This window comes from Ammodytes marinus, assembly GCF_949987685.1.
Source record: "Ammodytes marinus genome assembly, chromosome: 18".
NCBI lineage: Eukaryota > Metazoa > Chordata > Actinopteri > Uranoscopiformes > Ammodytidae > Ammodytes > Ammodytes marinus.
In genome coordinates, this window is record NC_137222.1 from 6,565,418 (window position 1) to 6,622,733 (window position 57,316).

The following is a 57,316-nucleotide window of genomic DNA, read 5'->3' on the forward strand; positions in this document are numbered from 1 at the left end:
AAATTCTATTGTGTTCATTGTACTCTTATTTGCCCGATTATCCAAGCTTTTTCATGGAAAGAGCTGCAGGCTGCAAAACCAAAACAACAAGCTGAGAGACGCTAAAGCTCAGTTTCACCAAGAGAACATTTCCTGTATATGAAAAACCAGAAGTTCTTAATCAGTGATCTAATGTAATCCCTGTGTTTTGATAAGGTGTTCCTTGGCAAAACATTCACGATTTAATGTCAGTGTGTGTATGTGTGTGTGTGTGTGTGTTTGTGTGTGTGCGTGCGTGCGTGCGTGCGTGCGTGCGTGCGTGCGTGCGTGCGTGCGTGCGTGCGTGTGTGTGTCAGGATATGTCTGTACAGTGAGTTTTGCCCTCTCTGGTCGTAGAAAACCAGTGTTTTGCCACTCTATTCAACTCTCTGATCTCTTATCCATCCGGACATGCAGATAGGATTCCTGTCCATCTGTCCAAAGCAAACACATGTTCATTTGAACCACAGGCAATCAACTTTGACACCCCCCATTAAAACTAAAGGAAATTGATGTAGGTCAAAAAGTACTTGGAACAGTTTGTCCTTGTGGGCTGTGTATTGTACTCCAGCTTGAATTCATAATGTAGGGTATCGTTAAACCTTTGATTAACTCACTCAATTATTCACTTGCTTGAAAGTTCCGTCGGGTAAAAAATATTGCTTAATTACAGTTTTAACGGTCCTTTTGCAGAGGAAATACGATAGGATATAAACAGGAATGATCCATGTTGGGTTATTCCGTTTTATTGCGCAGTCCGTCAAACCTGTGGCCCTTTTTATCAGTGAAGAGTGAGAGCTAGGCAGGAGGGGATTGATGGAGAAGTCGGGGGTGAGAATGCGGGAAAGGCAAAAGAGACAAATCATTCTCTCTGCTTACATTTGTCTGAATTTAACGGAGCATGGCAGGAAAAAGACAGAAAAAATAAACATTGCCCAATGCCCAGGCAGCGCTGCGTTTCGATTTACGACACACCAAAAGAGAGTCACTACCCCTGAAACAGGCCAGTGGTCTTATTCCTGTAAATTGCAGTATAGAGTAGTAAATTACCAATAAACAAATTAGAACTAGTGAGACAAGCAAAATAAATACATTGCTGATATGCTAGGTGCATCACACACATAATTAGCTCTTATTTCTTTTCTTATTTCCTATCATTTTGTGATTGAAAGTAGGTGGAGAAACGATTGCAAGCCTTAACATTACTTCAGACGGGAATCTTTTACTTCCTTATATCAACTACGTGGACGGGCTATTGCTCAATACAGGACAGTGATATCCTTCATACAAAAGGAAGTGTACATTTTTTACCAAGCTGTATCTGACTGATCTGGATTTTGCAGGACCTGGCCACATACATTCATGAATAAGGGTAGCAGTTTAACATGTTTGAATACAACAGCAAAAACAGATGAGGCAATATAACCCTGTGTCCAAATTTGTGGTTAGAGATCACACACATTCGGTGAAAGATATGCCGCTACACTTCATGTATGACAGTGTGTGTGTTGTGTGTTGTGTGTGTGTGTTTTCATGTATCCTTTTCAGAGTGGCAGGGGTCCCTTAGGGCCTGCAGGCAGAGTGATGAAATATTTGCAGAGAAAAACAAAGCACTTCCTGTTGTAGGTGGGCGGCTTTGCACAGGCGGCTTCCTGAGTGTCAGAGCAGCTCGCTCAGTTTGAGCTTCAGACTGACAGGAACACCAGAGCGCTGCAGCAGAATGGCGTCTGTCTTCATCATCGCTGTCGCAAAAACAAAAACGCTGGATTCTTTGTAGAAAAGGAGATGTGTGGTCTTGCCTCAGTGAAAGTGGACCAGGGTGATGGGCATCAGAGTGTGTCCAGGGGCTGGAGGCTGAACGGCATGCCTTCACGCTCCATCAAGAACCTCACAGGCCCTTTCAAAACACGCCGCTCCCTCTCTTTGCAATTCTCTCTGATTGCAACATATAATAGATTTTTTTTTCTCCTGATTTACTATTGTTTTAGACATCTTGGTTGAATACACTTATTGGAAGTCACTTTGGATAAAATGTCACTCAGCTGCACGTGCAGTTTATGTGGCTAATCAAGTCAAATTTATAGACATACAGTATATGTTGCACTTGGCTGACGCCCAGCCATATCATGTTGGGAGTCTACAGAGCCCACCTGCTTGTTCTCATTTACACAGTCTGTTGGGTAACAGTAAATGAATCCAATGGACTGAGACCACAGTGGCTTGAAAAAGTATTCATACCCCTTGAACTTTTCCACATTTTGTCACGTCACAACCACACACGTACATTTATTTTATTGGGATTTCATGTGATAGACCAACACAAAGTGTTGCAGGGGAATGAAAATGAAATATGATTTACAATTTTTTTTATAAATAGAAAACTGAAAAGTGTGGCGTGCAAAAGTATTCAGCCCCCAAGAGTTGTGCAACCACCTATCGCTGCAATTACGGCTCCAAGTCTATTTGGGTATGTCTCTACCACCTTTGTACATCTACAGACTGACATTTTTGCCCGTTCATCTTTGCAAAATAGCCCGAGCGTCAGAGTCAGCGTCAGATTGGATGCAGAGTGTCTGTGAACAGCAATGTTCAAGTCTTTCCAGATATTCTCAATTGGATTTAGGTCTGGACTTTGACTGGGCCATTCTAACACATGACTATGCTTTGATCTAAACCATTCCATTGTAGATATGGCTGTATGTGTAGGGTAGTTGTCCTCATTGAAGGTGAACCTCCACCCAGTCTCAAGTCTTTTGCAGACTCTAACAGGTTTTTCTGCCCTATATTTGGCTCAATCCATCTTCCCATCAACTCTGACCTGCTTCCCTGTCCCTGCTGAAGAACAGGACCCCCACAGCATGATGCTTATCAGGGCAGAAAACCGGTTAATCTGCAACTGATTTGAGAGTGGGGTGAAAGTTCACCTCACAGCAGGACAACTACCCTAAACATACTGCCATATCTACAATGGAATGGTTTAGATCAAAGCATAGTCATGTGTTAGAATGGCTCAGTCAAAGTCCAGACCTAAATACAATTGAGAATATTGGGAAAGACTTGAAAATTGCTGTTCACAGACGCTTTCCATCCAATCTGAAGCTGAATCTGAAGCTTGAGCTATTTTGCAAAGAAGAATGGGCAAAAATGTCAGTCTGTAGATGTACAAAGCTGGTAGAGACATACCCAAATAGACTGGGAGCTGTTATTGCAGCGATAGGTGGTTCTACAACATATTGACTCAGGGGGGCTGACTTTTGCACGCCACATCTTTCAGTTTTTTTATTTACAAAAAAAAATTGAAAACCATGTTTCATTTTCATTCCACTTCACAATTATGCACCACTTTGTGTTGTTCTATCACATGAAATCCCAATAAAATAAATGTACATGTGTGGTTGTGACGTGACAAAATGTGGAAAGGTTCAAGGGGTATGAATACTTTTTCAAGCCACTGTATGTGTGTTTAAAGTTACAACACTGGCCATATGCTCACAACGTTTACATGGCTATGTAAGGGAACAAAGGTGTATTGGTAATAATATTTCAGCCCTTGGTAACATTGGATTAATCATGTCTTCACACAACACTTACCTATTATACAATTTTTTCTCTCATGCAACTTTGCAGGATATACGTTCTTACATGTATATGTTGACTCTTGTATATATCAAACACAGCTTATGTATCCTGGCAACAGGCGCAACTAAATAATACAGGGACTTCCTTAATGTTATGTTAGATACCTGTGTTTTTCCTGTCAAACAAGTCACAGTGTTAACAGTTAGAACACTTCACAGCCTGTATCTGCTCAATACAACGGCGACAAACAAATGCCGACTAAGAGCATCAGTACATTTTAAACACCATGGCACTATTTAAGATATAAAAGATAAGTACAGTATGTGCAAGTTGAAGAAACTCCTTATTAGGCTGTGAGATGTTTAGCAAAGGTCTGACATCCCGGTTTGCTGGATTTCACCTTTTAATACACTATTCTAAAACACAAGATGTTCCTTCAAGAACACACAAAGTTACAGAACATCTCAAAATGATATGCAACATTCCATTTCAAAGAATAAAAAGTAGACAAAATGTGTCATATTTGTTAGATTGTAGATTTTTTTTAAGATTTTTTTAATCAACACTTACTGCAACACCCTTTATTATCGGGGGTCGATCTGATCAGAAGGAAGTCCACCCTGTGTTCCATAAAATTGGAACAATTTCAACGTTTAAGGACAAAATGGTGTACTTTCACATATTTGGATTGAGTTAGAAAAAAAAGAGCATATTACAACAATGTGCGCTTAGTTCAATTTGGAGTCATGTATCTTTTATTTATATGTGGTTTCAAATTTTTATATTTTCTCACTCTACCCCCACAACTCCTCCCTAATAATACAAACAGGTGAATCTAATCATCTGAATGATTAGTCACTTTGGCAACAATCCGTTAAAACCCGGCCTTTGTTAGTTCCTCTTGAACACTGCTGTTATCTCAACTGTTTGCCACCTCATTCAGTGTTGTGAATCCAAACTGGACATAGATTGATGATGGTGATAAAGTCAATGACAATTCGCCTTCATAACATACAGTTAGTTAAAGGACATGAAGGACCATAAACGTTTAATGGGATGTGTGGTTCAAGTTTGTACCGGACATTACATCTGAATCCAAACAGCTCATAATATTTTCATCACAAAATAAGACAATTAAGACATCTTTATGGAGAAATTGCTGTCAGGCACAGAAAGATGATATACTGTATTTGGTTGTTTTTACAATAACAATATATCAAATGACAAAGTGGAAACTATGTGATGATGTGATTGGGGTTGCTTGTGAACCTTCATGGAAGTATCACACACCTTTTTATAGCTTTATTTAATAGCAAGATTCAGCTCATTTCTAGACCACAACTTCACAGTTTCTGATCAATTTCACTGCATAGCGTTGTTTTCACAGCAGGCAGCTGTTTGATGCGAAAAAGTTATGGGGAAGACATGATACTCAATATCATACTAGTTTCAATATTTGTATTGATTTTCCAGTAAACTACTTCCTGTATTTTTCCCAGCTTATCAATTCTTCCTGCTTCACTTTAAAGGTGTCTTTGTGTCTTATTATTTGCCCTTGTATTATTTTCATCCGAGGTGTTTCGCTGTTCTTTGCTTGTGGTGAGATCCACTTGAGTTGCATTTACATTCTTCCACTTGGCTGCTAGTGCATACAGTCAGGTCTTTAGTCGCTGGTTTACTCCTTTTAACATTGACACAAGTTAGGTCAACACTGTAAATGTATCTTTATGGGCCAGTATTACATAATTTGACCTGGCTGACCTAGGGTCAGAGCATACAGAGGAAAACTAAAGCAGATGTGTAGACATTTTTATCCGGGATACCGTCAATGATAACAAGTCAACGTTGATAAATGTGTTAGAAATGTCGGGGCGCTCCGGTGGTGTACTGGATAGAGCACACACCATATTGGCTCTGGCCTTCGTTGCAGTGGTCACGGGTTCAAATCTGACCTGTGGTCCTTTACTGCAGGTCAAGCCCTCCTCTCCCCATTTCAACTCTGTACAATCTAATAAAGCTTGAAAATGCCAAAAATAAATCTTTAAAAAAAGAAAGAAATGGAATAAATATATCGATCAAAATATTTTCTTGAAATAATACTATATTTTTATGGATTTCTGTATTTTAATTTCCTATTTAATTTAATTTATTACAAATATTTTATTTCCGCCATCTCCCATTATCATACAGAATATGTGTAAATGAGTGTATAAATGAACATAACTTAATACATAAAACAATAAAAACTAATTGTATTTATTTTAATTTATAATGTTCTGTATCCTTTTTAATTTGTGTCACTTTGTGGCCCCTGTACATTAGTGACTGAAATAATTGATTGTCTACAAAACAGCCTGTCTGAAAAGATGTGTACCCACCTCAAACTGGGCATCATGAGATTCATGTTACACTCTTGATTTTATTTCAATTAATTTCCTTTTCATAAATCATTGCGGCCTTGTAAACAGCCCCAAACCAGACTTCCTTCGTCATTGACACATCCTTTGAGAGACCTTTGACCGTTGCTGTCTCTCTCAATTTATGGCAGCTTGAAAAGTGGTACATTCCAGGACACTGTGAAATATTTGTGAATGCTTGGGAATAGTTTTTTTAGCAGAATTCTTACAATGATTAATAGTATAAAAAAGGACATCATTTGTACTCTGAGTTACTGTGTGTGTGTGTGTGTATGTGTGTGTGTGTGTGTGTGTGTGTGTGTGTGTGTGTGTGTGTGTGTGTGTGTGTGTGTGTGTGTGTGTGTGTGTGTGTGTGTGTTGTGTGTATACACTAAACCAAGTATTCCCGTCTATACACCAAACCCCAAATTATATGATTTCAAATGACATGATACCAGGAAATTATTTTCTACATTCTTAAGATTGTTGACCTCTGTGCTTTTTCACATTTTTTCAAAAATCCCCCATGCCATCATCCATTAATCCTACCATGTCCCCAGAGTCCATTGAAACCAAAAACTTAACCTCAACTTGAACTCAAGACTTGTGGATCATCACATTATCAAAACCTCAGTTAAACCACACATTGAAGGAATTGAAATAAGCCTTTTAGACAGGTTGTTAAAAGGAATAATTGTTCTGTAATTTTAAAAGGGAAGCAGATACTTTTTTAAATTAAATCTCTCTGTGTTGACAAGACTCCGGCAAGTTACTGTGCCGAACATAAAAATAGTTTGGGCAATAACACCCTATAGAAATAACAACTTTTCATTTCTACTTTAAATTTAGAGCTATATTGTGCAACTTATGTCACCCCCCATTAGGAATTCTGAGTAATTACAACAACATTGTCGGCGCATCTAAATGAGGTAAATCTTCGGTGATCGTGCATAGATTTTATACTTTCTGCTGTACCTCCAGCTTTTTTTTCTTAGCAGTAGAACCAACAACTGAATTCTTGGGAATGTCCTTAGATCCTGCGCCAGTGTCAGTGGGTGACACATTGTTTCAACTCGTTTGGCCGACATTCATTTATATGAAAAAAGTTGAGCACTAATAGCTTTAAAGGCTTCATTTTTAACACATACAAATGAGAGTGGTTTTGATAATCTCATCTAACTGTATTTTAAAGGCTATTTAAGTGTCCTCCTGATACGTAACCCAAACTGTCACCATGCCTACCCACTGATCCCATATCTGTTTGAGAGCAGGTGAATGAACGCTACATAGCTTATTTTGACATATTGCAGCTTCTGTGTTTTTGATCTCTGTCCTTTTTATCAGTGAGTTAGGGCGGATAGGGCCAGATTACCTCAACGTAGGAAACTAATGGTTTCCACAGTATTTCAGCAGTCAATTTCAGTTGGCAACATTCTTGTTTCCTGAGTAACATGGAACTGGTCAGAAGCATATCTTGCCCATCTCTTCCCTCCTGTTGAACTCATTAGGGCAAGTTTGCTGATGGTGGAGAGAGACGATAAAAATACACTTTCTGGGAACCTATCAAAGAGGGAAGGCCTCTGTGTGTCTCCAGTTTTAAAAGTTTTTTTTTACTACATACAGTCAACTCAATCAACAATTAAAATGTTCTGAGGGTGTCCCCTTTGTTTATATGTCCCTTGTTTGTTAATGTAATTCTGGTTAGATTTAGCTGTACTTTACTTCAAGGTTTTAGTCCCTTTTAAAGGTGGAGTCATAATCACTTTCTACGAAAAGTGATTTGGACAACAAGCATTCTCTAGAATCGGAGACTCCACCTTTTAATGTCCTTCCTGTCAGCTCCACCTTCTACTCTTCTCTCTCGACTTGTGCTGCCAATTTTGTCTGCACACTTCACATAGTAATGACATTTTGTGTTGAAGTATTTGTATGTGTGACAGGTAAATAACCGTACCATCAGGTAAAAAGCAGTCAAGGGATTCATGGTCTACACTACATATTATACAGTATTTATTTTATATTTAACACAGGCCTGGGACTATGGGCCGATCTGCTGCTTGCTGTAAACACACACACACACACACACACACACACACACACACGGCCACCCACTAATGTCCTTTGGTGTGAATCGTTTTAAGGAATGTGTGTGTTTATTAGCAAGAGCATGGAATGGAAAGAATTGATCCCCGATAGGGCTTTGATCAGATTAATTCATAAGCCTGACTTTATAAATGATACAAACATGATAATATTATAATGTTTTGCTTGCATATTGTACAAATAATTATGAGATTTGTGTCGTGGGGATAAATGATGTTTGTAGGCTTACCCATTTTAAGTTTGATGCTCATAGTGAAAATGCTAACATGCTGATGTTCAACACATGTAGTCTACAACCTTAACCATCTTTAGCATTATCCTGATAAGTTGAACCAAATCCCAAAGTATTAGTGGAATTTAAATGTTGCCCCTTTGATGATGTTAGTAAGATGGAAACTTTAATGGCAATACATACAATAGTTGTTGAGACTTTTAACTCAAAAATACTTATATCAAGGTATTGCAAAAGAAAAGTCATTAGACCATCACAGTCAGTAGGGTTTATCCTCATTGCCAAAAATGCAATCCATCCACTAGTAGAATTCATATAAATTGAAAATTAGAAAGTCAGAAACAGATATGATTGGTCTGCATAAAATACATCAGTATACAGTCAGTCTGTTGATAAAAAATGTGATGATGGCTACATCCGCTGAATATCCTTTTAGACACACTGTCTTGCACAAGTGGTAAATTATCTCATCGCCCAGAAGCCTTTTTATGCCCGAGCCATATCACTTGGAATTGCTAAAGTGCTGAAATGTCTCTGATGGTTGATTGAGATCTTCAGCAGCTGCGACTTACAAGTATTTACAAGTAGGAATCCGCTACAGGGAAAGAGACAGAGGGCTTGAGTTCAGGAAGAGGTAGAAAGAGAGAGAGAGACAAAACAGATATGGTGATATGTACATACAGGAGAGGGTTTATAAATGAATGCATTGATGATTGTGGTCAATCGACACCACATTGGACAAACTCGATAAAATAGCACTTTTAATTGAAGTAGGAATCCATTTCCCCGGTCTATCAGCAATACATTTAATCTGGAAACACTCTTGTTTACTGAGTCATATAAAAATGGGGGGAGGGGGCGGGGGGGTGCTATCTTCACCATCACTGCCTTCCTCTTGAAGCCATTAATGCAACACTTGTTGGTGGATGGATGATAAAAACGTTGATTGTCTGGCAGGCTCTCAGTGGGGCAAAAAGTCCATGTTGTTTTTCCGGCTGTATTATGTGTGTACTCTGGTCTTTACCAATACCAATTCCTATCATTGTATTAGTGGTGGATGCCATTTGCCCCTTATAACCAGTCTAAACATGAAAGGGGAATGTGTACCTTAGATTTATGTGGCAAAGGAATGATGTGTAAGGAGAAAGCTATGTTCTGGAGATGCTCTTTATAATGGAATGTACTGTGTGAGGTAATGTAATGGGAGATAAACAGATGAAACCAGTTCCGGTCAAATATAGGGAAATAACAAAATAATCATAATTATGTTAGCACCATGCTTTTGAATTTTAACGATATTATTTGCAGTTGCTCTGTACTAATCCTGCTGATTTAACATGCATATGTTTTGGTAAAATGGCTCACAGGTTAATATATTATACATAACTAAATTCCAGTTGCATTAATGTTTTTTGAAGTAGAAAATTGCCTAACTAGAAAATCTCTGCAAAAACTCAAGCCAAGCTTTCAAACATGATGAGTCACACAATACAATCCTTCAGCTCTGCTCATTCTATTCAGTTAGAAGGATACTTAATTGCATTAAGGAGTACAAAGGCCCAATTTGAAGCTATGTTTACAGCAGTCATCAGTACAAATATCCACTAACTCCGGGGGGCACTGTCCGTGACCTTTTGAAGGAGACACATGAGAACAAAATCCTTCCATGCGTTCGTTCATTCGAATAACTTTTTAGATCAGAACTCTCCCCTGATCCCTTAATCCCATTTCTAAAGTTTGTCGAGGTTGTTGTTTTTGAAAAATGTAAGCAAATATTGTCAGATTAATGAAAAGTGCTTGTGTTTTCTGTCAATTTCAAAACAGCGGAAAAACATAAGGAGCGGAAACATGAGGTGGATTTTGTCTTGAGCCAAGAAATCCGAAGAAAAGCGCAGGCATGTGGTTAACTTTATCTGACTAGGGGCACTGACCCTGCACTCCAAAGTCAAACAAACACATTAGGAAATACCTAAAACAGAATTATTCTATATCTATATGGACACACGATAGAAACAAAACAAACATGTACAGGAAACTGCTGTATAAAGCATGATGAAGTACCTCAAAAGTTATGTTTACTCTCTTTTGAATGTACAACTATCAGGCATACTATAACTCCCTGTAGAAAAATAAAAAGGGATGTCATTACCATTATATTTTGCCCATTGGAATATAATAATCAAACCATATATTTTGTGTTAATTAATACACTTTAGAGGTGCTGGGACACAGACTATGAGTTTTTGCACAGAGACAAGCAAGCTGTTGCTGTGTTTCCAGTCTACGGTAATCTAAGATACCCTGCTGCTGTCTGTAGCTTCATATTATCTGTACAGACATGAGAGTGGTATTGATTTTCTCATCTAACTTCCTGCATAAAAGTGAAATTGTATGAGATTATGTGCAGCAATATTTCTTGGCTGGAAGCAGTGAACCCCTGCTGATTTGATACGTATAACTCCCTATTAACTGTTGTTTTTACATGGTTTTTCAGTTCTTTTTCACAGACTATAGGCCCAATATAGACACAATCAAGGTGCAGACATAACAGGCTTTTTTGTTTATTTTCACTTTCCACTTCTTTCCGTATAGCTCTCAGCAAGAGACAAAAAGTATATTTCCACAAATTTCATATTATCTGTAAATTATTTTTCCACGATAATATCAGGACCTCCTAAGTAGATATTTTGGTGACATTTTATATATTATTAATAGTAAAATGTAATTATCTGCATACAATGTGACCAGAAGCACATTAAATAGACACTCTGATGTGATATCAAAAGGGGAATCGTTTCAAATCAAAATCAGTCAGGACATGGTATCCTTTCTCTCATGAGCTTCTGTTTCTTTGTTTCCGTGGGAAAGAAGTCAGCATTGCACTTTGAATGCGGCCGGCTGCACTACGTCTGTGGTCGGGCTGCGAGCTCTCATGTCCCCTTCTGACCTGAAGACTCCATGCTAAAAAAATGGTTTGTGATCTACTATTTGAGATAAACGCTTTCCCACAGAAAAAAATGGAGACATTGAATGCATCCCTGAATCCACTGCGGTGAGCACGTTTGTGGGCACGTGTGTTGACGGACTCTTCATTTACTCCGGACTGCCCTACTGTGTTTGAAATGAGTGAAAATGTATGTTAAGTTGTTAATAGTTCTGCCATGTGTAATGTGCAGGAATGATGGATCAGGTCACAGTTGTATTGTGGCACCAGCACGTCTTTGAAAACACAAGTATTTTATGCTGTGCACCATATAGACATGCCATTTTCCTTAAAGGTCCCATATTATGCTAAATGCACTTTTTAAATGTGTTCCAACATATCCATGCGTCCACGGTGTGCCTAGAGACTGCCAAAATATCAAAAAAAATAACCATCTCTCCTTTTCTCACTCTCCCCTTTTCTGAAACCCCCACCCCTCCCCCCAAAAACACTCCAGTCAGAATTATCCCCTTTTCTGACCTCACAAACCGTAAAGCCAGAAGCTTCCACTGTGCAGCCCACACCCCTTTTTCTTATTGGTCCACGGCCCTGACAGACAGAGGGCGAGGCGTATCTGGCTTCGCTTCCGGACAGGGGGCGGGGGGAGCTCAAAGATTGTATATTTACGAGGGGACCTGCAACTCTTTTTTTAAAAATAGGCCATTGTGAGATTAGCTGAACATCAGCATAGTATAATAAATTATCTGAAAGTTTTTTTCAGCAAACAATTAAAGAAAAACGTATTAGGGACCACTAAGACCATATAATATGGTGTATAATAGAACCGAAAAGTGTATAATATGGGAGCTTTAAAGCTATAGTGCGTAACTAATTTCACTGTCAATGCATCTACATGAGGTAAGCCTTTGGTAATGCATGTATTTTTATTCCTTCTGCTGTACGTCCAAGTTTTTTCTTAGCAGTAGAATCAACAACTGAAACATTTATTGGGCGCTTCTTGGGATTTTTCTGAGCTCCTGCGCCAGTGTTGCGGGATGCCACCAGTTTGTAAACGCTGCCATACTGAGAAATACAGAGATAGTTTTGTGGTGCTGATAGGCTTCATCAACTTTCTGTCAACTTGTTTGGCGATGGCTTGAATGTCAGCAACATTCATTTATATGAAAAAGTTATGCACCATAACTTTAAAGACTCCAACTATTTGGTTTATACAGTTGTGAGGTGCACAAACAAAAGCAGATTCAGAACGTCCTCTGAAGAAGAGATCCAGAGATCTGCATCATGTTAATGCGCCATCATCAATGTGTTCATCTGAAGATAAACAGCACATTCTGGAAGGATAGAGCTACCGAAAGGATGTGGTGCAGTAGTAATGGGGAATGAAAATGCAGCAGCTCAGACGATATGGTCGTACATTTTATACTTTGAACGGTGGAAATATTTTCGTCGCGTAACCCACAGATAAGTTATAAATTACTTGTCATTGTATTTGTGGCTCCACTGAGAGACAATGGCAAGTCTAGATATGCCGATTTCTGTTACTCCTCTAAGGATCAACTTGACAAACTGGGCATAGCAACCACGCAATCCCGCGTGACTGTAGCTCGCACGTTTCGATATTGCCCTGACGATTTCAAAATGCATTTCAAAAACATTCCCAAGCATGTCTGTCCCCTTGGCCTTTTTAAAAGCAGCCCTTACTTGGTTTTGTAAACACTGCCAAAAAAAACGCTGTGGTCTCGGAAAGAAGATCAGCATAGTAACAAGCTGGCATCCCTAGTTGGCAGAAGACAATGACATTGGCCAGGCCTCACCAATTCTGCAACACAGACCATAATACGCTTCGCAGACACACCATGTCTGGTTCAGGTTTTGTTGGGAGTCGAAATGAATACGGAAGGGAATGCAGATATTGACCTTTGACATTTGAAAAACATAAATGTTGGGAGACTGAAAAGCCATGTGACACTGAAAATGTTCTCTTGAAATTTGGGGGATGTTATTTAACACCTACATACAATATCAAATGAAGCTATGCATGCATAATAGGCCGTGAGAACCGTGGTTGTAGCTAGATCTGTAAATAAGCAACTGTTAGCTAACACGCTCACAATATTTACTTTTAAAGGCGATTGTATGTCAATGATGTGTTGACGGGGCTCTTTTTGCTGCCCAATAGTGGCCAGAAACCACACAAATGCAGGTTTAATGCTACGTTAATTACATTTGTAATTTATTTAAGTAAATAACAGTAGTTTTTTAGATTAATAAATTACTTTTTTTAAATATTAATAAAGGAAAAAAACTTAACATGGAACATCAAATGTAATATTTCAGATTATTTTATTTTGACAGTGAAAAACCACTTTGAACTTTGATCGGAGTCAAAAGTTCAAGTTCTGCATTGAGCCATGTGTTGTGTCAGTAGCACGTTATGCTTGGCCAAGGGAAACATGAAGTGCTCCTTCCTTTTTAATTTTACCCATGGGAATAAGGAAGTGAAAGAAAGACAGTGATGAAGCCCAGCCTGGATATAATAAAATGCACAGTGGGTTACATTAAAACTCATGGACAGTCACATGACAGAATAGATACATTAGGTTGGGCAATATGGAGTATTTATACATTATTAGCAACTGATTGCTTTGTGTTATGTTGACTGAGTTGACCCAGAGCCTGTCTATTGTCTTTGATTAAACTGTATAGATGCCACCTCTCCACAACTTCTGTGGCTTTCAGGGGAGGCCCACTTAAGTGTGTGTGTGTGTGTGTGTGTGTGTGTGTGTGTGTGTGTGTGTGTGTGTGTGTGTGTGTGTGTGCGCGCACGTGTTAAGTGTGCATGTGCGTGTTTTAAGTGTGCCTGTGCGTGTTTTAAGTGTGCATGTGCTTGTTTCAAGTGTGCAGGAACAGGTTTTGGATGAACATCAGTCAATGTGTTGGTGGATAACACAAAGCATCTGAGGTCAGATAAGAAGTGATTGAGCCTTTTAACCTGACATTAACCAGGAGCACAGAACAGCACGGTATGGACTCGTGAGGGGTTCCCTCTCTGTACCGAACAGCACAACATAACAAGAAGTACAAACATATTGTTCTGATCTCAGAAAGGACTGGTCTGATAAAACGGGAAGCCTTGGCTTTTCACTTGAAGTTATGAGTTATGGCGTAGACTTTTTTCTGGTCTTTATACCTGAATTTTTATGGAAAAAGTGAAGTTGATCTATTATGTTCTTTAAATAACTATCTTTTATACTACTTTGTTTCACCCATTAGATCATATTTAAAGGTACAGTGAGTAAATTATATTTGTATGACTTTAAAAGGAACTTGATAATGAATCCTACCATTTACTCTTATTCATTGTAAACAATATATGTCCTACTGCATTATTAGGTTTACTTAGTTGCACCCATCTTGGAGCTGAAGTCCCTATATTTTGTTCTTCAGTGCGTTGGTCCCAAACTCTGTGACACTGCACATGTAGTCTCACTGTGTGTGTTTAGCTAACACTACATCACTTAGCTACCAGTCTATTAACCGCTCCAGCACACGGGAGATTACGGGAAGGTTTAGCTGCAAACTGTGTTATTGCACTCTGCAGGTGCCAAGTTTTTTCCACCAAACCATTACTGTCACTGTTGTCTTAATGCCCCGTTTGAAATGGAAACAGTTGGCACTTGGCACACAGAGCATAGGGTGCATGTAGGATATAAGCTGAAGTATCTTGAGCCTGAGCTAAAAAAGATAGTCCTCAGCACTTAATGCAGGACTTACTCACATGTGAATTTATTATTAAGTTTACCTTAAAGGAGTAGTATGACATGTAAGGTAATATATGCTTAATCACTTTGATTGATTCTAAAAGTGCTAAATAATGTTTATGTTCGGGCAGAATCAGGATAGCTCTTTCCATCCGTCTTCAGTCTTTCTGCTTCGCTAATAGCATACGAACATGAGGGTGTAATCGTTTGCTATCCTAAACTGACACTCTGAGAATGACTTGCAGTACCCCCTAAAAGGTATCACTGCGTACCCTTTGCATTTGATACAAATTTTTCAACCATAGCCTGTAAGTTAAAATCTTCCATAAATATATAATGAAACAGTGAAATCTACAGGTCTAAAAGAGTAAAATTAATATGTGGCCTAACTTGTTATGGTATTGGCTAACACACACTGTCTCTTTATATTGTACCTTAACATCTTGAAGAAACGGTACATATCGCATGCATGTTACCTTGGACTAAAGTACAATAATTAACCTGAGGGAGTATAGTACATTGGTGAAGAATGTACCTTGGAGGACAGAAAGTGATTCTCAGAGAAGGCAGACACACACACACACACACACACACACACACACACACACACACACACACACTCACTCACTCACTCACTCACTCACTCACTCACTCACTCACTCACTCACTCACTCAGGACACAGTAGTTTGCTTTCCTTTTGCGGGTGTTGCTGCTTCATGGTATGGCACCACAGCTCCACTCTCTGGTTGTGTTCTAATTTAACGACGTGACAGAAATTCAGAGAAGAAGCAGCAGGCTGACAGTTAGCCTCCCCTTAAACTCCTACTGTGGAAAATGAGCTAACATACAGACGTAGAACTGAACAGGACCTCACAGATTGTACTCCTGTGTTTTCGATAATTTATGTAGAGGTTGAGTGGGAGGATTGACATCACATGGTAGATTCTCAGGCTATGACAAGTATGAGCAGTTAAAGTCCGAATCGGAGAGGAAGTGCATAGTTTAATGATGAACTCTTTATCAGTGTCGTAATGGTGACTCACAGAGATCCCACTATAGAAATAGGACATTTTGCTCTCAAGAAATTGCATACTCTCTCCTCTGTGTCATATAGCCTAACACCCGCCGGAAGCTCTCTACCTGAGAATGAGGCAAGAGCTTATTTAAAAATTTGAACTCCTCACTCTTATTGCTCTAGTTATCATCAGAATATGTGCCTAATATAAGATCAAGATAAATGGGCAATTTGTGGTGATTACATCCTCAGTGTAATTCTGAATTAAGTTGTTTATGATGGAATCAAGTGTGGAATACTTCAAGCTTTAAATGAATGAATATAAAACTTTTAAATACTATTTGAAAATGACTAACCTTTTTAATAACCATCATAAAAAAAATGCATTTCTTCCATAACATAGTCTATAAAGTAGAAGAAAGAGTTGCAGTGAAGTGTCCATCAAGTGACCCAGAGGCTGCTTAACAAATTACAGCAAAATTAGATAAGTTCAAAAACTCTTTCTGTAACAACTCAAAATATGTTAAAGGTGCTACGAGGAACTTTTACATATTTCTGAAACAGTCAAATTTTTCCTCTGATCATAAATGACATGTTGACAACAGCAAACGAGACTATCAGTGAAAAGAATGCTATTTTCATATAGTGTTTCTTTATGCCTTTGTCATAACCAAGGAACAACAGCTGGGTTGGTAAAAACACTACCACTTTTGTCTAAAGGGGGTGCGAGAATGAACACAAACTAAAAGTTACTCGGAAAACCTTCTAATTAAATATAATAGAGCAACAATGTCATTCTTTATCCTTGTCTCTTTATCACCACAAGAGGGAGCTGTCAGTCTGATAGTGGCAAAGCTTCTTCTGCACAAGATACTGAACCGCTGCTTCACTAAGAACAATTTCCTTTATTAATGACAGATGACGTTACCCCTTATTTTTCTGCCGTGTCATCCTAGACTAGACATCACGGTTATTTCTAACACCACTTTGCACCACTTTGATTTTAAGTTCTGGAACCTCTGTGGCATCTGGACAATTCTCTGCTCCATCATCAGAGCTAATGCCTCCTGGGATCGTTACCAAAAAGCCATTTCACCTTTTATAGAGTCAACAACAGCTTTTTATCTTTCTCAGACTCTGCAGGAGAAATTCTTAAAGAGCTTTAAGTCAGCCGTCTTAATTACTGTAATACAGGACTAGCAGCTTTGTGAGGCTGTGCTTGAGCTGAATGTTGTCATAAGCATATAAGCAGTAATGTTTATACTGTTCGATATATTAGTTAAGTGTGTTAGCATGCTAATATCTTTAAAAAAGACTTGACACTCAGTAGAGCTGAGGTTGATGGGCAGTAGTCTTAGTTAGTTAGCGAGTATTTAGTCATTTGACAAATTCTGACCTGATAAAAAGTTAAAGGTATTATTACTATTATATATATAGTAATATTGATATATCGTAAGGGGAACATTAACGCCTTTATGTCTGCTAGATTTCATGGCTAATCCATCCAATATGTGTTGAGACTTTTGAGTCAAAACCACAAATGCCAATCATTTGGTTATAAAGGGGAAGTAAGGGGATCACGTCGTACATGTCAATAGGATCAATTTGCTGGGAAACACTGATACCTGTTTTTCTTGCCAAACCATCCTGTAGTTGTTGTAGGATATTTCAGTCAGGACCAAAGTAGTGGACAGACTGACTTTGCCATCCCCACAACCATGCTACAAGGGTTCAGCTGGTTTAGACAGCTATGACACACGCACGCACGCACACACGCACACACACACACACGCACGCACACACACTTGCACACCTAGTCTTTTTTTTGTTGTGTTGAGGAAAGCAGGTCAGACACAATTCCTTTTTCTGCCTGGAATTATCTTTTATTTATGTATTTTTTCCGGATAGGATTTTGAATCAATAGAAAGCTAAATCCCAGCTCTGGTGTACTGTATCATACACGTATAAGGTGACGTAATCGAGCGTGTAAAGCCCTGTGCTCATATCAACTTTGATTGATTGAACTCTGCCTCACTTCCCCTCTGCCCTATCCGTGTCTGTCTCTCCCAGTTAATTTTTGTGTTCAGGCAAGCACACATTGACGCACGCACACACACACACACACACACACACACATACACATACACATACATTGGTGTTGTCAGCTCAGCGGGGGGGAAGCAGGCTGGTCCAGAGAAACACCCAGGCAGAGAGACTAGGCCTCAGTGATGGAGTGTAGTCTGTCTGTGCACCTGCGCTTTTCTCTCTTAAGGGGAAACATTCTCTCCTTGTGTTTACTTCAAGACCTGAAGTAATGCAGAATCTACTGTAGGAAACCACTTCCACCCTGTTATAAGTTCTCTTTAGAAGTGTGTCATAAAAACATGTTGCGTTATGGGCTTTTTCTCTATTTTAGTTAGCCTGGCACAGCCCACCTACCTACTTCCGCTCTATTTTAATTTCTCTTCAGTAATGAAATGAAGTACGATGGTCTGGTAGGACCAGGCTAAGTACAAGTAGCAGTGTGTCAGACTCATAATTCACAGTCCCACACACTCCACTTCCAAGACCTCTCAAGTTACTCTGTATTGCTCTCTGCTAAGCCCCCTGTGGGAAATGTGCTATTTATGATCTTTGGCCATACATGCATGTATAGGCCACTTACTGCTCTGTGTTGTTATTATGTTACAATAAAGACAAAGGCTGTCTTGGTAGCTGTAAAGAGAGGAACATTTAAGTGATGGATGTGTCGGTTTCAGCATTACGTGGAGAAAGGTTTTACTCAAGCAACAATATCCCACCGGGGAAACAGTTTATTTTAGGAGTAAAGGTCCTGCTTTGAAAACTGTAGTTAATTAAAAGTACAGAAGTATTTAAAGCACAATGTACTAGGTATAGCTTAAGTAATTCTAACTAAATACAATATTTTGGTAGTTTAATCCATAGCAAAAAGAAATCTGATTTAATATTTCATATATACTTAATTATTTTTTCTTGTGAAATCCTAATCTCCAATATAACTTGTAAATATATTTTTCTAATGAATGTTGTATTTACACAACCTTTTAATCATGCAATAGCAATACTATAAAGGTGAATTGGACATCAATGTTTCTCAAGGTGAACTGTTATCTTATAAAGCACATGCTGTCTGTTGGCTGTGTGACTGCTGGGCACGATGCCGCTATTGTGGATGTTGGCACTGCCATGACTTCCTGGGACCCCTGAAAGAAAGTTATTAATTACACCAGTGCTGTTTTTGCTATTTTAATGACCTACAGTGATTTATGGAAAAGCAAGTATATGCCTGAAATCAATTCATATTTATAGTATTATAAACTGTCTGACTGTTATGCACAAATATGCCATTATGAACATGTTGTGCCCAACTCTGCACAGGAGGAGGCAGCAAGATGCAGTCAGTGAAAATATGTTTTACCCATAAACACCCCCCCCCCTCTCTCTCATGGCAATAAGGTCTTGATTGTTGCCCCATGCCAAATTGTGGCAGATGGTTATTTTTTTCATGCCAACCAATTTTGAAAATAAACCCTCTTTGAGAAAGATGTTATGCTGCTTTACAGTTTTTCTGACATTAATAATCATTAATAATTACAGGAAATGCAAGTACAGTAGGCATGATGTGTACTTTGATGCAGCGTTATGATAATCAGAAACATATTCAAACACTGTTAGAAAAGGAAGTATGAAAAGGCAAGGTATTTACATTTCTTTCTCTGTATTATATGGTGTCTTTTGTTTCATTGCTGAAAAAATCTCTAGTTTCCTGGACACACCTAGATGTTCACACAGTGTATCACTGTTCGTCTTTGTTGTATTTTCTAAGTGACCTGCAGCATCACTGGATTTAATGTTTTGCAAGACCCATAAGGATTTCAGGTCTTTGAATTATTAAAATCCTTCTGTTTCCATTTATGAGCTGTCCGTCTACACTTGGACGCAGAAACGAATACAAGTGTGCAGGTAAGAAAAAAAAAACCTCCATCAATCCATCTATGGAAAACACATAGAGACCCACACACACACACACACACACACACACACACACACACACACACACACACACACACACACACACACACAGTGAAGTGCATCCCCATCTTTTGTCTGTGTCTGGGAGACCTTCTGGGGGCAGCCTGTTGTATTTTTAATGCCTTCTTTAATTCCCCAGCTGTTTTTGATGAATGTTTGATTCGACCTCTCGTGGCCTATAGGAGAATCTGACCAACCCAAGCCCAGCGTCCAGACCTCATGGGACCCTGAAATATTCACATCCAGGAGCTGCTGAGTGGACAGACTCCTGCTCCTGATGGCTCCTTTTTAGAGTCAATAACTTGCACCTGCAGTAACCCCATCTATGAGAACAGATCACATCAATGAGGCTTGCCAGAGGGAAATCCAGCAGGGAAAGTGTGTGTGTGTGTGTGTGTGTGTGTGTGTGTGTGTGTGTGTGTGTGTGTGTGTGTGTGTGTGTGTGTGTGTGTGTGTGTGTGTGTGTGTGTGTGTGTGTGTGTGTGTGTGTGTGTTTGTGTCCTTTTGTGCATCCCTTTGTAACTATGCACCCTGTGCCTGTCTCTGTCAAATGTGTGGCGTTTGTTCTTGCAGGAGTCAGCAAGAGTCTGTTGGCTTTCATGTAGGCAAAGTATTATTTATTTTACATTATTTTTTTTTGTTTTTTTGTTTAGATGATCCCCCTGTGAAGACTGAGCATCTTTTGTATTCAAATCACAATACATAATGGTTTGTATTTGCTGCCAAATGCATTTAACGTCTACAACATCTACAAACACACACACACACACACACACACACACACACACACACACACACACACACACACACACACACACACACACACACACACACACACACACACACACACACACACACACACACACACACTGTTCCCTTTCTAGAAAAAAAAGTCAGACTGAATTCTGTCATCTCAGTTCTTTTCATTTGCTATCCATTTGAACTGGTCCATCTTTAACCCCCCTCTGATTTCATATTTCTTTCATATGAAAACTTGCTTTTTGTTCAATGGAAGCTTTTTCAAAGTGAATCTCTTGAAACTCCAGATTAGTCTGTGAGGGATCAACCTGAGTGAGATCAAAGATTGATACTGTGATCAGATATCTGTATCCATTATCTCTGCACAAGGATATGGTAGGGTTATAAGCAAAACATATCATGTGAAGGCTATATGTCTTAGCAAATAAAGACAGAAACATCATGTTCATTTTTGGATAGTGCTTGGGTACATTTCTGTAACAAATAGCCTATCAAATGTGTGTTATGTATTTTTTGCTGTAGTTTTGCCTAATTTAAATGAAAATACCATATATCATGATAGGGAAATGTCAAAGCAAAGTCATAACATTTAAGCAATAATATTTATTTTAATCAATTACTTGTGAATTACTGGGAATTTCTCTGATATGTTGTTAAACTAAACCGTTATTGAATAAAGCTTCATAGGTTTATGGGGCCATTGGATTGGTGCTGACAATTTCATGTAATTCCCAGACTTGTTCTGCTAATATTGGAGGCATTAAATGGCACAAAATTGTTTTATGTTTTAATTTTATTACTTGATTTCCTGAAAATGTTTTCCTACAACAATTACTCTATTATAATTATAATTGCACTATGGCACTGTTTAAAAAAACTGGCATTAAAGTGGAGTTTATTATTATTATTATTATTATTATTATTATTATTATTATTATTATTATTATTATTATTATTATTATTATTATTATTATTATTATTTCTAAACGGTGCAGTATCACTTAAATTAAGTTAAACATTTATGGATTTATATATGTGTTCACCATGTTAAAAGAAAGTAATCATCACACCAGGGCTTTCAGTTAGCCTACACAGAGAATAAACCTGATGATAAATCCCTTATTTAATACAAAAGGGCGAGGCTCTATTCTGGCAATGTATGCACTGTCAGGAACATAGGGGGACTTGTAAGAGACGGATTAAAGACAATAATAATGATGGTCAATTTTTTTTGTAACAAAGGCCAGAATGTCCTGATCTTTAATCTCGATTTTGCGGCGGTGTGAAAGGCCTATTATAGGCCTTTCACACCGCCGCAAAATCGGAGCTAGTTCTGGGCTTGTTCGGAGTTAGAGCCAGTGTTTTGGTTTCACACCGCCAGAGAGCCTGCTCCGGGCCGTAAAAACCGGGGGAACTCATACCCCAGGATTGAGCAGGGTTTGATAAGAACTGCTTGCGCGAACGGTTGGGGGAGGGATTATCCTGACCAACCAGAGCAACTCAAACCTCATGCCCGCCATATTTAAAAACACCGCTACTACGAGACGTAAACATAACATAATTACCGAACGTAGCGATCAAATTGACCGGCGAGAATACGCTGTATGGGTCCTGTTTGCTTAAGAAAGCAAAGCGAGAGCCAACAAGTGTAAAAATAAGACGTATTCGCCGCTGTTGTTGTGCTTAAAGCTAGCGGTAGCTTTAGCGTTAGCCACAAGAGCAGCGGCGTCGGGTGACGTACACACACGTTTACAGTGACGTCATGACGTTGCTCTCTTGCCGGCTCCATGGCTGTCTCCGGTCGATGTGAAACCAACCGGTTCATAACTGGGATAAGGCTGTAACCAGTTTTGAACTGACCCCAACACCAGCCTGGAACTGACTCTTGGTTCATTTTGGTGTGAAAGGCCTAAGGGATTAGGTTCCAAACATAAGAAGGAAATTTACATTGCCCATAATGCAACACCATAGGACCTTCATCATTACTGGCCTAGTCTCATTTTTGCCAAGTGTTTTTACAGCCTGGTTAGTACAACTGATTTAACTATGCTTCATGTGGAAAATTGTGTCCTACTCAGCTCAACGTTATTTAATTTAATTGTTATTTTATTCAGATAACAACACCAATACAACATTGACAGTTAAATCATACAGAAAAGCATTATTTCAAGTGTTGTGTTTTTTTCTCTTTCAGAGCATCAAACATTTTTGTTTTGAGTATCTTCCTCCAATCCAAAAAGATGTTTCTGAAGGAGAGCTTACTCATGTAAAGCCCTATATACTCCTTTAACCAGAACATTCATTTTTGAATCAAGTTTTGTTTTGAAGGGTTCACATTTTTGATTTGATTTGTACATACACAAAGTAGCTGATGTCAAACTTGTAGCTGTCCATTCCTATGGAGTATTTATAAAGAGTAAACATAAGGAATCCAGCTGATTAACATGTACAACACAAAGCATCACATCTCAGACAGGGACTTCCGGAGGCGTTTGATTCGTTGCGGATGACATCAGCTGTGTGGTGTGAGTGTGCGAAAAAAGAAAAAGACCCACCGGCGCCCTCTTCTCTTCTTCTCTCCCCGGTTACCGACTGGCTGTGACACAATGACTGCGGGTATATAGCACTAGGGCCACTCCTATCAAGGCTCCACTCGTGTGTCGGGAAGAGAATACAGAAAGGGAGGAGGAGGAGGCTGCTGTTTGGGATCCTCGGCGCCTTCGGGAGATAACAGAGAGATATAGATAGAGAGAGAACGAGGAGAGGATGGCGACCCTGGTAGCATCTGCAGATATGGAGACTTTAGGTGGACAGAGTGCCACCGGGGCATCTCCCACATCCACCAGCCCCTCGCAGCACTTCAACGACGGCAAATTCTATCTGCTGGTGGTGATCGGGGAGGTCTTTACGGAGGATCACCTCAAGTGTGCCATTGCGGACATAGAGAAAGGTAATGTATGGAGATCATGCATTGAGCTCCTTGGGGGCGTTTTTGTAACCTATAGGCCATCGACAGCTTAACTTAGAACATCCCAACAACAACTTGAACAATATGTGTATGGCTAAGAAGTTGGTCTTATGTCTTTGAAGTCATGTAGGCTGAGGATGCACCTGTTTCTCTAAGGCCGGATTTTACGCACGATAAATTATGCCCGAGTGAATTACGCATCAGGCCTATTAATAAGTCATTAGCTGTATTTGATTTATTTATTTGTATTGGGGGTGCTGAAGAACTACAAGTGATGCTGTTCATTATAGAGGGTATTGAACAGCCTCTCCCAGTAACATCACAAGCTATCGCCAAATCTAATCTCCTGACATCCTGACAAGACATCTTTTTACGAACCAACTAATGTATTCAGGAGCTTTGTTATGTTACTGTAATTATTTGATTATTATTCATTTCACTTGGCCGTATTGTTGTCATCAGCACACGTGGGCCCTGCGGGTTGCTCTTAACGAACACAGCAGTGATTCAGCAATAAATCCGGACAATGCGTCAATAACACGGCGTATCTTATTTTTGGCCCTAGTTGCAGCTGCGGCACCTCGCCAGGCTTGATTCAGGTGCGTCAGGCTTTTGTTTGAGGGTCCCACGCATCAGTTTACTCACACAAGAGGAGACAACAGAGGGGTTTAACAACAGCTTTTATCTGTGATTGTGTCGCCATGTAGGACATATATAGTCTTCAGCTGACAAAGCAAAGTAGCCTACATTCTGCTTTGGGTTTTGAGATTGTTAAATAACTGTTCTGTCATGCTAAGGGAAGGGTTAGCTTATAAATCGATTTCCCGAACATCTCTCCATCATCATCATCATCATCATCATCATCTTCATCGTCTCTCATCACTCACCGGCCGGTGGGCGTGGCTCAGTCCGCACTGCGGTCCCTACGGCAAGCCACAAGGAACGATATTGAAAGGCGAGCAGCCTGGGCGTTTTTCTTTTCTTTTAAAAAGATTGTGCTACAGCTGCTCTTCGGCCAGAGTGCACTGTTTGTGTGAAAGAGGGGAGGGAGGAGGAGGAGGAAAGTATGGCGCAGTTACAGTGTAGGTGTAAGAAATAAATAAAGCCTTAAAAAAGTGCTAGAGATGAAAACGAAGATCATATAGGCTAGCCTATCACACATAACAGTGATCCATTTTAATAAAAATAAAATAGCACATTACTTCAATTGGTTATTATGGTATGGCCTAACTATTGTCAGGCCTTGTGAAGTTTTAGTCTTGTCCTTGGAAAAAACACAAAACATAAGGTCAATCAGCAGAGGTTGTGGAGCGTTTGGTTGCTTAGCAATCTTCCTCCATAGACAAAGTATTTTAATGTATTTATTTTTACTCATTTTAGTTTTTAATTTAAGATACATTTTTCATTAGTAATTTATACCGTTGTGTTTTTATTTTAATTCATCTAACCTATTATCTTATCTAAATGGGCATCCTTCTCCCGTAAGCTAACTGGTTGGAGAAATGTGTCATCAATATTGCTTATATTAATCCACTAATGGCCTTGTGTTATTGCCACACCCTTTGCTCTAAGTATATGCCCACTGTCGCTGCTCCCTACCAACACATGAGAAATAAATTTGAACATTCCCTGTTTAAAAGTCATTCAAAGAACATGTCACAACCTAACTCCGAGGGGGCCTTTACTCGCATTATTAAAAGAGAATGAACTTGTCCTGCCAATCACAAAACAGAAACAGGGCTATGGATGTTTCCTATTATAGATTACTTTTCTCATGCCAAAAAGCGTAACAACTCCATACACGTTCCATCTAAGATTTTCCAATGGCCGAGAGGCAAAGAATCAGTGAACTAGACGTGTGCGTGAGGGAACATCAGTCAGACCTGTTGCCAAGTTTTTGTCGTAATGTTTGCTGCCTGCATTGATTCATTTTTCAGACAGCAAAGCTAACATATGTTTTCTTTGTCTCTTTTTTGTCTTGTCGATTATGTGTGTGTGTGTGTGTGTGTGTGTGTGTGTGTGTGTGTGTGTGTGTGTGTGTGTGTGTGTGTGTGTGTGTGTGTGTGTGTGTGTGTGTGTGTGTGTGTGTGTGTGTGTGTGTGTGTGTGTGTGTGTGTGTGTGTGTGTGTGTTTGTGTGTGTGTGTGTGTGTGTGTGTGTTTGTCCTGCAGGCATCCGGTCATGGGACACCAACCTTATCGACTGTAACCTGGACCAGGAGCTCAAGCTGTTTGTCTCCAGACACTCGGCTCGCTTCTCTGCAGATGTCAGAGGTAAACTGGAAAATGAGAGTTTTTTTAATGATAATGTATCAATAGAAAAATACATTTAAAGTATCGTACTTTATCATTTATAATGTAGAAGTTATGAAATAATGCTATTGTTAAAATTAGTTGAAATATTACCTTTAGATTTTTTTTTAAGGTTTTTGTAGTAAAAAAAAAATTGAGAAGAGTTAGAATGTATTTCCCTGAACAATGAATATTATTTTTGAGCTGCATCAGTAGTGTAAAAAGTTATAGATTATGCAGGAAAATGTACAATAGCCCCAACACTGTACTTTGGTGCCAAATTTACTTGAGTAAACATTCATAGTTAAATTCCATCACTGCGATGTTCAGCATTGTATACATACACAATCACAACAACACAGTCAGCTTTAATGTCGGTGCAGTGTACTAAGCGGAGGGGTTTGATTACCTATCTCCGGATACGCCCTGTCTGCATTTTGTTGCATAGTGCTTTTATAGCTGGATTATGTGCAAGGTGAGAGAGAGAGGCTCCATAAAGATGGAACGGATCCAGTGTGGCAGGGCATGTGGTCGGTCAGTGGGCAGTGTGGCCTTGACACTCTTGGCTAGGCTCCATTTTGGAAATGACCAGCAGGGTTTCATACTTACACCATAAATTGATCCAGCCAACAAGTGCAACTGCGGACTACACTTAGGGTGGTTTATTTTTAAATAACGTACTTATATCCCTGTATCAAAACTCTTGTTATTGTATTATTTTGATTTTAAGTGAAATACAACAGCTTATTTACCTACAATGGAATTTAAAGAGACTCGGCACTCCCTTTCATCCCTTTGTACCATTCTCCCATCTCTCTTGCCTCCTCCATGTGTGCTGTTGCCGTGCAACACAGTGCTGGATGCGCAGTTGAATCAGGAGTAATTAGTAGCATATAGAATCCCCCAGTGGCAAGTGTCTGTTTCGAGAAAATATAGGAGGGAGGGGGAGAGAGAGAGAGAGAGAGAGAGAGAGAGAGAGAGAGAAGAGCAAACAAGGGATCAAGGGAGGTATGGGGGTAGGGAAGAAGGGAAGAAAGAGGTGACAATGAAAAATAAGGTGAAGATAGATGCAAGTCGTAGGAAAAACTGCTGAAAAGAGACAGAGCTACAGTTCTGATCAGTGAATTAATGAAGCCAAGATGAGAGTTAATGCTGCATAAAGAGCAAAAGTGGAAAAGTGTAGTTTCTCTTATATTCTAACCCTCAGGCTTTTTCACAAGTGTCCTCCTCCAGGGAAGGATTTACATTTTGTTGAACTTGCAATGCATAAAGTGCTTTATGAAGTGCTTCCAAGAAAGCTGCAATATTTAGCTTTACGGTGACAGGGCTTCGTATGTTCGTTCAGGACAGTTCCGCTGCATAAAGTTAATCTTTATTCATCCAAAGAGAACAAACCGCTTTAAAGCTTTAGTTGGTGTCTATTTTTGCTAAATATGAAGCTGTACAGCTACGAAGTTTAGGATAAAGATTGGAAACAGCTAGCCTGGCTCTGTCTCAAGGTAACCATATTTGCCTGCCAGCATATCCAGAGCTCACTTATCAACATTTTATATTTAGTTTGTTTTATCCATACATAAATTATGAGACCAAAACTAAAAAAATCAGCCAATTTTAATCAAATAATGAGTGTGTTTTTGAGGATTAAGATAGTTGATTATGAAACTGAGCTGTCGACTTTATGTAAAACTTCAACATTTATTTGTAAGAGAAATCAATTAAATATCTGTATGCTGAATGTTTTTTATGTCTACCTTTACCATCCATCGGAGATGACTCAGAGCTTACAGGAAAACCCAACCCAGCAGGTGGTAACAGGCGGAAGGCGACAAATGCAATTATCCGTCTGCCTGAAAGATGACATGCCATCCATCACACATATGTTAGTGCACAGGATGTCTGGACCCCACAGTGACAAGAAAAAGGGTGGGAGGAAAAAAAGAGGGGCCAGACAAGAGACCCCTGATGGATATATGATACTTCTGGTTACCTATAGATTTCCTAGCACTCTGCTTTGGATGCAGACAGCGCTGAAAAAGCGACCGGAGAGTTAAAAAGGATGTCTCTAAACCGCAAATCCATTCGGCGATCAATAGCAATAAAGAATAGTGTTGACTTTCCCGAATGAATTTTTCCCGAGATAAAGATCCTTTCATTTTTCACTGCTGCAATCCTGTTTTCGCTTAAAGGCTCTATAGTAAACACTTAATCGTGACTGGTCTGCTGTGTGTCTGTACATCATCAGATTGATTGATCAATCAAGCATTCTACAGGGATGCATTACCCTTTATATTCATACCTGGAGGAAATTGGGGAATAAACAGTTGGATGGGAAGACTTCATATTGGAATAGTGATTGACCATTATCATTTGTTTTGAGGAGCTAATTCCTAACGATGATGCCTCTGAAGAAGCTTATGACTGAATAGTTTTTAGAAGAATCAATGCTACAAATGTTCAATGAGTCAGTCAACTTAACAGCATTCGCCCAGACATATTACATAAACCAGTTCCATTTTTGATCCAGTTTTTTGGGGACATGTGAATGAGTGACATTGAAAACTGTGCTCAGGGGTGTGTCCCCATCTCTGCTGCTGAATGTCACAGTCAACATCAATTATTCTGTTGTCATGGGAAATGGAATGAAAGTAATTCAGGGCTTCCACCTGAGGAGATTGTAATCCTTGTGTGCGAGTTCTTTTTCTTTCTTTCTTACTTTGATGCAAAAGGATGGAGGCAGTGAATTCAGTTGTTCCACTGATCTATATTTGGTGAGGCGACATCCACAGGCATTGATGTTCCCCCTGTCTGGCTCAGTCGGTGGCAGACGGGCTACACCAGTCTTGCACTTTTCTATTCAGTCGGGAGGAGACAATGCTCAGTGAGGCATGTCACATTACCTCTCCTCCTGCTGAGATGGTGACACTCTGAGCGCTATAAGGATTCTTATATCGATCGAGATAATTGTCAGGGTCAATCAAGCTCCATTGCACAATCTGTCATCTCTTTGACGAGTGAGGCACAGAGTAATTTGGCTGGGTGATGCATTGTGCTTCTCTAGTTTTAACATGGGCAGACTACTGTATTTCCTATTTCATCGCATGAAAGGCCAGTAAGCAGGGCGTAACCCACAGTGAGACACACACAAACAACCAGTATACTTAGCAATTACAGATGTGGCTTTTGTACAGTAGCGTGTAAGGATGGAGGATACATTTCCATGATTGATTCTTCTCTCATTTCGCAGACCTCTGAAAAACACTTCCTCAGTCACTTGTTCGTATACGGAGGAGCTGTTGTCATCAGTTTAAGACTGCTGCCTCTTCAAAACAAAGCAGCAGATTGAATCTGGTTTCTCCCGCAGCAAACTGGGATTTTGATGATGGTGGTATTAGTCCGACACAAATCTCTATTGCAAACTACCAAACAAAAATGTTTGCAACATCCAAAACCAAGAGAGGACATTTTGTGCTTACAACTTGCATTAGGTACAGTGTCATAACATTTCAAGGACTCAAGGACAGCTGTACAGAAAATAAAATAGCAAATATCAGATCTAAAAACATTCCAGTCATGGCTTCCATCACTGCAAAATAACTAACAAAACACCTTTATATAATACATATAAATCTTAAAGTACGTTTTTTTTCTTGTAAAGCAAAATGCTTGAATCGGATGATGCCGTCAATTCATTCTAGAGCAAGAATAAGTCAAGGCTTTGTTAGGCTAACCCTAACCTCTATTCAGTCGAAAAACACAACAGCATCTTAGGACTTTTTGATACAAAAGTTGCAGATAACAATTGCAAAAGAATCGATTAAACCTCTTCAGAATATTACAGGCTAATGGTCGTGCACGGTAAAGCAACCACTTCCCTTATTAACAGCGATGAATGAAAGATTTTTTTTATATTTCGTATGGAGGGACAGCCCTCTGGGAGGAAGTGTCAAGGTGAATGGGTATGTCCTCCCTCCATAATGAGATTCTGCTATATGAAATATGTATGTTAGATAGCTGCTGCAGTATCACGTCTCTGGAGACAAGGCACACTCTGTCTTATAAACTATGCCTGTCAATTCACAGTTTATATGCAACATCTTTCTGCACCTTATTTGTCTTATTATCAGAATGATAGTGGCAGCATCTCATTTAGTTTTGGGGCTATATTAACCAAATAAAACCTCTCTTTTCTCAGTTGAATCTAGGGGAAACCATTAATTCCTGTATTTAAAATGAGATGAGAACTGACAAGGACGAAAGACAGATTGTGGGTTTGAGTAGCTGTGACATGCTTGGGTGAATAATGATGGACGAGGGTATAGCCCCCTAATACACACATATACACACACACACACACACAGTCGGATCAAAGCCATTATCATAATCAATCATCCACAACCTAGGACAATTGATTGTGAACCTGTTTGTTTGTCACACCATGCTGTTTGAAAGATCCGTCACATGACAGTAAGATGTCAGTCATGGCAAAGTGTGGTCACCATATTTAGTCCCCATTTTACAGCGAGACCAAATGATTGTGTCTTTTGCAAATAATTATTGTCTCTTGTCTGTATTGGTAATCATCTCAAATTTGAATATTATAAAAAAAAAATCTTATATTATACATTGAATCTCATCCTGCTTTGGACTGTTGGTTGGGCAAAACAAGACATTTGAAGACCTCGTGTTTACTTTGGGAAATTGTAATGCGCCTTTTTATTGTTTTATTGTTGCTTTTATTTTTTCACATCTCAAAAAATCCATTCTAAAATGTAATATTTTGATTTATCACACAACATAAATACTAAAAATACTGTACTACAAAGGATTGATATAAAGCTTTTAGTATCCATAAAAGCTGATAATCAATATGTTTATATTACAAATGGAATCCAGAACCCACTGAGAATGATCACGTGTCTCTGTGAACATATGGGATTTTCCATTCAGAGTAAGATATTCCCCTCAACGGCGAGGGACACCAAAACAGTGCTTAAAGAAGAGTGAATATTGGAGTTATATTCATCAGTTGACCAGAAACACAATTAAACATAATGTTGTTTGCAGCCCTTAAGTGAAATAGAATGTGTGCCTGATGGAGAATAACATTGTTTTGCAATTATTCACAATACAAGCTTTATGTTTTCTTAAACAAAAATTGAAGCATAATTATGATGATTAATTACGCTACAAAAAGATCTTTCTATACTATGGTCACTCTAAATATGGCGCTGCCAAGTCGCGCAAGATTATATCTTCTAACAGAGGATGATGGAGGAGTAATTTCATTCTGAAGAAGATTTTAATAGAGAGGGTTCAGGGTCATGTGTTATACTTCCATCTAGAAATATCATCCATCTTAGGGATAAAGAGCTCCACTCTTAGGAGACCAATAACATTTAGACAGCCATATTAGAGCTTCCAGTTTGATTTGTGTTTGATAAATTAGTTCATACATCATGAGTCATGCCTTATATTATAACCAGAGAAGCTAAGGACTTTGTAATCAGTGCGTTTTCTCATTATAGTTGAAACAGTGATGAAAATATTAAAAGTGACGAAGAAAATGAATGGTTCATGTTTTTGTGTGTTTGGGGGTTGTGACACATCTGATTTATAATTGGATCTATAACTCTTTATAGGGAAATCAACAATAAAACATACAGGCATGAAATGCAAAACAATCCCATTTCTTGGTATGATGAAATGATGTCACTTTGAAATTTGTTTTGTTTTTTATCTCAATTTGCATCCCATTTCTATTTTTGCTTTGCAGGGCAGAGAATTCTTCACCATAAAAGTAATGTCCTGGAAACGGTGGTACTTATCAACCCTTCAGATGAAGCAGTTAGTACTGAGGTAAATTGTGCCATAATTGTTGTTGACAATCTATACTGTCTTTCTGATTATTTCTGTAACTTGTTACTTTATCTTTCAACCTCGTATTAGAGGGATGAGTCACAAATCAGTTAAAATGCACATTTACATCTTGATTACAGCTTGAAAAGTATAATTATTCAGCCTTGACTGTCTACTACGTTTGTCCAATATCCACTATCATGAACTGGTGTGTGGTGCTGCTGTTGCAAGGGACAGGGCCAAGGTCTTGTTTACTGCTGAACTAAAAATTGCAGCCTTTTACCTTTTTGTTTCTGCGGTAATGCTTATGCTACATTTTGATAGAAAGAAAGATAGCAGAGGGTCAGATAATATGACCCAAGATTTCCTCTTGTGTCAGTTGTGCTCTAATTCAGTGGCACCTCCACCCCCTAGGCATGTTTGCATTAAAACTGTGCATTAACAGGGCCAACCATAACAACTGATGTTGATGATGAAGTGAACATGGAGAGGCAAGAGATGCCTTGAATGGAAACTTAGCAGAGTAGGCAGCAAAATAACATGTCAGCTAATTAGCTAATGGGTTTGGGTGATGTTAAACTGATGATATTTCAAATAGACAAAATCATTAAGCTAATTGCTGCAGCTGCACGGCTTTGTATTCCCTAGCTCTGTGGCCAGTATTATTGGATAGGATTCTTTCATTCTTAACCATTTGCAATACATCAATTACTATCAGATATGTCATACATATCCTTATATCATTGTTTCTTTATCTTATACAGTAGTCAATTTTCTTTCAACCACAGTCACTGTCACTATTTCATAAAAATTATTTATTTTCTTATTTTGATCACAAGGTTCGTTTGATGATCTCAGACACTGCTAGACACAAGCTTCTTCTTCTCTCTGGGCAATGCTCTGAAAACACAGGGGAGCTGATTCTTCAGTCTGGATCCTTTTCTTTCTACAACTTCATAGACATATTCACTGACCAAGAGGTGAGCCCACACAGCTTATATAGTATATAGTTTACTACAATCTAATAGTTCCACATATTCATTTATGCACACATTTTGTTGCCATTACATGAAGTTTGACATCAATGGAAACCTGCCGGGGCTTCCAAAATATATATTTTGGTCTGTAAAAACCTTTGAACAAAAACAATAATGCATGCCCCCCCTAGCATTCCATTTTAGTCTTAAAACCTACTGATATACACATAAAGTGCAAGTATGTATATTGAACTCAACTGTGATTGCAAAGCACTATTCATTTAATTACTGAATATAGTATGTAACCAATTAAAGTACCTTAATTTTTTATGCACAGATTGGTGAACTGCTCAGCACCATTAACCCAGCAAACAAAGCCAACCTTACACTCTCCTGTCCCGATCAAGGCGACTGGAAAAACTCCAATTTGGATAAACACAACCTGCAGGACTTCATAAACATGAAACTAAACTGCACTCTCATACTCCCTGAAATGGAGGGCCTCTCAGAGTTCACTGAGTATTTATCTGAGTCAGTAGAGATCCCATCTCCTTTTGACATTTTAGAACCACCAACCTCAGGTGGATTCCTCAAACTCTCCAAACCATGCTGTTACATTTTCCCTGCTGGTCGTGGTGACTCCGCTCTCTTTGCTGTTAATGGCTTTAACATGCTCATTAACGGTGGCTCAGACAGGAAGTCGTGTTTCTGGAAGCTGGTTAGACATCTGGACAGAGTGGACTCAATCCTCCTGACCCACATTGGCGACGACAACCTGCCAGGCATCAATAGCATGCTGCAAAGAAAGGTTGCAGAGCTTGAGGAGGAACAGTCACAGGGTTCGACAGCTAACAGTGACTGGGTGAAGAACCAGATTTCTCCAGATATTGGTGTTGTGTTTGTGAATCTTCCTGAAAACTTGGAAAACCCTGAACCTAATTACAGAGTGCGGGGGAATGCTGAGGAGGCAGCATTAACTCAGCAGTTCCTCACCAAGCTAAATTACAGGATAGAACCTTTGCAAAGGCCTGTTGGAAATGCCATAGAACCACTCATACTTTTTCAGAAAATGGGCGTTGGAAAACTTGAGATGTATGTGCTTAATCCATCAAAGAACAGCAAGGAGATGCAACACTTCATGAAGCAGTGGACAGGCAGTGAAAAAGACACCTCTTCCATTTTAATGCCCAATGGAAAGGAATCTGAGTTCCCAGTGTCGTACTTGACTTCCATCTCTTCACTTATTGTGTGGCACCCTGCAAATCCATCAGATAAGGTTGTGCGTGTTTTCTTTCCTGGAAATGCCACTCAACATCACATCTTTGAAGGTTTAGAAAAACTAAAGCACTTGGACTTCCTGAAGCAGCCAGTTGTCACTCAAAAAACAATGTCTTCTACCATGCCGTCGACACCAACACTAAAGCAGGCTAAGATGAAACACAGAACTGACAGCAGAGAGAGCTTAAAGTCTACCCCAAAGCCATCACCAAGCAGAAGCATCCGGAAAGATTCAAAGGAGGAAGCACCTGAAAAAGCAAAGGCAGATGCAGAATCATCTCATGAAAAAACACAAAAGACTGATAAAAAAGAAAAGGCTCCTCTGAAAAAGGAAAAGCCAAAGACATCAGAGAAGACAGGTGTAAATGACACTCCAGAAAAAAAGAAGTCTGAAATAAAACCAAAAGTTGAAAAAGAAAAGATTGTTAAAAAGGAGTCCAAAGTGTCTGTGGAAAAGAAAAAGGATGTTAAAAAAGAAGTTGCAAAGAAAGATGATACACCCAAACAAGACAGTAAAAAAGAGGAGAAGGTAAAGAAAGAGGAGGCAAAGAAAGTTATCAAAAAGGATATCAGAAGAGACTCACCTAGGAAGGAGAAAATGGAAGAAAAAAAAGAGCAAAAGAAAGATGTCAAAAGGCCCTCTAGAGACATAAAAAAGACATCTGCTGTAGGTGAAGAAAAGAGTGCAGTACCAAAACCAAAGCCCCTGAAAAAAGACAATGTCTTAAAGAAAGATGCAGGAATCCCATTCAAGTTAAAAGAGAAAGGTAAAACAAAGGTGACCAAGGAGACAAAGGTCAAACTTGCCGGTAGTGCAGCTGCTGTTGTAGAGGATCCAGAAGCCGTAAGATCTCTGATGTCCACACCAGAAGACCTCACTAAGGATTTTGAGGAGCTTAAAGATGAAGAGTTGGTTGAGGATGATGCTACTGTACAACAAAGTAAGGAAGAAGAGGCTGTGATGATCCACCATGAAGACATGATACAAACCAAAGAGTCACCTGAGGCGTTAGAGTCTGTGGATGAGGGTATAACCACTACTGAGGCTGAAGGAGAAAATGGAGAGACTCCTGATGAACAATTTCTTAAGGGAAAACTCAATGGCAGTGTGAGTGAGAAGTTTGAAGATGAAGGCACTGTAATGGAGGAGACATATGAGGGAGGGGATTATGAAGAGAAGGGAGAGATGGAAGAAGTTTATGAACCACAGAGAGTGGAACCAGATAAAGAAAAACTTAACCTAAACATAGATGACCACCACCAAGACAGAAATGATGATGTCCAACCAGGATATGGTGTTAGAGGGAACGATGATGTGACTAATAAGAATGTAGAAAGTCTGCATATAAGTGAGAGACAAAGAGAGACACAGAATCTTTTTCTATCAGCTTCACCCAAAGTGTCCTCACCTGTTTCTCCAGCTGCATCTATCCATGATGAAATGTTTCCAGTTGGCTTTGAGAGCTCAACAGCTTCAGATGATGAGAACAGAGATGAACCCCCTGAGGATTACACTGTAAACTCTGGCCATACACATTCCACAATGGAAATCTCCAGTGTGCCCACTCCCATGGATGAGATGTTGACTCCTAGGGATATTATGAGCGACGAAAATACTAATGATGAGAATGAATCTCCTTCCCAGGATGTTGGAAGGTTTGGGACATCGGGAGAGTTTGATAGGAAGAATTTGTCTCCGCTTCAGATTATTCTAGGGTCAGATCACTCTCATAGTGATGCCACAGAAGGCCAGGACTACGACCACTCCGCCTCCACAATATCTCCCCCTTCAGCACTAGAAGAGGATAAATTCTGTAGGGATTTTCCATCTGCAGGGAAAGATGACTGGTGCACTACAGATCAAGAGGCACGTGAGAAGTATGACACAGATTCAGCTAGACTCAGTTCAACTTCGGCAACATCCCCTCTTATACGTTCTCCCTCAGTTGACCGCAAAGACAAGTTTGATTCTCCATCAATATTTGCTGTTCCAATAGAACTGTCCACCACACTTGCAGGGTGTTCCACAGCAACAGCTGATCCCTCCATCAGTCCAGATGACAAGACATTGGAAGGAGGTAACTCACCTCAGTCCTCTGGTCACACACCTTACTATCAGTCACCAGTAGATGAAAAAGCAGGAGCTCTACCACTTGTGTCAGAAGACAAAGAGCAGGGTCCACTCATTGTGGATGTCACAAGTGATAAAGAGGATTCCTCCAATAGAGTTACCCCAGAGCCTTATGAACGGGAATCAGGAAGTTCTTCCCCTGTAGAGAAAGTAATGTCCTCTGCAAAAAGCCCATCTCCAACTGAATCTGTTTCCCCAACAAAGAAGGAAAAGTTACCATTTGACATGGATTTTAAGAAAACTGAAGAGAGCAACTATTCAGTCTTGTCCTCAGCACCAATGACCAAACAAGAATCAGACACTAATCCTTTCACAGCTTACAAAGAAGAGAGTAAAATGTCCATTTCAGAGGGTACCACATCAGACAAGTCAGAAACCTTTTTGGAGGAAGTGGTAGCAGAAGACACATTTTCACATTTAGCTTCGGCATCGACGGCCTCTCTGGCCACCAGCTCTTTGCCAGAACCTGCTACTGATTCTCGTTCCCTTCATGCTGAAGTAGGCTCTCCGCATTCAACAGAAGTAGATGACTCTTTGTCCGTCTCTGTGGTTCAGACCCCAACCACCTTCCATGAGGCTGAGGGATCTCCATCCAGGGAAGACTGTCCCAGGCCTATGTCTATCTCCCCAGACATATCTCCAAAGACCAAAAGCAGAACACAGATGCAGGACACAAAATCCCCAGAGCACTCCACCATGTCAATAGAATTTGGCCAGGAGTCCCCTGACCACTCCTTAGCCCTGGATTTTAGTAGGCAATCCCCAGAGCACCCATCTTTGGGAAGCAGTTCCCGTGCTGCGGAGAATGGCCCAACTGAGGTTGACTACAGCCCCTCAGATGGAATGGATGGAAAGCCATCTGCAGAGCATAGTTCAGTAGGGAGGTCTTTGCTTTTTGAAGAGGGTTATTCAGTACATGCAACTTCTGCAACTCCATCAGATGCATCTCAATCCACTCCCTCTGTTACAACCCCATGTCAAATGGCGGAAATGCCACATGAACAAACCGATAAGTCTCCAGCCACCCCAAAGATATCTTCCCTCACCTACTCGCCCCATTCAAATGAACCATCCCCAGTGCTAGGAGGTCCCCCAGCCAAAGACAGCACCAGCCCTATTTCACCATCTGTGGAGAGCATGTCTAATAAATCTGACACACTGCAAAAATACGACAAGTCACCCTCACCTCCAAAAGCTACTTCCCCATCATCATCTTATACCTTTTCAAAGGAAGATACATTTTCACCGGCAAAGGAGACTAATCCCTTTAAATGTGAAGATTCTAAATTTGAGGCAAAATCCCCTGTGATCCCCAAAGTTCCTTCCCCATCATATCTACCTCTCACCTCTGATCTTGATCATTACAATTCTGCGTGTGGCTCCAGGGACCCAGACACCACTAAGAAGAGCCCTTCTGCTCCATCAAAGACCGATGTAGACCTCTGCCTTGTCACTTCATGTGAGTACCGTCACCCCAAAACAGAACTTTCCCCATCTTTCATCAACCCTAACCCAATAGAATACTTCATCAATGAAGAGAATGCTTTGAATGAGGAGAAGCCTCTGGCCAAGTCAGGAGAAGGGCCCCCACCCCCAGGAGGTAAGCTTTCTGCCAAGCAATGTGAAGAGACACCACCAACATCCATCAGTGAATCTGCCCCATCCCAAACAGATTCAGATGTTCCACCAGGGACGGAGGAGTGCCCTTCCATTACAGCAGATGCTAACATTGACTCTGAAGACGACTCTGAAACCCTGCCCACTGACAGAACCCTGACTTACAGGCATGCCGATCCCCCTCCAATGGCACTCAAGGACTCCGCTCCACCTTCGGGCCACCATGATGTCTGCATGGTGGACCCAGAGGCCCTCAAGGCTGAAGAAAACCTCCACAATGCTAACACGGACGGGGGAGAAAAGCCCAAGAAGAAAAAGCTCATGAAAAAGTCTTCTTCACCAGCCAGAAAGACTGTTCTATCAAAAGTGAAGGATTCAAAAACTTCCTCTCCAAAGAAGAGTGTCGGAGAAGGGAAAGATGCCAAAAATGCAACCAATACCTCTGCATCCAGAGGTGTAAAAAGTGCTACATCAGGTAATTTCTATTTACTCATAATCACTGATATCCCTCTACTACTTAATATCATCTGCTCATATTAATTGAGGACATATCTCCCAGAAATATAAATGTTTGCGTCTTTCAGGTACTAGCAGTGGAAAGGCATCAGGTGGAGCCTCTGTGCCCAACTGTCCACCCATGTACATGGATTTGGTTTACATTCCCAATCATTGCAGTGCCAAGAATGTGGATCCTGAGTTCTTTAAACGGGTTCGGTCTTCTTATTACGTGGTCAGTGGCAATGATCAGACTGCTCAGGAGCCCAGTAGGGCTGTCCTTGATGCTCTGCTGGAAGGAAAGGCCCAGTGGGGAAACAATATGCAGGTATGTTTCAATGATTAACCATTGTAATAATGTCATGTAAAGGTAAACAGAGTACCATATGCCTTTAGCATCTTTGGTCATCAATTTTATTTGTTTTGTTTCATTTCACATGCAAACAGTTAATTTACAATTTTGAGCTTCTTTTGGAGACATTTTTAAGTCAAAGCCCTGCAAGTTATACCACTGAACGCTGCATGGAAACATAGAAAGGGAAGACAACACTGAAAGACAAGTTTTGGTTGTGAGGATGTTATTTGAATTATCTGAATTCTTGAGCTTTACACCCTTTCCTCTCTCTGGTGTCAGGTCACTCTGATTCCAACCCATGACACTGATGTAATGCGGGAGTGGTACCAAGAGACCCACGACAAGCAGCAGGAGCTTAACATCATGGTCCTGGCCAGCAGCAGCACTGTTGTCATGCAGGATGAGTCCTTCCCAGCTTGTAAGATAGAGATGTAGGTTGGTCAGGCATGAGATGTGGGCGACAATTGACTGAAACATCCATGTAGCAGAAAACCTTAGCAGACACGTAAACATGTATATGCTCAAATGATACTTCCTGCTTACTAAAGCCAGAAAATATTAATATCTGCAATGAGACCTAACAATCATACCAATTAGCTTTGCGGGGCTGTTTTTACTCAAGGTAATGCATCCTTAACACACTAAAGGTGTTATCAGGTTTTGGGGTATAAATGAATTATACTGAGAGGAAATTAGGAACAAAAACAACAACCGCTTATCCATTATTCTACAATTATGATCAATTTACTCTACTGCAGATCAAGTTATGATGTTGTTGCTGTATTGAGTTTCATTTGCATCCCAAGATCAAAATATATGTGATCTTTATTAACTTAACTGCTTTCTGGGAAACAAAACAGTACCCTGCATATGCCATATTCTCGCATAATGTCTGTTATCCACACCAAAGGATAAAACAAGATGTTTTCTGTTAATGCCTTAGAGAGTGAAAATGAATGTATAAGCACTGCTGCAACTAGCAGAAGAGTGGGAAGGTAAATATACACACCAGAGGTCAATAACAAAGAAGGACTGTTAAATGGTTACACAGTGAAATGATGATAAATATGAATTTACTTGAAAGAATACTCTTCACTGATTTACATTAAGATGATGTCTGACCTCATATTCATCATGGGAGAGCCTAAGTGTCGCTTGGGTTTTATTGGATTCAAAATTGATATTATTTTTTGTGTGATTTATGTTGCCGCTGTATTGTTAATTTAAATTATTGCCTAAAACAATTGCCTTTTCTTTTAGATGTCTGTTTCATTTACCGATTTTAACTTATTTAAAAAAGAGAAAATTTGGTCTTTTTTCCTTACTTGTTTTTTATGTAATCATTGAGCTATGGGGGAGCCAGCTTTTTCCCACTGTAAAGCTTGTGAGGCAGGATATTTTCATAAACCTTCAAATGTCTTGTTTTTTTAAAGCATTGTACTATAATTATAAATAGCTTTGTGGCATGCATGAGTTACGATACATTAGGATGTTTTTCTCTTTTTTAATGGGGATTTTGCGGAGCCTTGCATTCATAACAACAGGGCTATATGATGAATAAATATATATGTAAGGAGCATTTTATGATTTTTGCTAATTGTGCCATGACATTGTACACTACAGCTACTTCAACGATTACCAATGGCACAGTATCGATATAAAACTTGTTTTTGGGTGCAGCACAGCGTAGATTTTCGGGGTTGATTTGAGCATTTTGGAAGGCTGAGAATGTCTTGTTACAAAAGAGTCTCTCCTCTTAAGCCAGGATGAAATGGAAACAGCTTCCAGTCGAGGCTTTGTCCTAAGAGGTGCAGCACACAAAGGAGAGAGTGAGTGACACATGGGCGTCTTAGATGAAGATATGTACTACAAAAACTTGACACTTTAAACACAAACATGACACATACCAAACTCACAGTGCAGGGGCCACAGATCAACATTTACAGGCCAGCTTCTGGAGAAACATTTAACAAAACACAACTCAATAATTTCATGCTTTGATACTTTGGGCTATTAAATCAACTCACCAAGCTTACCACATATTGGTGAAATGATCTGTGACGTTTTCCTTATGGAGAACCTCAAACCAACAGTATGACCAACAACAAACCTACAAGCTCTGAACTGACAATTCTCTCGAAATGACATTTCTCTTTTCTCTTTCTTCTTTCTCTACACTTCTTCTATTTCTTCTCTGCCTATTTATCTCTGCCTTTTTCTCCCTGTCTTTCTCTTGGGAGAACTTTAATAATGTTTGTCTGCAGCTGTGTGGTATATGTATCTTGTGAACTTGCATCTTCTCTACCCTTTTCCCAAACTCATATGTAACCTAGCAATTAGTTTCAAGTGAAAGTATTCCTTAGTGCTTTCTGATGATGTTTGTGTGCAATATTTCCTCTACCCATATGATAAATCTGATAAGAGTAGGCCTACCACTACTAAAGAACAAACATTAAAAAATAACCACAATAAAAATATGTTGTGAAAAATGTATGTCTTTGTCTATTTTTAATATATTTATAGAGCCCATTTTTGATATCAGTATTATAAAGCCAGTGTGCTATTTTTTAGTATAATGTTGTATTCAATTTCTCCATTGCTTTTTTACAAATAGCTTCTTCTGATGAGCCTGGCTCATTGCACAGAATCAAACCTGCAACAACGTGAATCTGTACAGTGGTGCTTTAGCTCAATGCTATTGTCAGAATGTAATAGCATTGAGCATGACTTAAATTATGAATAGACTCAATATAGGTTTGAAAAGAAATTAAATTTTTCTACAGTCCTCCTTGTGACTGTGTAGGTAAACAGCATTTTTCCTCTAGTCTCGTCTGTCTCATCAAGTGGACGATTAAAGTTGGTTTAGAGGTCACAGAATCAATTGTGGCACTTGTGTATGCTTAGTGTACACCCATTAGTAGACTCACCTATCTCAGTAAAAAAATATCCATACATCATCGATATATGGATATTTATTATATAACAGTCCTTGACCTATGGTTCTTATCAGAAGTAGACTTTCCCAACTGCAAACTCCCTCTCTCTCTCTCTTTTTTATGATGTTGTAGAATTGAACATTGGCTGCCAGGTTAAAGTCATGTGTACCTATGGGGATTGGCTCCAAGTGACAGTGTTGCTCAGTGAGTTCGTAAGCCGTTATTCTTTTGGCCTCCTTGGTGACAAGTGTCCCTGAGAGCCAGGGAGGATAGATGTGGGATTTATGTTACCTGAGATACACAGCCTGGACAGAGACCACCAGAGGTTTAGCTCTCCTTGTTAAATTTTAAGATAACATTGCTAAGATAAAACAGCCTTGTGTGAATGTTTTTACATTTAGTTTTAGCCTTAATTAGTTAGTTGGTACACCTATACTTTGTTTCAGACTGAAATATCTCAACAACTATATACATTGTTACAAAAATGTGGCCCACTTAAGATGCTTCTTACAAATAGCTGATCCACAGACTTCATCTAGCACCAAGCATATCAACAATTTCAGCTTTCATTGATACAGCCTCAGGATTGGGAACATAAACATCTATTTCATCCTAATTATTAAGGAGCAGTGGGTAGCAACAGCTCAGCACCTGTGGAACAACTTAATTATAGGGATATTAACATAATGTCTAACATGCATATTCTAGGATGTGGGTACCAGGAGAGTGGTAAATGGACTTGTATAGCGCTATATCTCCGTTTATCACAGACTCAAAGCGCTTTACATTGTTTTTGTACACATTCACCCAGTCACACACACATTCATACACCGATAGCAGCAGCTACCACGCAGGGTAGGCTTGGCACTAGGGTGCTAAGCTAACTAAGTTAACTATCGGGAGCAATTCGGGGTTCAGTGTCTTGCCCAGGGACACTTCGACATGTGGCGGGGAGACGGGGGATCGAACCTCCGACCCTGCACACCAGAGGCGAACTCCCTACCCACTTCGCCACTGCCGCCCCATAAGCACCTGCAATGAGAGAACATGTAACCAAACACATAAATCAGCTCTAGCTTGAACCCAGCACCATGCTACAAGCATATAACTTCACAATGTAAAGATATGTTTGATATCTGAAAGGTAAAATAGATAGCAATGTGCTACAGCTTATAATTTGAGGTAAAAATGTATGACACAAATATACAGGATGGATAAAACGAATGCTATCTAGGATATGAAACATACAAATATTTAAATATCATGTTAGGGCCTATTTAAGTCTGTAAGTACTTTGTGAACTGAGTGACCCCTTTGATGAAACGCTCCGGGGATACTGTCTGAGAAAACACATTTCAACCTTGGGTCCTCATGTCTGGTGTCTCTGCAAGTGAACACCAAGCTTGTTTGCCAGAGCTGTTTCAGCAAATATACTCCACACCAATATATAGAAAGCTTTTATATATCCTTGCATATAGTATTACATTATTATAAACAAATTATGCAAATTGCAGAGAGCATCCTTACTAACATGCAGCCAAATGTGTTTATGATTTAGTACAGAGTCAGTCACAGAGTGAATAGGCATGCATATAAATGCACTTAATGATTCTTGCTGTAGATGAAAGCTAACCTATTAAATTGTCCTTTAAGGACAGTGACTTTAGAACTGTGGTACACAGTCTGACACAATAATCAGTACCAGCTGTGCTTTTTCTGTGTTAGAGTGAGGACATTTATTAATGATGATGGGACACCCTGGGCGCTTTCCAAAACCAAAGGGAAGTGCACACAGGGACAAATCAAAGGAGATGTAAGAGCTTCTATTCGTCGGCAGGATTCCGCTGTTTGGGGAATTCTAGTCTGAATACTAAATTAGATCACCCACTTCAAACAGCTGTATTTCTTAGTTGATTATTGCAACTTAACATGAGCTGCCAAAACACTAAACATAGCGATATTATGAGCTATATGTAATTCGAAAACCTGTTTTTAAATTAATGCAAACACATAGTCCTATATATGAAGAGAAAGACAGAGAGAGAGAAACCAAGACACACACCTTGCAGGATACCATGAATTAACCACTGCCCTGTGTCTGATTGGCTGAGAAAGCAATCTCAGCTGGATGGGCTCAGATCTTGTTGCCACAGCAACAGTGGGGAACCTCCCTGCACCAGCCCTATTTTCTCAGTGCAAGATATTCTGTGGCATGAGTTAATTTTAGTGCACCTTAATCATTGTAATGATTTTTTTCCCCCACAACTTGTCTTTAGCGCACTTCTCCAGACGTACCCTCTTTAGCTTTTAGAAAAGGCTAACATCTTATTAGATTTCTTATTATATACAAATATTTAGGGCAGTGCAAGGAGTCAAGATTCATCTAAAATGTTTTAATGTAGACATCCATTTCAAACAACAACATGGCCTATAGAGACAAAATGCAGCAGAGCTTTTTTTTGTGAGGCTATAAGTCCTTGGTTATGTAATGCTGTATGGGTCAATGGGTTCATTACAACTGGTGGCAGGGTTTGGTGCTGCCTAACTGAGGCCTCCTTTACAAGAGCAGACTGGACGTGTTTGCAATGAGTAATGTGTTTAAATAAGGTGATTAAAAAAATCTGATCATCATATATATTTGAGATACACAGTGTCTTTCCCTGATGCTTTTTTTTCACCTTTGAATCAGTCATAGCATAGGCCTATCTATTTTAAACATAGGCCTACATGCCTATAGTGTGTGTGTCTTTGTGTTTACTAATTGTGTTTGTGTCTGGGTTTATGCTCCTTGTTTGTATGCACTTGTTTGTGCTAATGTGTTTTTGTCTGCATTCATGCCACTTGTATGCTCCTTGTCTGTGCTTTTTGTCTTTCTTTAAATGCATATTTGTTTTAATCGTGCCATATGTTCATGCACTTTTATCTGTCTGTATGCTACTTGTTTCATATTTTTCATACATCACCAACCTGTTATGTGTTGGAAAAATTATTGTATCATTTTACTTATCTGTGCTTGTGTCATTTTGTTTTTATGTTTATGTGTTGTATTTTTCTTTTCTTAATGTTTCTTTTAAGCTATCTACCTACAGGGACTACAGGTGAAAATTAGCCTGCATGGCTAAATCTGGCACATTTAGGCTACATGTTGAACTTTGGTGCTCATGTTTATCAATGTGCGCTGTCCCTTCTAAATAAAGAAATCTTAATCTTAATGCAGTTTTTTTGTTGTTGAAAATTAAATGTCCTTAAAAAAACATGAGAATAAAGGTTAATTGGTTGGATTTAGGCTACTGCCATGTTAAAAAGTTAAATGCAAAGAAATCATAGGCCTACTCGATAAAAAAAATGTATATTAATTCTTATAATTTGATTAAAGAAACACACCATAGCTGCTTTTTTGTCTATTAAAGGTTCGGTGCCCCACGCATTTAAAAATCATTGTACAATATTGCTACAATCAATGTTCAAAACTTACTGACAACGACAAACTAATTTACAGTGCAACACCGCCACCTCTAGGTTAAAAGATGAACACCGGTGTGGCTGCTGCGTCAGTCTTTCATAGAATAGCATTTTTATGGCGGAGAAAACACCATTCACAAAAAAAACTTAATTAATCATCGCGCAGAATAAATAAATTACGATATGTAGAATAAAACATGACTGCATCCCCTGCGTGGGTCACAGTTGACATACAGGACCCTGCCATTTTGGGAGATACCAACTGCTCTCTGTCTGTCACAAAATAAAAACAAAATATCGACAAGCTCAATTCAACTCGAATTAGAATAGAATGTGGTGCATTAGTTTTAAAGGAGTGTTTCACTTTTTCTGGGAAGCAATTGGCGTGTTATAACAATGTAACATCTCCAGTTGCACCCCCCTTTGTTTTCACCTCAATGGTACAGTCAGTGGGCACTATGGCGCTGGCCAGGGTTGGAAAGTGTTGTCGGTCGTTACTACGCGAGCCTTTTAAAGGAGTGTTTTGTGGTGTTGTACAGCCAGGTTGGATTGAAGGCTGCATAGGAGGTAAGACAAACTAAACATGTGCACATTCTGAGACACAGGTGAATGCTAAACACCAGCTGGTTTACAGCGAGAAGCCACAGTAGCTCCTTGTAAATAACCCCATGTGTAGCCTACAGAGGTACTGCAATGTATGTGACTGTAACTGCTTAAAATGTTCAAAGTAGGCTGGCTAATACTCAAAAACTCTTCTTAATTCAGTTTTCCCTTGCAGGGATATTGTAGTAACTTTATACTTTGCCTTCTGTAATTGATATTTCGAGCTGTATGGCATTAAAAGGTATCCAACCAGGCTAAGTTTAATATGAAGACTTCTCAATGGATTTGAAACTTTTTTCTTGGATAGATTTTTGGCTGTTTTGACACAATTGTTATCATTATTGGCTGCTTTTTAAATCCGAACAGGGCCAATCAAGTCGGGCCATATGGTTATGGTACTACATATGATGGTAATGCAGCAACCAGCAGCAACAACAGTGAAGAAAACAACACATTGAAGTCCAAGAGAATGAGTCGAAATATGAATTTGGTATTGGGTTTTTTTGCCAAATAATTTTACACATACAAGGAATTTGACTTGGTCTTTTCAAAAAGAAGATTAGAAAAAGCAATATAGTCAAGTACATAAACAGAGAGAAAAATGTTTTATAAATAAAAGAAGTCCTAATGTGTTTTAACGAAGAAATGCTTTCTCTGCAGCTAAGAGGCATCTGTTGTCAGAAGATGTGATCAAATTACAGGAGTTCCAGCAGAGGAAGCTGGCTGTGGCTCACCTGATCACTGGGCAGAAAGGTGAAGTAGTTATTCTCCTCCCAAGCTGCACTTTCATGTCATTTTGTGTGTTGTTGTGATGCATGCATTAACCCCCCCCCCCCTCCCCCACTCTTATTTCTACAGGAAATTATATTGAGCAGTTCAGTGAGAAGCTGCAGAGGGATGAGCTGCTACTGAGAGACGACCTGAAGCTCCTCCTACACCTGTGCCAGTCTGCAGAAGATGTGGTGGTGGCCAGAGATGCCATTTATAGGTATAGTACTGCATCCTTTATTGACTTGATTGGTTGGAGCAAGGTAAACCATTTCAGCACCCTAATCTGTTCTCTGAGGGGCTTTGCACATTGAAATGCATATTTCTACTTTAAATTCACACTTTCATAGCGAAATCTTGTCTTAAAATTCAATTTAAAAAAAATCTAATGGTATGTTTCATTTGTACTCACAAGGTATCACGCAGAGAACCGGAACTTGGTATATGGAGAATTCAAGTTTGGTCCTCTCTTCATGAGACTGTGCTATGAGCAGGGCCTGGAGGACTTGGCTGCTGCTACAGTAATAGATAAGGTATAAACATATTACATTTACCCAAACCCTGAGTATTGACAAACATGATGTAAAAGATTGTTTCCTAAGTGCAGACTTTGACATTTCCTTTCTTTTGTTCTGAACAGAGCATGAGTGGATTTTTCAACGACTCAACCTCCTTTAACATCGCCATAGACATGCTATTCACAAAAGGCTCTTATGAAAGTAAGTGAAAGTTTAAGCTTTCAGTCCTTTTTCTTACTTTCCTGAAATGAATATCGGATGAACTGGTTGTAATATTCCAAACGTTGATATTGCAGATGCCCTGGAGGTGCTAAGAACCATGAGGAGCCAAGTTGTACCATTCAACAAAGACACACTAACACTGGCTTCTGGCACCTGCTATAAAATGGTAATATTCAAATGAATTTTTCCATACATATTGTATTGCGTTTAAGTCAAATCAATTTGATTTATGTAGCCCAGTATCACAAATAGCAATTGCCACAAGGGGCTTTAAAAATATGTACAGCATACCACGCCCCTCTGCCCTAAGACCCTTTACTTTTATTTTAGTATTAAAGTTTGGACAGTTATATAAGTTGGGACTTAATGACTTAAGATGTAAGAACTCTTGGCAATCACTGAATGTTCTTTTTCATGTTGGTTAGAACACTGAGGAGTCCTTCAGGATCTGCACTGCTCTGATAGAAGAGGCACAGACCAAAGGGCACTTCATCCCCAGACACACTTACTGCTTCGCTGTAGCATTAGCACTTCGACAAGTGAGTCACATTTTCTTTTACTCCCCCTGTCCTGCATGCACAAAGCTATGGAGAACATTAGAATACAATTGGTGAACTGTTGTCTCTCTAATTTCAGAATAAGACTGAAAAGGCCCTGTCATTGTTTACACAAATAATGACCACTGACACAAGATTGTGCCAAAATTTGAAGGTAAAGGGTGCATCGTGTAACTGTAGTCTACGTTATTTCTTGCCGTTGCTGTTCAATGATTAATTCATTTTTTTGTGATTTAGGTTGTAATACTAGCAATGTCAGGAGCGGTAACTGAGGCCATCTCCGTCCTGTCTGTAGCCATGTTGCCCAAAAGCCCTTCCTTTGTAAAGAGGATGGAATTTTCTCAGGAGGTGGTAAGTAAAACATTTGTTTGCTCAATAACACAGATCCCTGCAATTAATGTTGGTTTTGTCATTCTGTTGAAGTTTATTTTTTAAAATTTTATAAATAGTTAATATAAAGGTTTGAGGTATCCTTTATTGGGTTTATTGATGAGATTTACTGGGAAGAAAAATGTGTCAAAGTGTGTCTATCTCCTCACAATCCGCTACCTGTCTGTACTGTGTACATGCGCTGAAAAAAACTGATGTTAATACAAAGCATAGGCTCTGTAAACGGGTATGTTAACAACGGGGGCCCACCTTAGCATGCCCGTTTACATAGTCTAGGCATTTTATTAACACTGGATTGTTTTTCAGGGTCCGCACACTTTGTACAGGTAGCGGATTGTGAAGAGATATTCACTGATTTTGATCAAAAGTGATTTTGACAGCAGGTATTCTCCATCCACCACAAACTACGGAGATGTGTATGTACATAACTGCGGTCAAAGAGTTTGCTAATTGGCTCCTTGCGACCGGTTTTCAGGTGGATGTATTGCGCATGCGGTGTGAAGATGGCCCACACATGATGAAGGTGGAGCAGATAGTCACTCAGCTGGAGCGAGCCGAGCAGGTGACCCAGTTGACTCTGGATGACATGCTCTGCCACACGCCCACGGGGAAGAGGAAACCATCGCCAATAATGGAGGATAGGAGGACAAGCCGAAGGACTCTTAAACCACTGAGGTCCACTTTACTGTCGGAGTGAGAGAAATCTGTGTGCTGTCTGATCAAAAATCACTGACCCTGACTAGAGTTGACTTTATCTACCTCTCCGTAAAAGTCCAACAGTGTTATAATCCCTCTGCAATTTAGACTGTGGTCCCTTTTTTTTCTTCAGTAGTCCTTATCCAAACTTTGATGAAAAAGGTCATGGTTCATGTGTTTGCAGCAGGCACTTCAACAAAAAGCTGCTGAGAGAAACTTACACTAATAACACCAGCTAAACGCAACAATAGTTTTTTTTTGGAAGAATGTGTTGTATATAAAAGTGTGAATGAGTTATTAAAGATGATTTGGATATTTAATGATAAAACACACTGCTGTCTGTGTTGCTTTGAAGTGAAGGGATGGTTGTGGAATGTGGTTTGTTTAGCCTTCTGTAGGTTCCCAATTGTTCAAGTCTGTCTTAAACAATAAGCAGGGGCTCATTTGATCATTGAAACAGGTTTTGCTTGGTGTAATCATTCCATCCTGTTTATACTGGACATTAAGAGATTATTCTCATGCCAAACTTTAAGAAGTGTATCTGGTCAGCAGTAATGAGAATACGATTATTTTCTTGAAGAACCAATGAAGATAAAAACAATCAGGCCATCATCGATTCAAAGTAAGGCCTATTTATATGGGGAACCAAAGTAGCCTACAACCTGGTGCCTGCTCCAAAAGAAAGGCTGACCCAGGTTTTATAGTGTAGAATGATGTACATCACATAGGAAAACAGTACACTTCTGAAGAGAGAACATATATCTTAATGTTAGCAGATATTCTTCTTCTGGCTTTGTTCCAGCTCAGCAGGGGGAACCTTGTTGTCCCTCCATACCTCCTTCTCATCAGGAAAAAAAACCCACACATCTGGTATTAAAAGTTAGACTACACAAAAGTATAAGAAATATATAAATGTATAAAGCATTATAAGAATTGGCTACTAAGGCATATTAAACGTGGTTGTCTTGGATCACCATTCCATAAATATTAAAACGTAAAAATGTCCCTCTGCTGCTACACATCTTTGTACTAATCTAAACTGTGATTATTACACGTGTAGTAAAATATTAATAACAACCACTAATCCGACGATCATCTGGAGCATTTCAACAAATCATGACGTGCATCAAATCCCTCCCACAATGCACCGCTTACGTCGCCACGGCAGCCAGGGAGGAGAACAACGGAACGGGCTACGTGAGCAAAAACACACCGGGGATATACCATACTGTCGAAAAATTAATAATTGAAAGGGAGTTTAAGTTATTTTTTTCTTAATTTATGAGCTTACTACAGAGTTCAGGACGGAAGAAGCAGTGATATATTCACTCCTAGCGGCAGCTTGTGGCGGTGCTAGCCGGTTAGCTGGTGTTGACTGACGGGGAAGCTACTGGGAACATTGCACCGCTGGCTCCAAACAAAGGAAAGAAAACATAACAAAGAAATATATTTTAAAAGTTCAAATTACGTCTGTCATTGTTTTATAGAGACCACTGTGTCATAATAAGCAAGTTGGCAGTTAGTTTGTTCAGACAAGCTAACTTGACTATAGCTATTGTTAAGCTGAGTGACATCTGTAAATACTGTTTAGCTTTAGCAAATAGCTAAGAAGAAACTAAACAACAACACCACAATGAGCTCTGAAGCGACTGCAGCGTCCACTAATGCCACTCCGGAGGATGATGGCATGACATGGTGGTACCGATGGCTCTGCAAAATATCTGGGGTCTTGGGAGGAGTCTGTAAGTAGTTTTCAAAGTACATTTTACATTATGTCACTTGGTACGTAAATATAAAATGCAGCAACATCTTGCCATGGTTACTACTGTGTATTTAAAGTGAATGCAACTATTGATTGCTTGCGGTGAAAGTTAGTGACAGTCAGGCTATTTGATATCATTTATTGCATCCTTAACTTTGCATTAATATGAGGATGAGAGCTTAGAGCAGACTGAAAAGGCATCAGATTACTATTTGAGTTAGGAAAAAACATGTCTTTGATTCTGTACAAACATTATTCCAATTGGTCAGACCAAAGCGTTGTCGCGGCCCTTTTGTCCCCTCAGCTGCAGCAGCCACTGTTGAGGCACTGCCTGTTTGCATGCCTCACTCATTCCATAACAGCCTTGTCATTCTTATATGAGTTTCATGACGTCAAAACTCCTAGTCAACAGCAGGTACACTGACTCTTTGCCTCAGGAGTTCATTGTGAGGCCTAAGGGGTTTTTCTTGTTTTACTGCTGGCTTTGTATTTTTTCCAGCAGCATTGGAGCCCTCTGTCATTCTCTCCTTCACAGTGACACCAGAGTCCCAGTGCCTGTATCACATAAACTACCTGGGGCACTGCATATTCAATAGGCTCTGTATTATTAAGGAGGCTGGCTGGTCTAAAGGAGCAGGATATGCTGCGTGGTTCTTCCACTGTTTTTGACAGTTCACTTAAGACTCCGGGCTGCTCTTCCCTTCTCTTTGCTTTGGTGTTTGCGCTTGAAACTGTTATACTGTGTCACTTACTTTGTGTTGGTTCATGGACTAACAGTCAAAACTTTTAGAACAGCCTCGTTGTACAGCAACATCTATTATTTAAAGATCTATTCCCATCAGAGATACAAATCTAAAATAAAAAAGAACTAATGGTCAGGCAGGTCTTATATCTTCTGTATAATGGCAGGATCTGTGATATGTCAAATCTTAATAATGTCTTATTTGTTTTTCTGTCTTTGGTTTTGTCCACATCATGCAGCCTGTGCCATCTCAGGAGTGTGGATGTGTGTCACTGTGAACCCTTTGAATATTGCTGCCGGAGTATGGATGGTGTAAGTCTTCAGCACTCTGCAAAGCATGCATGAATTAGATCAATCCCATAAAAAAACAAGACATCTTGATATGCTGTTGATACACAGCATATAAACAACATAAAGTGCTCTATTCTATTATTAAGTCTTTGTTCATTCATTTAGGCTCTGGTTCATTTTACTGTCAGAAATACAGATGCACAATGTAAGTGTTGTTTATACAAACCAATGGTCATATTATCCCATGAATAAGACATTTAGACAATACAATTGTTTTGCTGCATTTTGGCTAACACGTCGTCACAGATGTGAGCTGGTTCGAAATAACAACCAACTGAAAGTATCATACAACTCATTGTAAAGATAAATTATACTCTAGGGCTTTAATGTGCTGAAAAACAATGAATCAAGGAACTATTTTCAAGATTAAATGATTATTAAAATAATAATTTTCACCAACCAACTCATTTTAGAAACTCTTCTGCTGTTTTTTAGTCGAACTTGACTTGAATACCATAATCATGAAAATGATAGTTCTTACTACCAGCTGCTGTGTTTAAATTGATCCAGACTCCTATCATTTGAGCCAGAGCTTGTACAGTGAGAAGATTGTCCGCTGTGTTAAGGTCCTCTCCTCTCTGTCTCAAGGTTGAATGCCTTCGTGCTGTTCCTGTGTGAAGTCCCATTCTGTTGCCAGTTCATAGAGTTTGCTAACGCAGTCGCCGCCCGTGCAGACAAATTCAAACCCTGGCAGAAATCCTTCTTCTACTGTGGGTGAGAACAACTATGCATTGTACAGAGACTGTACTTCACTGTATGAAAATGTAACTTTTGAAATGTGAATTCCTCATGGTTATCAACATTGAATAAGCTGTTGTCACACACTTTTGCGAATGTGTTTTATTTTAATTTATTTTAATTTGATCTAAGACATGTACTCAACTTACTGTTGTTGGCGGTCTCCTTGTATGATCATTTTCAGAATGGCTCTGTTTCCAATTTTCCTGAGTTTCTCCTTTACAACATTGTTCGGAAATGCCATCGCCTTCGCTACAGGAGTTCTGTACGGCCTTGCATCTTTAGGCAAAAAGTAAGATTTTTTTTAAGCTAGTAGCATGGCATGATGTATCATAGCTCTTATGATGCATCATCAAAATTATCAGTTATTTCATGTAATAGATAATACATTTTTAGTACATATTAGAAATTAAGCTGTACAATACATTTAGTGATTATTAATTGTTCTTGATGTGTCCCCCATAACACTGTTCATTTTAAAACAGGCACCCAAACACAGTACTCCACAACATTATATTCGATTAATAATATTTTAATTTCATGCTTGAAAGTCTTAACAACCCTCAAAAGCCTCTTAATTCACCCAAATTAACTATTGACAAGGTGAGCCATGTAACAACCTTGCGATTAACACTGTCGTCCTTCCCCTATCCAACCTGCTTTTCTTTGTTTGTCCACCCACCTTTCCCTCGTCATAACTTTGTATCACCCTCCTTCTCTGGCATCCTTTTCCTCCCTTGTTCCTGCCTCTCAGGGGAGACGCAGTGACGTATGCCAGACTGAATCATCAGAAACAGCCGGATGAAGAGAAGATGACGGGAACGCTTAACGGTGCTCCAGAGTGAGACCTTTCCTCTCTCCTCTTGCCCTTTTTTCTGGAGTTCCTATAGATCAATTTCTCTCCCGGTCCTCCATCCACCTCCCCTTCCATAACGTACTCTACATAACAATGGTACTGGATTTATTTATTTACCGCAACTGTTACGTTCTTGTTGTCCTCCTGACCTAAAATGGTGTACAAACAGATTGACATTGAATTTGGTTCGATTATTTGGTACTTGGTGTGTAAGTGGGATCCCTCATTGTGACTCTCGATACCTTAGATTGTAAGTGTTGTTTTTACGTTTTTAATTGTTTCCATGGGTTGTTTCTATTTATGGTTTTTCTCCTTTGTTGTTTGTTGCTGCTGTCAGTTGTTGATCCCTATTTTTGCAGGGAAAATGTGAGCTACTTCTTTTGAACCCCAAGAGCCTTTCAGGAAATCCGAATAGAAATTCATGTGATTGTAAAATGTACATAATTGACTTCAGGTTATTCAGTATGACTTTTAGGTTGTGATTCACAGTTGTCTGGTCTGATTTAGAGAGTGCAGTGGGTTAAGATAAGGACAAATGTGTGTCATCTTGAATATTAATATGAGGTCTTTTGCAGCCCCAACCTCATTATTCTGTTCTGGTCAGTGGGGTTTCCAAAGCCTGTTGCGAGAATTTAAATCACAGAGTACTTGAAGCAGTGAATGTATGAACGCTTCATAGAAGAGAAAATCTGTCCATTAAACGTCTACTAAGGTAACAGTGAAAACGTGTGCTACGTAGCTCTATTTTTAGCTTAACTTTTAAATCAATTTCAGACTAAGCATTAGATTGGATGACAAATAAAGGTCAGTGTGTTTGTCATTTGGTTTTTAAAATTTAATTTACCATTTTTATTTGTGTTGAAGAGGGCTAGATTATAAATTGTATTAAATGAGACTGTCTGATATTTTTTACATCATAGATTTGGAAATAACATCAAGTCTTTCCTTAAGTTATTTTGTATTTGAGTCGAAACATTGATCTTTATTGGATTACTTTTGAGTATCTGCATACCTGCAGCCAGGCTATTTATGTTGAAAATAATCATATTTTGTGAGGAGGATTTTAATTGTATTAGGTTAGATTTAAGACTAGTAGTAGTTTCCTCTGAGTTATTGTATTACTATAAATCAACCAAACTTCCATTGTCAAGTATTGAGCATCCCAAAGGAAAAGAAAATGGATTTTAGTATTGTAGTAAACGTAGTTCATCCCGTGTGCACACACAACTCTGAATTGCAGCCTGAATGCATTTTTAAACTCATAAATAGGCATAGGGATATTTTAACAATGGAGAATGGATCTGGTAAATCCAAAGATAAAGACAGTCTATCTTTAATTTTTTTTTATACTTTCATTATAATTATTGTTTTTTTTAGTTGGTTAAAGGTCAGTTCAGACGTTCCCAAACTAAACTTTTTGTAGCATTGAAACTGGTAAAGAGGGAATTCGATTAAAAGCTTTTGGTGCATGCTCAAGCTTGTTTACGTACGGATCCTCATCATCAAGCAGCCAGTAGCTATGCCGCTGCAGATTTGGGGTACATTAGCAATGTAAAATGTGTGCTTATTTGTCCTTATTATATCATGTTTATCTTTTGGTTTTCTTTTGGGAATATGTTACTGTGAAAATCTACTATATTTATTTAGATTATATTTGGTTCACTACCAAAAACCCATTAAATTTTAATGATGGAAAGTGTCTTGATTCAGGGACTAATTAGTCAGTATCCCACACAATCACCGGAGCCATGGTTTGCCTTTGTCACTCTAATAAGCTACTGTATGCAGTGGTCAGCAATGTACGATTTGTGTTTGTGTTGTTTTGTTGCCTTTCCTTGTCTTTCCTCTGTTGTGTCATCGATAATAGGAATGATTTGGGTATAACAGGTTACACATACCTCTTACAGCTGTCTCTACTGACTAGTGGATTATTCACACATTACCACCAGCTCTCAGGTATCATACTTAACAATGCACTGCATACAGATACAAAGCAGTCAATCAATAGATCATAGATTTTTGGTAACTAACTAGCATACAGCAAACATGGCTCTATGAAAGCATAATTTGAGCTGATGGACAAGTATCTGTGAACCATATAAAACAAGCACAACCAGCGTTGACGAGTGATGAAGCACTACAAACATACAAGCAGTGTGTAACAGTATGACACTACACACTCTGAAACGAAAGTTTTATAAAGATCAAACATGGCTTTACTTGTCCACAGCCATCCATCCACCAATTAATTTTAGTGTATTGCGGTGACATGCATCCAAGACCCCTATGATTTGATTTTATTAGTGCACATTTAAGCTGTAAGGGATATGTGTATTATGTGTGTTGTGATGTGAATACTGGTCCTGTTGGCATTAAGTGAATTAAACAAACTTGCTACTACCATGGTGTTGTCTTCTTATGATGTTGTTTTTTGTTTTGCTTGGTGGATCCAAAAAGTTTAAGTTCTCTCAGTATTTTAATTAGTGACCAAATAACTGAAAACTAATGACATGCCACTAAGCTTCGGTTGTACTTGTACTGCACTGATGTACTGTAATGCTATTGGGCATTATTTAGATGTGAACATGGTAGATATGGTCTCTCGAGGATAAATAAAAGTTAAATTAAAATATTGTTTAAGCATGACGTCGCATGCAATGTTATAGGTTTTGATTGATTGTCAATCTCAAGAAGGCGGGTTCAACATAATATAAACCAGTAGTAGGCCACCAGATGCCAGACCAAAGTTGCCAGTTTTGCAAAGATGGCAGTCTTACTACAAGATGGGTCAATGTGTTATGTGCAGGATATCATAATTTGTTCTACCATTTGTAGGCCTACTCATTTGCACCTACAAAAAAAAAGAGTAGGCTAGTCCTATTCCATTAAAACCATTATCCTCTGATTAGTTTGATTGAAATTGACAGGCGTCTGAATTCATTATTCTGGACTAGAGATGTATAGCCTAATGACTTTAAATAGTCAAAGAAAATGCCATTAGAGAAGATTATTATGATTAAGTTCACCAAAACTTTTTTTTTTATAACTGTAAGGGCCTGGTCCGACCACGGTGTCGGTCGGTGGGCTACACAACAGGAAAACAAGTGCGTGAAACAATGGAGGGAGGTCGCCAAGTTCATTGCAGTTCAGGTAAGACCCACACAACCAAGGTATTACGGCTAGCTTATGCCTACTGAAGGCTAGTGTATGCCTACTGAAGGCTAGTTTATGCCTACTGTAGACCAATGTATGGCGCATTTTAAGCTCAGTGCTATTTTAATTCCATAGCCCTTACTTTTGTAATTATTGTAACAGTAGCCTAGCATGCTAACGTTTTTTGTGGTGAACAATTACAAGGTGAAAACATTTTATCCAACAAAGTTAAGTAGGCCTAACCTAGCCTATATTCACCAACTGAATCAAATAAAAGCCCAGTTAACTTGTCTCTAAAAGACTATATAAGATACAAACCTGTTACATTCAAATTTGCTGAAAATACCCAGAGCAAATGACCCGAGTCACTGGCAACATTTGAAGGAAAGCAAGTGGGGTTCTGAAATGAAATCCTCACAAGGATTAAAGTAGGCTAGGCTAGATGTCAGGGGTCAAGTATTCATTTTTAGATGTAGCTGTATTAATTCTATGTAGCCTACTGAAGATGTAACATTGGAACAACCACTTCTAGAGTAAAACTGGTAGGTTATTATTGGAACAATTACTATTTTGGATCATCAAATCGGCCTGTGTGGGACTGGTGGAGCGTTTTTGCAGAACCCTTTCCTTTATTCGTTTGTCTCAGCAGTCTCTTCTCATTAGTCATGTATTTTCAAAAACAGAAATGGAACAAACAAGGTCTAGCAATCTCAATCAAAGAAAGAAAGTGGACT

General features: G+C 39.3%; 3 protein-coding genes across 3 annotated transcripts; all 3 read left to right on the forward strand.

The window, feature by feature from the left end:
* Positions 1-23,627: 23,627 nt before the first annotated feature.
* Positions 23,628-39,263, forward strand: map1b (microtubule-associated protein 1B; the record flags this gene model as incomplete). Its single annotated transcript, XM_080046347.1, has 7 exons — positions 23,628-23,811; positions 26,000-26,101; positions 31,893-31,975; positions 32,815-32,955; positions 33,290-38,453; positions 38,563-38,801; positions 39,108-39,263. The coding sequence occupies 7 exons, from the start codon at positions 23,628-23,630 to the stop codon at positions 39,261-39,263; spliced, it is 6,069 nt and encodes a 2,022-aa protein (XP_079902473.1).
* A 6,400-nt stretch (positions 39,264-45,663) lies between these two features.
* On the forward strand, positions 45,664-49,247 carry ptcd2 (pentatricopeptide repeat domain 2; the record flags this gene model as incomplete). Its single annotated transcript, XM_080046811.1, has 10 exons — positions 45,664-45,793; positions 46,490-46,582; positions 46,688-46,817; positions 47,013-47,130; positions 47,238-47,316; positions 47,412-47,503; positions 47,763-47,876; positions 47,974-48,048; positions 48,132-48,245; positions 48,760-49,247. The coding sequence occupies 10 exons, from the start codon at positions 45,664-45,666 to the stop codon at positions 48,979-48,981; spliced, it is 1,167 nt and encodes a 388-aa protein (XP_079902937.1). The 3' UTR covers positions 48,982-49,247.
* A 901-nt stretch (positions 49,248-50,148) lies between these two features.
* Positions 50,149-55,822, forward strand: cacfd1 (calcium channel flower domain containing 1). The gene is made up of 5 exons (XM_080047292.1): positions 50,149-50,722; positions 51,724-51,796; positions 52,424-52,549; positions 52,758-52,865; positions 53,328-55,822. The coding sequence occupies exons 1-5, from the start codon at positions 50,614-50,616 to the stop codon at positions 53,416-53,418; spliced, it is 507 nt and encodes a 168-aa protein (XP_079903418.1). The 5' UTR covers positions 50,149-50,613; the 3' UTR covers positions 53,419-55,822.
* The last annotated feature ends 1,494 nt before the right edge of the window (positions 55,823-57,316 follow it).

What these genes read in the sequence shown, in the direction of transcription:
- cacfd1 (XM_080047292.1), top strand. Translation starts at nt 50,614, where the DNA reads ATGAGCTCTGAAGCGACTGCAGCGTCCACTAATGCCACTCCGGAGGAT. An exon ending in TGGGGTCTTGGGAGGAGTCT is followed by an intron (nt 50,723 to 51,723) that starts GTAAGTAGTTTT and finishes CACATCATGCAG; the next exon opens with CCTGTGCCATCTCAGGAGTG. An exon ending in AAATCCTTCTTCTACTGTGG is followed by an intron (nt 52,550 to 52,757) that starts GTGAGAACAACT and finishes GATCATTTTCAG; the next exon opens with AATGGCTCTGTTTCCAATTT.